Below are 72089 nucleotides of genomic sequence, written 5' to 3'. Positions count from 1 at the left end.
ATAAGTGACAAGGTCGGCTCGCTCTTCGCGAAGCTGGGTAGAATGGCAAGGCGTGAATGGGGGCTCCTCTTCGGGGCGCTCTCCGCGTACCGTGGGGTTTTCATCCCGGTGGCAACGTACGCTGCCGCCGGGTGGGCCGATCGGTGCACGGAGGGGGAGCTCAGGGTGCTGAGAGCTGCACAGCGCCGTGCTCTCATCGCGATGACCGGTGCATACCGCCGGTCATCGTGGGACAGCATGTGCGTGGTGACCGGTGCTACACCCATTGACGTTAAGCTCAGGCAAACCAAAGCCTTGTACGAGACGCGCAAAGGTAAAGACGCCAGACTAGGTAGCATCGTCGTTCCGGCGGGGGCCGACGATGCAAAACATAGGTTAGCGGTCGAGGCGTACAAGGTGTGGCAATCCATGTGGAATTCTTCCCACAAGGGCCGCACCACCTACGCCTTCTTCAAAAACATAGAGGAGAGAGTGGCGGCCAAGTGGACGAAACCGAACCACTACACCACGCAAGTCCTCACCGGCCACGGAAAGTTCCAGTCGCGCCTACGCGCGTACGGAGTTTCCGACGGTGAGGAGTACGCGTGTGGTCACGGATCGGACACGGTCGATCACTTCCTCCTCGACTGTCCTAATTTCGAACCGCAAAGAGAAGCCCTCCGCGAGGTAGTACCAGCCGAAGACTGGAAATGGCCGGAAGCGGCACAACACTTCGTGTCGTCTCCAGAGGCATTCCAGTTCTTCTCCGACTTCTGTAGGGAAGCCCTTTGGCTAAAGGGCTTCATGTAGGCAACCCCGGACACCTGCACTCCCCAGGACCCGGAGGGGGCGACTCACGTCCCCATCATCAACAACCCCAAACCCCTACCCATCCCTCCCAACTCCCATCCTTCCTCCTAGGTCTTCGCTTAGTGGACGCGAGGCGTCGCGTCACGAGTTCGCCTCCCCGTGGTTCCCCGTGGGCGCTAGCGAAAGGAGGGTAAAACCAGAATTTCGCTAGCGGCTAAAGAACTCGTCCATTGCAAACGGCTCAATGGCACGTGCGGATTTTTCCTTGGCCCCTCTCCTTGACAGTGGTTGGACTGGGGGTAGATGGCAGCTTAGCTGTGTATGCCCGTAAGGGCGAGGTAACATATCCGCGTCACCCTCGCGGTGACCGGATTCACACTAGATGTCTTCCTCAAGGAGGTCTCCAAAGTCCAACCCCGCCTCCACGCGGCGGAGACCGGGCAACGCAAGTCTGTATTTGCGGCAAAAAAGGGCTATGGCACCCGCCCTGCCTAGTCCCATCCTTCCTCATCATAGATTCCTACCCATCACGGTTTTGTGGAGCTGAACGGCCGCGGTGCTTGCGTGAGGTGCTTGACACCCGCTACCGTAGCTGGCGAAGCTCTGCTACGCCAACCGCAACTTGCTTATCCGACCTAGACGGGCACCAACCATGGGCAGCCGCCTAATACCCACAACGAGCAAAGAATAGCTGTCACTCGTCAACACAGCACGCTGCATAATCATTGCTGTCGTGTGGAAAAGGGGGTGATTACATGTGGCAGAGTACCGTCGCTGCCGAGGGCAGTGGCGGGCACCCGCCGCCGCGGTCGAGCGGCGAAGCAAAACCCTCCTAATAACCTTCATAACTTGAACACTCCTTACACGGACACGGAGTTAAGACTGGGTCTTCCGTACCCAGCCTAATGAACGATGAGCGAAGGCGGCGATTTACCCACGTTCGGACCCCTCGCAGGTGTTCCGTCGGGGGGTAGGTAATCATCATTGTATATGCCAACATTGGCGAGGAAACATATCTGCGCCACCTTCGCGGTGGCCAGATTCACAATAAATGTCTTCCTCAAGGAGGAACGCCGGTTTGAGATGTTCGGTGGAAACGGTGCGCACCGTCCCATTCACGTCGATTTCGTAAACTCTCTCGGAGTTGCGTTTGACCACTTTATGCGGTCCCGAATAGGGCGGTTCCACCGCCCTTTTGGCCATGTGCCGCAGAAAAACGTGCGAGCACGAACTTAGTTCTTTGAATACAAATGACCGTTTAAGATTTTTGTGAACGACGGGAATGGGGCGCACTCGTCGCATGTATTTCTTAAATTTCTCGAGGAAGACATTCGGATCGGTCGTGGTATCGCCCGAGAGGAAGAATTCCCCGGGAAGCCGTAGAGTGGTCCCGAACAAGAATTCGGCCAGAGAGGTTCCAATATCGGCTCGGACATGCGAACGCAGTCCTAACAGAACTGATGGTAGTACACGTGTCCAATCCTTAGTCGCGTGGCACATTATCGATGCTTTCAGAGCTCGATGCCACCGTTCTATTAGTCCATTGGATGCCGGATGGTAGGGAGAGGTCCGGACTCGGTCACACCCGATCAGTGACAGCAGGGTCGAGAACAGTCGCGACTCGAACTGGGTTCCTTGGTCCGTAGTAATGACCTTGGGAGCCCCGTAGCGCGACACTCACGTTTCGAAGAACGCTCTTGCCACCGACTGCGCCGAAGTGTCCCGCAAAGGAGCAGCCTCTACCCAACGGGAGAATCGGTCAATGACCGTTAAACAGTAACTGTACCCGTCCGACACGGGCAGCGGGTCAACAATGTTCAAATGGACGTGGTCGAATCGACCATCCGGGGCAACAAAGTGCTCGGGCAAGTAGCTAGTATGCCGTGAGACTTTAGCTCGCTGACATTTAATGCACTGCTTGCACCACCGAGCAACATCCCGGTGAATGTTGGGCCAAATGTACCGCTGTATAATTAATCTGTCGGAAACCCTGGCACTCAGATGGGCCAGATTATGTACAGTATCAAAAACTGTCCTTCGCAACGTCGCGGGAATGTATGGGCGGATCGTCTCACCAGATATTTCATAAAATATTGGTATATTGTCCGAACCGAACAGTAGTATCTTTAATTTGATCGAGACATCGGCGGATTGGCATAATTGCTTTAGTTGCTCATCCGTTTTCTGATGCTCGGAGATTACTTTCAAATTGAGTTCAACGGGCAGGCGGAGTGCGTCGACACGTGGCAATCCGTCGGCTACGACGTTGTCCGCCCCCGGAATGTAGTAAATGTTCGTAGTGAACTGCGCGATGAACGAGAGCTCGCGGATTTGGCGCGGACAAGCCTTCTCGAGCTTCTGTCGAAACGCGTAAATAAGCGGCTTGTGGTAGGTCAGGATTGAGAATTCCTGGCCTTCCACATAATGCCGGAAGTACTTAACCCCTTCCCGTACTTTAGCGAGTCAGACTCGCGATGAAGATTTTTGCCCAAACATGAATATCGCGAGTCAGACTCGCGAACAGATACTTGGGCCAAACATAAATATCGCGAGTCTGAGTCGCGAACAGATACTTGGGCCAAACGTAAACATAACAAGCCGAGCTCGCGGACTGCTTTTTTGCCCGTTACGCTCGTGAATGAATGTTAGTTCCTCTCAGTACCTCAGAACAGTTAGTCACGATTCTTATCGTTGCTGTTACGAAGCAGTTCAATTATTAAAAGTTAAGAAACCCCTTCAAAATGCAAGGTACAAAAGTGTTTAGTGAAGGCCGTGATAACGAATCTTCTGATAGTGACGTGTTGATGCCAGTTGCAAAGCGAATAAGGCATATGATTATAGATAATAGTAGTGAAGAGGAAGGTACGACAGAACAACCATGGATTTGGCGAAAAGTAGAAAACACACCAATAGTTTGGAAGTATTCTGAACATCGTGGAATAAAGGCGTCTGTCTTAAATAATTTAAGCGACAATCCAACAATACTAGACCTATTCTTTATTACATTTTATAAGAAGTTTTGGGAAAGCCTGGTTACGGAAACAAATCGCTTCGCAGATCAAACAATACACGACGAGCGAAAAAAACGATGTGTAGACGACACTTGGTATCCTGTCACTTTAGACGAAATCAAAGCCTATTTTGCACTATGTATTTTGATGGGTCAAGTAAAAAAATCAAGTATTCAATTTTACTGGACTAAAAGAGCTGTATTAGGAACGCCAATATTTAGAGAAACGATGCCATTTAAGAGATTTCGTCAAATTTCGAGATTTTTACATTTCTCCGATAATGAAACTGGTGATAGTAAAGACCGACTTCGCAAGATAAGACCGGTCATTGATTTTTGGAATCAAAAATTTAAAGAAATTTACACACCCAATGAATATGTTAGCATAGATGAATCCTTGATGAAATATAAAGGGCGTTTAGGGTACAAACAATTCAATCCGTCAAAAAGAGCTCGGTTTGGAATAAAAATTAACAAATTGTGCGAGGCAACTACCGGTTTCTGCCATGAATTTAAAATATATACCGGCCAGGACAGAACTAATCGACACGAGAGTGCGTCGGAGAATGTTGTTATCGAGTTGTCAAAATCTATAATAAATAAAGGGTACACTTTATTCCTGGATCACTGGTACTCTTCGCCCAACCTGTTTCTAAAATTACACCGTCAAAAGACAAACGTTATCGGGACGGTACGAAAGAACAGAAAAAATATGCCACAAGACATGCAAAAACATATTTTGAAGAAAGGAGAATTCGTGTGGAGATGTTGCAATAATTTGGTAGCTTTGCGATGGAAGGACAAGCGCGACGTTTATATGCTCTCCACAAAACACAAAACAGTAGAGATGGTCGAGCAATCAAACAAACAGTTACAGAAAGTAATGAAGCCGAAATGTATCATAGAATATAATAAGGGTATGGGTGCAGTTGACCATCAAGATCAAATGTTAGCCTGTTTCCCAATAATGAGAAAAGTCATGAAAGGATATAGAAAACTTTTCTTTTACATATCAGATATGGCTCTGTTCAATACCTATATTATGCAGAAAACAATTTACAGTCGAAATCGGCAGACTTATGTTAATTACCGTGTAGATATAGCAGAGGCAATTTTGCAAATTGTTAAATTACCGGACTACAAAATGCGTGGAAAACCATCAGCTGAAACGCCCCTTCGACTCCAAACCCAATATTGGGCTCATTTCCCCAAACGTATAGATCCGACACCTCGAAATAAGCATCCAACAAGAATGTGCAAAGTCTGTTATAAACGTAAAATACGAAGCGCAACGAAGTGGGAATGCTCGAAATGCCAAGTGGCTTTACATCTGCCGGAATGTTTTAAGACATATCATACCGTGGAGGATTTGTAGAGCTGTATGTATTTTTTTTAGATATTTAGTTTTCTGATTAAATTTTTTTTTAATAATATGCTATTTCCTTTTAGGCGCAGTGTGTATTATATTTGAGAGCACCAAACTACATTCGAAAACTGCTATACATTTTCTACAATAACATATAAACAGCTATTATATACTACATTATTATATACAAAATATAATAAATTTATAATAAATTTATATATCACAGGTATTGCGGGCATCTACATTTCGGATCGTATTGCGACTATTTACAAACATCAGTCTGATCTGTTTAGCGCGCGTTGATGCGGATCGCTCGGGCCCGAGTTTCGTCAAGCTAAATGGCACGAGAAGGGGTTAATAGCCTCGAATACCGCCGTCAGCTTGCGATCATACGCGCTGTATTTTACCTGTGCGAGTGAAAACTTGCGCGAGAAGAATGCCAGGGGTTCCCACAGTGATTTTAATCCCCGCTGTTCAAAGACCGCCCCCATTGCGAGATCGGACGCGTCAGTGACAATGCATAAGTCCGCTCCCGAACGAGGGTGAGCCAGGAGAGCCGCTTTGACCAGCGCTTCTCTGGTTCTGACGGAGGCATCAATAGCCTCTTTGGTCCACTTGATCTCGCCTGCATCATGCTTTTTCGAGTCGCGGATGAACTCGGTAAGCGGCGCTTGCAAACGTGCCGCATGAGGTATGTTCCGCCAGTAGAAATTTACCATGCCCAAGAAACGGCGGAAGTCAATGACCCTCTTGGGCCGCTGGAACTGCGATATGGCTTTGACGGCTGATTCCAGGAGACGAATGCCCTGCGGACTGACAAGATAACCTAGCAATTCTATTTCCTTAACCGCGAAAACACATTTCGTGAGGTTCATCCTTAAATGGTGTTCCTGCAGGCGTCTCAAAACAATATTTATGTGACGCATGTGTTCCTGTTCCGACTCCGACGCAATTAAAATATCATCGATATACACGAATACGAAATCCAGATCGCCCAGGATCCTATTAACACGTTGAGCGCCACGCGTTTTTCTAAAGCAAACCCGTTCAGGCCACGCGCGCCGCTTTTACGCGCTGGTATTGTAAGGCCGGTGTTTCCGATCGCAATAAAAGATAGTTTACGTTTGTATCGTGATACCTATAGGTATTGGTTCAACACGTTACGCGCCAAGTCTGTTTTGTTTTCTTTACCGTTTGGCCCGCTCAGATAAGATTTCTTTGAAAAAAAATTAACATTATCGAATTTCGGAAACAATTAGCAGTCCATCTTACAAGTTGTGACAAAGAAAACATTCCACCGAGCAGAATTGCAAGAAGATCTAGAAAAAAACACAAACTCGAAAGAAAATCGGGAAAAGTCTCTGAAGTTCGAAAGTACTGTAAATTGTGTTATGACAAAAATGTAAGAAAAGATGGTAGAGTGATGGCAAGGAGAAAGACCAAGCGTGTTGTAACATTTTGTAATACTTGTAAAGGAAAACCATTTTTATGTTTGCCATGTTACAATGAATCCCATTAATCCTGAAATGATACCAAATTAAGTAAATTTTAAATATAATTTCTGTAATTCCGTAAAATAGTGTAAAATTTTAGAGTTCACATGTTACACGCTGTCAGCCATCGATGGTTGACGCGGCCTGAACGGAAAGTCCAGTGTCAGCCACCGATGGCTGACGTGGCGCTCAACGTGTTAAGGAAGCGTTGGAAAGTCTGGCTAGCGTTCTTCAGACCGAATGTCATGAAGAGGAACTCAAAAAGCCCAAAGGGTGTTATTGCGTCTTCCCGCTTAAATTAGTCGAGAAATCGTGTAGATGGGGAGTCGGATACTTTTCCGGAATCGTCTGCTTGTTCAGTCCCCCGTAATCTCCGCACACGCGCCAAGTGCCGTCCTTCTTCAAGGCCATATGGATGGGACTAGCCCATGGGCTTGAGGAAGGGCGGCAAATTCCGGCCGCGACTAACGCTTCAAACTCCTTCTTCGCCGCGCGGAGTTTGTCCGGATTGAGTCGTCGAGCCCTCTCTGATACAGGAGGACCGGTCGTCAGGATGTGGTGCAACACGTCCACTGACTTGGAGGGCGGCACCATAGCGATGCCAAACACCTCCGGGAAATCCGCGAGTAAATGCTTCACGCGCGGATCCGGAAGAATGGAGCTTACAGTGCTATATACTACTGATTTCGCCGTCGTCACGGCATAGAGGCTGGTCATCGAGTCGACCAGTCGGCCTCTACGAAGATCCACTAACAAACCGTAATGTTTGAGGAGATCCGCTCCAGTAATCGCGTAGGGCACTGCCGCGATGCAAAAGTTCCAGGTTATAGCGCGGCGCAATCCTAAATCGAGGGTCCGAAACGATTCACCAAAGGTGTCTATAGTCGTACCGTTGGCCGCATATAGACGGAAACCAGTTGGCTTGCCATGGATTCGAAAATTGGCAGGGCCCGTAACGTGGTCGCGTACATGTAATCTGGACGTCTTGCGCCTCCCTTCCAAGCCCGTCCCAGCAATGGAAGGTTTATTTAGTTTCCCGTGGTGAACTCGTTGTACTTAGCGCACCACGGCTTGCAGGAGTGGGGCGACTGGGAAAATTTCGCATGCGCATGGCATAATTTACGCGCCGGACTCTTATGTGGGGAACGGCCGCGTGATCCCGACGACCTCGACCGACGCCTTTGTGAAACCCCGCTCTTGGCCACCTTTTTGCCCACAAGGATGATCAGGCGGTCCAGCTCTTTATGTCCTTGACATAACCTTGACATAACCTTGACATAACCTCCATCGCCGTTGGTCTTGGCGCAGGTTCCGCGGCGGTAGAGTGGCCCCCAGGCGCTGGTGCAAGGGCTGCTGCAACGGGAGTTCCTCCAAGCGCCGGCGCACGGGCTACTGAAATGGAAGGGCCCTCAGGGCCGGCGTACTCGTTCAAGCGATCGGCAAGCGCCGCGAGCTTATCGGGGTCGGAGATCACCGTGGAAGCTAGGATCGGACGGTGAGCCGGTTGGATAAGTTCCATAAATAGGCTCATTAGTACGCTGTCGTCACACGCACCGTTATTTAAGTTCTTTAGTCTCGCAAGGGTAAGTGAGGGTCTACCGTCCGTAAGCACTTGACCCTTCAGCAAGCGGCATAGGTTAGCCTCAGAGGACTGGCCATACATCGCTATTATACGTTCCTTAATGAGCGTATATACATTAGGTAGACGCGGCACCTTCAAGCATAAGTCTCTCACCGTGGCCGCGATTTCGTAGTCGAGCTCCCTCGCGATAAAGTCCGCCATGGTAGATTCCGCAGTAATATGCGACGTACGGAATGTGGACTCGACCACCGCGAACCACAAGGTCGGGTCCTCACGATAAAACGCGGGGATTTTGGGAGAGCGGTAGCTCTCGATTTTGTCCAATGCCGCGGCGCCCGCGCCCTCGTCGGCTGCCATGCTGTCCCTCTCGCACGCGCACACCAAGATGGCCGCCGCACCGCGCAAAAGTGCTGAATCACGGCACTATATTCGACACGCGCATTTCCGGGGTCTCGGTGAGTTCCGAGATCTTCGGACGGTAAAATTACTGGCGATACCACGCCGAATATGCACCGCAACTGCGTATCACCCGGTCTTCCGGGCCACAGGAAATTCTGCGGTCCCCGGACGGTATGATTACGGGCGGACCGTGTCGAGAAGGCGCCGGTGACGGTGGCTTCGCGCTTTACCTCAGCAGGGAGCAGGCCGTCACGGAATTGTGCCGGGAACCTCCGGAGCCAGCGTCGCCTTCCACGTGGTTGAAGCCACAGGTGGTTTTCCGGCTGGAAATCGATGATAAGGCGCCGGTGACGATGGCTTCACGCAGTCCCTTCCAGTTGCACAATTGGCCGGTGGCAGTAGGCTTCTACCTTGTTCACGTTGACGCACACGGAAAAACGGGTTCTTAATCGAACGTCGGGGTCACCAATGTAGGGTCCAGTGTGAAATTAAATAGTCCAGGTTCCCTACTATACGTGCGCACATTTCGAGAGAGATGTTCAGAGGTGGAGAGCCACGAGGAGGAAAATGTGCTCCTCGTGATGGCGGCAGAGAGCCGCCGCGCCTGCGCCATTCGCAGGCGGTCGGAGTGGGACAAATGAACAAAAAAACAAATCAACAAATGAACAAAAAAACAAATCAACAAATGAACAAATGGACAAGTGAACAAATGAAGAAATGAAGAATTGACAAATGAACAAATGAAGAAATGAACAAATGAACAAATGAACTGTAGCGGCACACGGTCGGCGACCGTAATAACCATAAAACTGTCCGCTTGCAGATGTCAAGGGGTCGACGGAGAGAAAACGTCCTTGACGTTTGCAAGAACCGGAAATTCCTTTGTCTCTTTATTTTTTATCACTGCCAGATGTACTGCATGCCTGGTCGCGGAGAAAGCCGCCGGCCGCGTACCCCTACCTGGCCGAACGGCCAGCGCGCCCCTACAGCGAGAGTTCATCGATGGCTGTCTCCCCCGCCAAACTAAACGGGGGTAAAAGAAGACAGCGAGTCCCCCAAAACAGGCGTGGCCTTTTTGGGGGACATAACATAAATAAGAGACCCGAGTCAGTCAACAGGACAGTCGATACTTTCCAGTTTAGTTTTTCTGAGCCCTCAGAACTTTAGTATTTTTTCCCATTTCACTTTTGATAATGCTGTTCAATTCTTCTCTATTAGGTTGATTAACTGCAAATACTAATTTATCCAAAAATGCTTCTTTTATTTCTTTCCGGGAATATTACCTATCTTTTATTACTGTCTGCATAGCAGACGAAAATTCTAATCGCTTTAAAAGTTCATCTCTTATTATTTTATCTCGCGCAAATTGATAAAAACCACGCCCTTGTATATTACCATTTGTAAAGAAAAAGTCTCTTAATATGATATCACGTTCTTCCATGCTATCAAATTTAAACGGATAAAAGTTTTTAAATCGTCCCCTTTTTAATCTGTTTCCTTTCGCAAGATTCAAGCTTAGAGATTAGATGTTTAACAAAACTATTAAGGTAATTATTCATAGAGAAACTTCGATTTTCTTTAGTAAATAATCTAGCATAACTAATATTATTATCTGTATAGACTTCTTCTCGTAGCGGACTGCCAGTTCGGCTTCCGGGAGGGGCGGTCGACGATCGACGCAATCGATCGTCTTAAGTCCCTCTCGGACAATGCCGTGGCACGGGGCGAGGTGTGCTTGGCGGTGTCGATTGACATCGTCAATGCGTTTAACACCCTGCCCTGGTCCGCCATTAGGGAGGCCCTGGTCGGGCATCAGGTGCCTCCCTATCTGAGGCGGGTGAGCGGGGCCTACCTGCGGGACAGGTGGGTAGAATACCCGGGCCGGTACGGGGTGATTCGGAGGGAGGTGGACTGCGGGGTCCCGCAGGGGTCCGTGCTATGACCACTCCTGTGGGACCTGGGATATAACGCAGTCCTGAAGGCCTCCCTGCCCGACGGTGCCACTCTCGTCTGCTATGCAGACGACACATTAGTGGTCGCCGTTGGGGACACCTTCGAGAGGACCATCCGACGAGCGGAGGTTGCGGTGGCAGCCGTCGTCGCGAGGATCCACGATCTGGGGCTGAAGATGGCCCCGGAGAAGGCCGAGGCCGTCTGGTTTGGACGGCCTCGGTCGCGGCCACCGGCCGGATCGTGGATCCGGGTTGGAGAAGCCTGCGTCGAGGTCAAGTCTGAGATCAAGTATCTCGGACTGATCCTCGACAGCCACTGGAGGTTCGGAGCGCATTTCGGCCGCCTCGTCCCCCGAGTTGAGAGGGCGGCGGCTGCGTTAGGCCGCCTGTTGCCCAATCTCGGAGGGCCGGACGATATGGTGCGCCGCCTATACCTGGGCGTGGTGCGGTCCATGGCATTATACGGCGCCCCGATTTGGGCGCCATACGCGAGGGCAAGCCGGCGCAACACATTGTTGTTGCGCCGGCTTCAGAGGCAAACGGCCCTTCACCTCGTAAGGGGTTACCGCACCACGTCTACTGTGGCGGCGCTTGTTCTGGCGGGAGAAATTCCCTTCGAGCTGCAGGCGGCGATGCGCGCCTATGCATCGCCGGCCGGGCTCGGCGGGACCCGCCGGAGCGGGAGGCGGTCGAGTGCTTCGAGCTCCAGGCCCGGGGATTAGCGCTCGCCAGATGGCATGCGGAGCTTTGCTCCCATGCCGGCGAGCGCGTCCCTGGGGCTCTCCTGCCACACTTCACCACGTGGCGGGAGAGGCGGTTTGGCAGGCTCTCCTACCGTGCGACGCAGGTGTTCACCGGGCATGGCTGCTACGGTGTTTACCTGTGTCGCATCGGTCGGGAAGCGACGACGGTGTGCCACCACTGTGGCGCTGAGGAGGACTCGGCGCAGCATACACTGGAGGTATGCCCCGCCTTTTCAGTGCTGCGCCGAGTCCTAAGAAGGGAAGTTGGTCGCGACCTCGCTCTCTCCAGCTTAGTTGGGGCCATGCTGGAGAGCCCGACAAAATGGGCGGCAACCATAGCCTTCTGCGAACAGGTAATGTTGCAGAAGGAGGCTGCCGAGCGGGGTTGCCGTGAGCGGGGGGTGCGGCGTGTGCGCCCACGCCTAGAGCCCCCCCCCCGAGCAGCTGAGAATAGGCGGGCGGCGGGTGTACCAGATCTCTGGTTTAATTGCCCGCCGCCCGCCAACCGAGGATGTCCTTTTCGAAGTGGAGGCGACGAAATAAAGTCGTCGCCCCCGACGGCCGCCGGTGCGGCCGTCATGACGAGGCGGTGTGGGGTGCGGTCCCCCGCTCCGCCGAATCAAGATGTTCATGGGGGGAGGATTAATCTCCCCCCGGGACGCGGCCGGCCACCGCTCCATCCTGGTGGCCGGCCAGGCGAGGGGGAGCCGCGGTCGTGTTCTTGAGAGTTCCCGTGGCTCCCCCGCTAATCGCCAGCGCCCTAGGCCGCCGTGGGGGTTTTAGCGGGTCGAACCCCGCACTACCCCCTTCGGGCGGGACGGGGGTGTCTGACCAGCAGATTTCCCCCACGATAATAAAAAAAAAAAGTTGTTTCAAAGTAAAAGAAGCATGAGCTCCCACATAGTATAGAGGATAAGTTACTTGGTCTAAAACCTGCGTTGTAGAAGTCCTCTAAAAGCTCTGTTCTCTGTCCTTTGCTATTAAAACAAACGCTGTGCAACTCTTGAAAAGCACCTTTAGCCTTGCCTCCTGCTCTACTTAATATGCTAGACAAGTTATGCAACGTAAAGTTACTTCCCTCAACTTCGCCTTCAATAAAATGTTTTAAACGCTGTGTTTGATTTCCTCTTGCATCAAACCAAGAGTCATATAAATCTTTAAAAGCTTTTGCAGCATTAGCTCCTGCTACATGCAAAATACTGGAAATATTAGTTAGATTTGTCTGGGTAGAATGCATCCGCAACCCTTTGGTTTGTCGAGCGGTGCCAAACTACTTTTATGACACGAGCTGGCTGTGTTGGGTTCAGCAGTCAGCTCTATAAATTATACAGAAGCAAATACGTAAATAGCCACCCGCTGGCCTAACACGCTGTACTATTACTGTCGTGTGGCACTTTGGGGGTGACAACGCGGCAAGAAAGCCGTTGTAGCGGTTGGCGTGCGGTGCCGAGCACCCGCCAACGCGGTCGCCTAGCAGATCGACCATTCACTACTTTCATATTATTATCGCCGGCGAAATACTTAAAGCAGACATACAACTCCTTGCAGCCGACAGAGAGTTAAGACCGGGTCTTCTGACTCCCCGGTCCAATGAACTTAAACAGCGAGGGCGCGATGGATCTAAGTCCCGGTTCCTTCGCAGCTGTTCACCGCTACTTTTCCATCGACGGTCATAAGTGATATCACACTTCGTACCGTCAGAGCAGGCTACGGCCTCATGAATGCTCTCATTAATAGACACTAGCTGTCCCTATCTACTAGCCTCCCCAGGCCGGAGGCCAGCTCAGGAACCGCCACCCCGCCCCACCCCCGCCCGCCATCGTCCATCAGCATGATGGACACAGAGGCGTCGGACTCCGAGGGATACCAGAAGGTGATCAGCCGGAACCGGAAAAGTAAGCGCCGCATATAGTCGGACAATGACTCCGATACCCCCCCTCGCAGCAGTCCTCCCCCGCAAACCCAACAAGGCCGCGAAAAGATCCGTTGCTCCCTCCCCACCCCCGGTCTTCCCGCCCCAAATCCTGCCCCGTGCAGCGACAACCCGACCAAAGCCGCCCCCGTACCCGACCCCACCGCTAACGACCCACGGCTTAAGTCCGAAAAGATCACTATGGCCCTTATGCGGTTCCTTATGGACCAGGATAACGGCCTATACCCAGACGCGTCCCAGTTCATTGCCTCCAAGGTTGCTAAGTTGCAGAGCATACTCGGCGAGTCCCTGCTCCGCTGCAGCAACCTGGAAGGCCAAATAAAAGCCATCAGGTCCGAGAACAGACAGCAGAGAAAAACCCTCGTGTCTGTCACAGAGAACTGTCAAGCCCCGAAAGAACCCTCTCGGCCCACTACTTACGCCGAGAGAGTCGGGGTCCGATCAAAGACGGCCGCTCTCTCGAACCTGAGGCAGAACCCCCCCCCCAGCGCCATCACCATCCTCCCGCAGGACCCTAAGTCCTTTGAGTCTAGCGACAAGACAAAAGAAACGGTCCTCAAGCTGGTCTCCCCCGCGGATTGTAAGCTCCAGATTAAGAGCATCAGAAAAATCCAGGGGAACGGCATCCTGGTCGAGTCCCCGAGAGACTCTGACCTCAACACCCTCCGCAACAACGCCCAGCTCAAAGCTGCAGTCCTCATAGTCGGCGCCCCCCTCAGACGTAACCCCAGGATCATCCTTTATGACGTCCCTCAGCTGGAAAGTGACGAGGCCACCCTTCGAGCCATAGTCAGCCAGAATTTAGACGTCCCGGAAAAAGCTCTCTCCCAACAGATCAAGCTCGCGTTCAAGTCCGGAGACAGGACTAAAGATAAGAGCAACTGGATACTCGAGGTATCCAAGCAGGCCCGCGACTTCCTTATCAAAAAAGAACGCGTATATGTCGGATGGAGTTGTTGCCGGGTCAACGACTACATCGCGGCCACCCGGTGTTATAAGTGCCACAGTTTCGGTCACACCACCAAATTCTGTCGCGCCGAGAAAGACATCTGTGGCCACTGCGCCGAGCAGGGCCACTCATTTAAGACCTGCCCCAACAAGCCCAAACCAGCCCGCTGTCACAATTGCCACAAAACCGGCAAACCCTCCACCCACTCGGTCACCGACAGGCAATGCCCAGCCTACGTTGCGGCCATAAATCAGGTACTCTCACGTACGGATTATGGTTTGTAAACCTCACCCCCCCCCCCCCCCCGCAATCTAAGCCCGTAATTAGGATAGGCCAGGTCAACGCGCAGAACTCCAGATCGGCTCTCGAGTAGTTAAAAGTCTGCGCCTTCGAGGAAGGAATCGACATTCTCACGATCCAGGAGCCCTACTCCTTCAATAACGCCCTCAGTAGCTTCGGACCGAACTCCCGGATAATCACCGACCGCAAAAGGTTCTCCAGCCTCTCGGTTCCCGACCTTCCCAAGGCGGCGCTTGTAGTCAGAAACCCCTTCCTAACCGTTCTCGAAATAGAAGCGCTGAGCAACACACATTGCATATGCGCAGAAATCACATTTCACGATCTGAAACTCATCGTCGTCAACATGTACTTCCAGTACAGTGACGACATCCAGCCCTTCCTTCACCACCTCGAAACCATCCTACATACCATCCAAAACCGTAACGTCCTGATCCTAGCAGACTGCAACGCCAAATCGCCACTCTGGCATAACCCATCCTCTGACGAGAGAGGCGAAATCATGGAGGACTTCATTGCCCAATCCCGACTAGGGATAGTCAACGAACCCGCCAACACCCCCACTTTCGATAACGCCCACAGTCGATCCAATATCGACCTCACGCTCGCCACACACAGCCTCTTCAGCCACGTCTCTTCGTGGACTGTCCACCTAGACAGGTCAACAAGCGATCACAATCTGATCACTTTCCTGATCTGTGCCCCCATGCCCACTGCCACCGCCCCCCCCCCCCCCAATCCCGATACAACACCAAGAGAGCCAACTGGGAGGATTTCGATAGAATTATCCCAGCTCTCACAGCGGAATACCCCCCCCCCCCCCCAGACGACCACTATGCAGTTGACCCCGATATCCTTAGCGCGGACGTCCATCAAATAATCTCTTCAGCCTCCAATTCCGCGATCCCAAAGAAGACCAGATTCCCGAGATCAGTCCCGTGGTGGACTCCCCAGTTCACAACCCTCAGATCCGAGGTCCGCCACACGAAAAGAATCTACCAAACAGAACCCAACTCCGCTCGTAAAGAAATCCTGAAGGCCCAGTACAGGCAACTCAGAAACAGGTACACCGCCACCATCCGCAAATCCAAACTCCAAAGCTGGAGAGATTTCGTAACGGAACAGGGCAATGCCAACCCTTGGGGCATCCCATATAAAACGGTCACGGGCAAAGTCCGCGCCGAGGACTTCCCGGTCTCCATCTCCACCGAAAACGGCCAAACCACCTCCTGGGAGGAATCGAGTAGGGCTCTCCTCCACGCTCTGATGCCCGATGACACCCCTCAGACGGACTCCGCCTTCCACGCGGAAGTCCGCCAACTCGCGAACACCACCCCCGACACCCCCAACGCCCCCTTCTTCGAGATGGAGGAGGTCTCAAGCGCTATCAAACGCATCAAAAATAATAAAGACCCCGGCCAGGACCCGATGGAGGCAGTCACCCTCAAGCGTGCCTGGCGCCACCTCCATCAGGAAATCACTCTCTTGTTCAACAGCTGTCTCGCCCATGGCAAATTCCCCAGCATCTGGAAGACAGGAGTCGTAAAGGACCTTCTAAAGAGCACCGAGAAGCCCAGAACTGACCCAAAATCGTACGGACCTATCTGCCTCCTACCTATCATTAGCAAAACCCTTGAAAGGCTCATCGCCGACAGACTGTCGAACCTCTTCAACAGTCATCCCCTAGCTTCCACCTCTCAGTTCGGGTTCAAAACTGGGCTCTCCACCGAGCACGCCATCCTCCAACTACGCGAGTCCACCCAGAACAGCAACGAAAAATACGCGGTCGCCCTCCTATTCGACATCAGCGGCGCTTTTGACAACGTCTGGTGGCCCGCCATCCTCCAGCAGCTCAAAGCGAGAAGCTGCCCTAGCAATCTCTACAGGTTAATACAAGACTACCTGTCTAACAGATCAGCCATTATCTCCTCAAACAGCTCCGTAGTCTCCAAGAGGGTCGCCAAGGGCTGCCCGCAAGGCTCAGTTCTCGGTCCCTATCTATGGAATGTCGTTTTCGACGACCTCCTCACCGCCATCCACCGTTGCTGCTACGACGCAACGGCCTACGCCGACGACCTTGCAGTCACCGTTTCCGGCAACAGTAGAAAAGAAATAGAGTCCAGATCCGCCGTTATCACAGACATCATATCCGCATGGTATCGACGGAACAAACTTGAGCTGTCAAAAGCCAAGTCCGTAATCTTCCTCGCGAAAGGCTTCCTTGACACCCGCAGACCCCCTACCATTCGAATAGATAACTGCTCACTCAAGATGCCGGCTTCAATCCGGTATCTGGGTGTACATTTCGGCCCCCGCTTCAACATCACCCCGCACGTTAACTACGTGGCGGGCAGAAGCAAGACCATATTTAACCAGCTCTCTCGCATAGCCAAGACCCACTGGGGTCTTAACCAGAATAGCATGAGGACCCTCTACAAAGGCCTCCACGTCCCCATCGTATCTTACGCAGCTGCCAGTTGGGCCGATAGGCTCAACAAATGGCATGTCAGGAAGCTGAGACAATCACAGAGATTCGTCCTTATCGGTACCACCCGCGCCTATCGCACCACCTCACTCGACGCCCTGTCCATCGTTGCCGGAGCCCCCCCCCCTCCCCCTAGACCTAATTCTTAGGGAGCGCAAAGCCCTCTTCCATCTCAGGAATAACCAACCCTTCACCATTGGCGAGCTACACCATACCCCCCATCAACCGAATACATCCCCCACAATAATCTCAGAAATAGCTAGTTCTATCAAAGAACAAACCCTGGCTACTTGGCAGAAGGAGTCGGATGAGTCGACCAACGGTCGTATCACCCACGACTTCTTCAGCAGCACGCACGAAAGAGTGCACCTTAAAGCCATCAACTTCTATGTGATCCAGCTCCTCACGGGGCATGGACGCATTAAAAAGAAGCTACACTCCCTCAGGATATCGTCAGACGACGCGTGTGCCTGCGGTGCCACCGACACTGTCAGACACATTATCTTCGAATGCTCCTCCGTCCACGACCACAGGGTGGAGCTCGCACTCAAATTGCGAGCAAACAACACCCCCTGGCCATGTCATCTCTATGAGCTAGCCAGCAAAAGTAACTTTCCACACTTTGCCAGTTTCGCGGTCAAAGTGATGAAGCTCAGAGATGACCTCATTATCGACGCCAGACCCCCGTCACCCCCCCCCGACCCCCGCCCCAGGTCCCAGCACCCGCAGTGGTAGGCAGCCATCAAGCTGCCCGCCCCCGGACCCCGCGCAGACAACCACAAGAGCCAGAAGGAGTTATGTGTGGAGGACCAGAGCAAAAACCTCACGGGTAAAAGGGCTAGACCGCCCCAGCCATCCACCTAAGACTAACCCCCCCCCCAAACACCCACCAGGCTACCGCCGGAATCGCAGGCACCAACTGTCCTAGACAACGCCCCCCCCCCCCCCCCCCCCGCCGTGGTTCGTACCTTGTCGTGGTGGGGGGGGCTTGCGAGCCTCGATGATCCACAAGGCTGTGCCGGCGGGGAACTTGATTCCCTGGCAGATCTAACCTAACCGGAGTGGCTTGAGGTGAGAGGCCAGACTAAAATTGAACCTCATACCGTAAGCCCGTGGTCATGTTTCACGGGCCCGGGGGTCTTGCCTTAACCGGCCGGACCGCAAGGATGACAACCTCTCTAAAAAATCCCTAACCCTAAGCTATGGTGCGCGGCGATGGGGTACACCCCGATCGATGGCATCGGGGTGTGACTGGTGGGTGCACCAGCCACTAGCGACCAACCTCTGAACGCCGGGCGAAGTTTAGTTGTACATAGCCTTGCCTGGGCATAGGGGGCTCTGCCCAGGTTGACCGTCTATCCCCCATACTCGTGGGAACATTATGAGAAAAAAAAATTCAAAAATTAACTTAGAGACTATTTTGGGGTAGGGAAGGAGTGAGGAGGTAGGAGAAAGTAGCAATAGGGAGCCGGGAAGTGCTGAAAGAGGAAGAAATTCTGAAACGGGAAGAGGAAGTACCAGTAGGAGTCTGAGCAAGAGGCGAAAAATAGCAGAGAATGAGTCGAGTGATGAGGATGAAAGAAGTATGAGGTCAAATATGAGTGTGTGTGAAACAACGAATGTCCGGGATGCGGAAGCGAATGAGATGATGTGTATGAGAACAGTGGGTGAGAAATTGAGGAAATGCATATTTAATGAATCAAATCGCGTGTCGAAAGGTGTGAGTGAACTCGTATTGAACTGTGTGAGTGAGTATGAAGAATGCATGATGAGGCTGATATGCGAGAATGAGAGACTAAAAGGAAGATTAGAAGAATGTGTGAAAAACGCAAGTGTGCCTGTTACATCAAGTAAGACGTATGCAAATGTTGCTGGAGTGAATGTGATAAGGCAGAAGGAAAAAAGTAGAGTGAATGAAACAAAAGAGAAGAAGTATGCGGTAATTGTGAAACCAAAAGATGACAAGGTAAAAATGACCAGTGAGCAAGTGAGAGAGAAGGTGATGATTGAAGTAAGTAAGGAACTGAATGTGAGGGTGAAAGCGGTACGAAATATTAGAAGCGGTGGATTGGCTATCGAGACAGTCAGTATGGATGAGTTAAAGAAAGTGCGAGACTGTGAGAAGTTTTCCAAAGTGGGGTTGAAGGTCGAGATGCCGAGAAAAATTGGGCCGAAGATCATGATATTCGATGTCCCAAACGAAATGGCAGGAGAAGATTTTATGAATGAGTTGTATGAGAAAAATTTGAAGGACTGTATGAGTATGGATGAGTTTCAGGAAAAAGTACGAGTAGTAAGTAGGAGGAGTAAAAAGGATGTGAGTGTAGGAAGCGTAATAGTGGAAATGAATGTGAAAATGATGAATAAATTATTTGAAGAAGGACGCGTGTATGTGAAATGGAGAGCATGTAAGTTTAAAGAAAATGTGAGTGTAATGAGGTGTTTCAAATGTTGTGGGTTTGGGCATATTGCCAAAGAATGTAAAGAAAAGGAGAATTTATGTCAGAAATGTTGTGAAAAAGGGCATGTGAGAATGAATTGCGAAAGAGATAAGTATGTATGTCGTAATTGTCGTTTGAAAGGGAATGAGTGCGACCACTCGGTTATGTCTGAACAGTGTCCGGAATATCTGCGTGTGGCTGAACGAGAGAGAATGAGAATTAGTTACGAGTAGAGGCAGTTTGAGTATGATACAGTGTAACTGTCAGCGGGCGTATACGGTGATGTGTGATCTGGGTGTGAGCATGAATGAATAAAGGATAAGTGTGGCAATGCTACAAGAGCCATATGTGTTTACAGATGGGTGTGTGAAAGGATTGCCAGGTAGTATGAAAGTGTTTATGAACAAGAGTGAACGGGTTGGATCAGCTATAGTTGTAAATGACGTATGTATAGAAGCTGTTTGTGTGAATGAATGTACAAATGAATATGGAGTGTGTGTATGGCTGAAGGGAGACTGGTGAGCTGTATGTGGTGTCCGTGTATTGTAGATATGGTGAAGATATAGAGGGGTATCTTAGATACATGGACGCAGTGTGTGAGTGTTTACGAGGAAGAAAGATTGTGTTTGGCATGGATGCGAATGCTGTGTCTCCCTTATGGTACAGTAAGGGAGCTGGCCGCTCGAGAGAAAATGAAATGCGTGGACGAGAACTAGAAGAATGGGTGATAGCGAATGGAATGCAAGTGATAAACGAGCCGAGTGAGTGGTACACGTTCTCAGGCCCAAATGGACAGAGTGATATAGACGTGACTGTTGTGAGTGATTCGTGTGCCAGGTGTCAGTTTGAATGGAAAGTGGAGTGTGGATGGGGAATAAGTGACCATAATGTTGTGAGTATTAAAATGACAAGTGATGAAGAGCGAATGGAACGTTTCGATGCTGGGAGGAGGTGGACTTGTAAGAACGTTGATTGGCAAGGGTATATGAATGATCTAAGAGAAAGTGCGATTATGAGTGATCTAAGAGAAAGTGCGATTATGAGTGAACTAAATACGACGAATGGAAAAAGTGCGGATGAGTTGGTGGCCGAAATGTTGCAGTGGATTTATAGTGCGAATGATAAGTGGTTGAAGACACATCAGAAAGAAAGGAAGAGAAAGATTATGTGGTGGACGGAAAAGTTAGAGAGAATGAAGAAGAATGTAAGGAATATGCGAAAGAAAATGCAGATTGCTCGACGACGAGGAGAGAATGTGAATGAAAAAGTGTTGGAGTATAAGAGAGGCGTGAATGAGTACAAGAAGGAGATCTGCAGAGTGAAGGAAGAAAGTTGGAAGCAATTTGTGAGTAAATGGAGTAACGAGGACCCGTGGGGCCCCGTTTACCGAGTATGTCGCGGGAAAGATCGAAATGAATGTTTGAATAATGTGTATGTAAATGGAACAATGACTGCAACATGGAGTGAAAGTGCAAGTGCGATAATGGACCATCTCTTCCCGGCATCGGAAATGAATGGTAGGGATGAAGTAATGAGTGATAACACTAGTGTAGTGAATAATGATGTGAATGAAGAGAATGAGAAAAAATTTGAATGGAATGAAATAGAGAGAGGAATAGGAGAAATGAGACTGGGAAAGGCACCTGGACTCGATGGTATAAATGCGGAAATGATGAGGAAAGTGTGACGAGCGATTCCGGAACGGATCAAAAGTATGTATGATTTGTGCCTGAGAGCGGATACATTTCCGAGTGAATGGAAGAAAGCGCGTCTGATTGTGTTACTAAAGTCTCCCGATAAAGTCAAGAGTGATCCTGGTTCTTATAGGCCGATATGCTTATTATCAGTACTAGGGAAAATACTAGAAAAAATTATGGTTAAAAGGTTAGAACAAAAGATGAGTGGAAGAATGAATGAAGCGCAACAGGGATTTATGAAAGGAAGATCGACTGAAACTGCGTGGCTGAAAGTGAAAGAATGTGTGCATCAGAGTAACTGTAAGTATGTACTGGGAATGTTTATTGATTTTAAAGGAGCGTTTGATAATTTAGAATGGAGTCGCGTGATTGGAAAGTTAAGACAGATTGAATGTGATGAGATTGGGTTATGGAAGGAGTACTTTAAGGATCGAATGGTTTGTATGACTGGAGTGAATGAAATAGTATGGAAGCATGTAGAGCGTGGATGTCCACAGGGCTCCATAGGTGGACCGTTTATATGGAACCTTATGATGGATGATTTTCTGACGAAACTGAATATGGAAGGATGTAAGTGCGTTGCGTATGCGGATGATTTAGTATTGATGGTTGAAGGACGTAATCGAGTGGAACTGGAAAGGAAGGAAACAGAATGGATGAAAATTGTTTGTGAATGGGGAAAACATGTGGGAGTGAATGTGACTGAAAGTAAGAGTGTAATGATGATGATGAAAGGGAATTTGGCATATACAAGAAGTCCGAATGTGCGTATGAATGAGAAAGCTATGAAGCGAGTTGAATGTGTAAAATATTTGGGTATATGGATGAGCGAGAGAATGCAATTTAAAAAACATTTGAACCAATTGAAGGAAAAGATAACGAAAGTGGTTGGGAAAATGAGTAGAGTAATGAAACGTGAGTGGGGAATGAGGAAGAAAGGCATGAGAGTGATATACAAAGGTCTGTTTGAAGCGTGTGTGATGTATGGTGCAAGTGTATGGTGTGATATGATGAGACATCTAGTGTGAATCCGGTCACCGCGAGGGTGACGCGGATATGTTACCTCGCCCTTACGGGCATACACAGCTAAGCGGCCATCTACCCCCAGTCCAACCACTGTCAAGGAGAGGGGCCAAGGAAAAATCCGCACGTGCCATTGAGCCGTTTGCAATGGACGAGTTCTTTAGCCGCTAGCGAGATTCTGGTTTTACCCTCCTCTCGCTAGCGCCCACGGGGAACCACGGGGAGGCGAACTCGTGACGCGACGCCTCGCGTCCACTAAGCGAAGACCTAGGAGGAAGGATGGGAGTTGGGAGGGATGGGTAGGGGTTTGGGGTTGTTGTTGATGGGGACATAAGTCGTCCCCTTCCGGGTCCTGGGGAGTACAGGTGTTCGGGGTTGCCTACATGAAGCCCTTTAGCCAAAGGGCTTCCCTACAGAAGTCGGAGAAGACCTGGAATGCCTCTGGAGACGACACGAAGTGTTGTGCCGCTTCCGGCCATTTCCAGTCTCCGGCTGGTACTACCTCGCGGAGGGCTTCTCTTTGCGGGTCGAAATTAGGACAGTCGAGGAGGAAGTGATCGACCGTGTCCGATCCGTGACCACACGCGCACTCCTCACCGTCGGAAACTCCGTACGCGCGTAGGCACGTCTGGAAGTTTCCGTGGCCGGTGAGGACTTGCGTGGTGTAGTGGTTCGGTTTCGTCCACTTGGCCGCCACTCTCTCCTCTATGTTTTTGAAGAAGGCGTAGGTGGTGCGGCCCTTGTGGGAAGAATTCCACATGGATTGCCACACCTTGTACGCCTCGACCGCTAACCTATGTTTTGCATCGTCGGCCCCCGCCGGAACGACGATGCTACCTAGTCTGGCGTCTTTACCTTTGCGCGTCTCGTACAAGGCTTTGGTTTGCCTGAGCTTAACGTCAATGGGTATAGCACCGGCCACCACGCACATGCTGTCCCACGATGCCCGGCGATATGCGCCGGTCATCGTGATGAGAGCACGGCGCTGTACAGCTCTCAGTACCTTGAGTTCCCCCTCCGTGCACCGACCGGCCCACCCGGCGGCAGCGTACGTTGCCACCGGGATGAAAACCCCACGGTACACGGCGGAGAGCGCCCCGAAGCGGAGCCCTCATTCACGCCTTGCCATTCTACCCAGCTTCGCGAAGAGCGAGCCGACCTTGTCACTTATATAGTTGCAGTGGGTTCGAACACCCATGCCCCTATCAAAGTGGACGCCGAGGTACTTGACGAAGGGTTTGAATTTCAAGGACTTATTTCCGATCCGAATGGTCGGTGGCCTTTTGACTAAGTCTAACTTGGAAGCGCGGACTGCCGTTCGTTTTCGGTCTGGGCGCGATCCTCCCCGTCGGCCTATTCTATCTCTCTCGATATATCCGCTGCGCAGGACAATCGCCTCGGATTTATTTTCGGAGATCTCTAGCTTTGCTGATCTGCACCAACCTAGGATCAGGTCAACAACTCGTTGACCCTCGATCTCTAGGTCTCTACGGCAGATATGATGAGACACAAGTATGCAAGAGAAATTATGAATAAATGTCAAAGAATAGTTTTGTATGCCTGTTTGAATGTGTGCAGGACTGTCTCGACCGAAGCCATGCAGGTCCTCATGGGTACACTCCCCTGGGACCTGGAGTGTGGAAGGAGAGGCATGATATGGAAAGTGAAGCATGATGTGAATGTAGGAGAGAATGAGTTATTGAGTGATAATGAAATGGCTGGAATGGATGAGAGTGAGAAAGAAAAATTTATGAATGAAAGAATGAGAGAGGTGTGGCAGCGAAGATGGCATGCAAGTGAGAAAGGACGGGTAACGTATGAATATATAAAGAATGTGCATTTTGCATGGAAGAATGTTGAGTTTGAACCGAGTTTGTATGTATGTTTCATGATGACTGGGCATGGAAGTATGAATGACTTTTTATGGGAACGTGGATTGTGTGAAACTAGGATGTGTGGATGTAATGAAGGAAATGAGGACTGGAAGCACGTTTTGGTTAGGTGTAAATGGTACGACGACCTCCGAAGGTTGAATGAAAGCGGTGTGAAAGTGTGTGAGGATGGAAGTGTGGATGTGGCGAGTGTGTTGGGTGATAGGGCAACATATGAATGTTTTAGTGAGATGGCTAAGAATATGTTTGCGAGGAAAAGGATGAAGGTTGCCGAAACGGTGGACGGGTGAAGCCTGGCGTATCCGAGGCGCAGGGGGGTTCCCTGCAGGTTGAAAGGTCGGTAGGATACGACTTGTCGGGTCCTGCCGGCTGATTCCTGTAAGGACCTTTGGTGAGTAGCGACACCACGAACCCGAAGCGCTGGCCGACCAATGCCGGGAGTGTAGGCCTCCCAAATTGGTAGTAGCTTTGCTACGAAAGATCCAACCAGTGATCACGACTGGTACCGCGGGGACCGGGCGCCCCCGAGGCTTGCCTCGGCCCGGTCATGGGTAGGACCATCGCGGGGGCAGTGGTAAGGCTGAATGCTGAGAGGCTCCTTTCCGGGGGCTTCGGCGGATGAGCTGCGCATGGTACAGCTCGGGCACCGTCCTCCAGAGACGGTAGAGCGTGGAAAGTCGCTCGGCACCACCGGTTGTCTGCTCACAGGACCTACATCTTGGGAGTATACCGGTAGTCCCTCGAGGACCCGCTGATTGGGCGATATCCCAATCCCGCGCCCGGGGGCCGTGTGGATAAGCCTTTGGGCAGGAGCTGCACGTTAAATCACTAGAGACTTAATGTCCTAGACAACGGTGTTCCGGGGTAACCCGCGGAGAATGTCCTCGCGAGCCGCTCCCCAGCGAGTCGCGACGACGGCCGCCGCAAATCTCTCAAATGGAGAACCTGTAAGAGATCGAGCGTTACGCTGGTAACTCCGCCTCCACATGGCCCCCGCTGGAAACATTCTCCCGGCGACTCGACCCCCCTCGGGGCCGAGCCGCCGGGGGAATGGCTAAGTGAGTTACCCCCTTTGTGGGACGATCTTCCTCTCCGATGAACCGTAAATGGTGAGGAAGGGGTTTTTCCGAGCACGACGTTCGCAGTTTCCGGATGCGGACCTCTCCCTTCACAGTGGTTTCAGCTGCATAACATCGACTGGCATAAGCAAGCGCTGCTTCGCCCGGCCAGAGCCGGCCTCGGCCCTGTTGCTCAATTACTGTAGACATTAGATGTCCCTATCTACTTCGCCAGTATAAGCTGCATTCGGCAGCTTCGGTATGGCCTGAACCGGAGTAAGCCTTATCGCTCGAAATAAAAGTAGACAATTAAATGTCCCTATCTACTGGCGGGAGTTGCTAATGTATCTCTCAGGCGGGTGCGACCAGTCGGCGACCGCCTGAGGTGCTATCTCTTTTCTGGGCCGATTACGAACGCCAAAAAGTGCAGGATTGTGTCGGCCGGATTAGCCCATTACCGCCCTCTGTACCTGCACAGGTACAACTACTTAATCGATAAATTATGTATTTTATCTGTGGTAAGTGTTGAAAGTAGTTAGAAATTACAAATCTAGATGACACTAGTTACCATATAATAAATAAAAATAGGCGGTGTCGCGAAAACAAATTTCACTTATTGTGTAATAAAATACGGAGTCCAGACACGACATACAAGGTAAGATTATTTTGTTGGTTTTTATCAAAAATAGTGAAATATTTCAACTTCTTTTTTTAGTTTTATGGAGTCTATTTATTTGTGTTGGTAATAATAACATAAGAATTAAAGGTTATTACAAAACTTGTAAAGTAGGGTTTGTTTCATTTGCTGTACACAGGCGGGTACAGCGGGCAGATTCGTACTAAAATTTCGTTTTGTTTACAGTATTACTTATAAGTTGAAATGGCCAATCGGAACGTATTTACCAGCTATAAGAGACTGGAGGAAGCCTTGGAATCAATTATGGCTGATGAAAGCAATGATGAAGAGTACGATATGGTATTAGTGCCACCAGATCCGGCTGTGGTGAGTGATGAGGAAGAAGGTAATGAAGATAATTTGGCGGCTTCAAGATTCCCTATGGACGTTCCAGGGACTATTGAGGTAGGTCGGCGTCATCCTGACTACGATGTTTCGGAATTGAGCGACAGTGATGATGAGCCGCTAAGACCTATTCCTGCAAAACGTGCCAAAAAATGTGATGTACATTTACCTGTATGGAGGAAAACTCAGCCAACCTATAGTTCTACTTATGAAATTACCGATATCATACAAAAGAGACAAAAATACGTTGTTGAAAGCTTAGCAGACTGCAATCCCGTAATGTTGTTTGAAAAAATATTTGATCAGGACGTAATGGATTTGATAACAACTAACAGTGTCTTGTACGCTAATCAAAATAATAGGCATGGTTTTGAACTTGATAGTGCATGTTTGAAAAAATTTTTTGGTGTACTGATACTGACCGGTTACCATGAATTGCCATCTGAACGTGCTTACTGGAGTTTGGATGAAGACCTTGGTGTTCCATTGATTGCTAATTGTATGTCACGCAATAGGTTTTTGGAGATAAAAAGAAATCTTCATTTTGTGGATAACGGTCTAATAGATGGTTCGAAAGATAAAATGATCAAACTCAGATCATTATGCGATTTGATTCAGCGAAACTCTAGTCAGTGGGGTGTATTTCATGAAAGCTTCTCTGTGGACGAGTCCATGATCAAATATTTTGGGCGTCATCCATCAAAACAATTTATACAAGGAAAGCCTGTAAGATTTGGTTATCGCAATTGGGCTGCGACAGGTTCAGATGGTTATTGCTACGCGTTTGATGTTTATTGTGGAAAATCCACGGAACCTTCTAATGATACCCTTGGTGCGAGAGTCGTGAAATCTTTATTGGCTAAAATGCCTGTAGTTCCTAAAGAGCATATCGTATATTTCGATAATTTTTTTACCAATCATCAATTGTTGCTCGATTTGGGTAGACTAGGTTTTAGAAGTACTGGAACCGTTCGAGAGAATCGGACGAAGAAATGTCCCCTGATCACAGTAAAAAATATGAAGAAGAAGCCTAGGGCGGAATATGATTATAGTTTTGATACAAAGAATGAGATAACTATGGTACGTTGGAAGGACAATAATGTCGTTACAATGGGAACTAATTTTGATGACATAGAGCCTCTGGGCAAAGTCAAACGATGGTGTAACATCAGAAAGCAAAAGGTTGACGTAAATATACCTAAAATGTTTGTCAACTATAATAAAGGAATGGGTGGAGTTGACCAAATGGATCAGTCTATCAGCCTTTATCGGATTTCAATAAAAGGAAAAAAGTGGTGGTGGGTTATATTTACCTATTTGTTAGATATGGCGATATCAAATGCTTGGCGACTACATGTTTTGCTCAGTAAAACTAAACAAGAGATAACTTACATGGACCAGTTATCTTTCAGACGAATTATTGCACGGACTTATTTACGTCCAACGAAAACTAAGAGCCGTCCGTCATCCTCAGCGGCACTAGGGGGTCGGAACAATAATGGTCATAATCCTGAACGGATGGAAAACCCATTGCGATGTGTTATCTGTCACCAAAGAATTCGCTGGCGTTGCGAAATGTTTGAAAACGCTATGTGTTGAACGACCTTGTTTCAAACAATTTCACTCCTAAAGCGCCCATTGTACACGGCTGAGTACACCCCTAAAACTTGATATGTAAATATATTTTTTTCATTTTATCTTCTTATATAGCATAGTTTATCCCTTATGGACTAATAAATAGAAAAACAATAGAAAAATATACTGCAGTTTCATTTTGGGCGTTAATGGGTTAGAGGCGCATGGCTAACAAGCAGCGACCTCCCCGTGGTTCCTGCTATGAGTACCCCGAAGGACGTAGCAAACAAAAAAAAAGGAATATTCCACCTTCTAGCTACTACTTCGGGGAAACCAATGCTGCCGCTGCGAAAGGACTGGGGCCTGACTGTGTGTCTACGCTTGAGGGTCGGCAACCTCACCTTCCAGAGCCAAAAGTGTTTGTAGGGCCTAGGCCAGGTGATATCGGGCCTGAGGGAGCCCATGGGCAGGGTGGAGCCCATAAAAGAAAAAAAAGGGAAGTAACACCCAAACAAAAGGGGAGTAGTGCCCCGACTGGGTAATAACACCCAGAAGAAAACAAAGGGTTCGAAAGGTCGGAAGAGCCCAAGGGAGCGAAAGACAAAAGATAAAAGGAGCGAAAGACAAAAGACAAAAGAGGAAGAGCAAAGTAACGGGAACCAATGCTATTCAGACGGACATGAGAACGGAAAACGAACGAGAAAGGACGAAGGCGGGAAGTTATTTTTCAAAAAACCATTAATGCCAGACACAAAATACAAAGCTAGGGCCTCGGACACAGGGACTCCCGTCGGAATTAACCGCTAGGATTAGGAGGGACATCGGTAACGACCTAGGCAATGCAACAGGAGTAGATTCGGATAAACAATTGGACGGGATCGGTCTTCGCGCCGTCCGCGTCCACCTCGTAAGGTGCGACGCTGTGAATATAGGGAATATTAGGAAAACCAACCCCCGCGTCCCCCCAGCCCCAACGAGAAACCGCGGCCCCGCGATCGCGAATGTAACCACGGGAGTTAGGATCCTACAGCTGAACATACGACGTTCAGCTGTAGTAACGGGCGAAGTTAGGGAACTTATAGCGCAAAAGCGGCTGGACGTCCTGCTCCTGCAGGAACTACACGTCAGCAGACAAGGCGCAGAATAAAGGGTAAACGGATTAGGGACCGGAGTGAGGGTGGCGACGGTGAAAACCAACTCCCCATGGGCCGCTGTCGCCATCCCCAACCCTCACTTTGAGGTCACTTTTATCTCGCAGCTCAGTAATCCGCACTGCGCATGTGCGGAAGTGCTGGCCCCCGGCTTCTCCTTCTACGCGGTGTCTTATTATTTCCAACAACAAGATGAGATAGAGAAGCACCTCAAGCATTTGGAGACGGTACTCCTGGCATTGAGGGGGAAGAGAATAATAATTTCAGTCGACGCGAACGCGCAATCCTCGCTCTGGAGCCCGCACAGCACAGACGAGAGGGGAGCGCAGTTAGAAAGATTAGTCTCCGCGTTTAGATTAACTGTAGCTAGCGACGCTAGTCAACCACCCACCTTCTGGACGCCAAAAGGATCGTCATACATCGACGTTACCTTGGCATCCCCCTCCATGGCCCCATATATCAGAGAATGGAGAATAAGAAGCGAATGGGCGACTAGCGATCATAACGCCATCGACATCCGGCTGCGGGCACCTAGGGCCGGGACGGGAAATCAGGGAGCAGCGAACTCTCGGTTCGACACTCGTCGAGCGGATTGGGAGCGGTTCTCGGTGGCCCTGTCCGATCACTCACGGTCGAGGCTCGAAGTCCTGAGTTTGGGGTCGGTGGAAGATGTAGGTAGAATGGCAGAGACGCTCACAGCCGTCATCACTGACGCCTGCACCGCGTCAATGCCTAGAAAAAGGAAATTTAGGAAGTCCAACCCGTGGTGGACAAAAGAGCTAACTAAGCTAAAAAAGGCCGTGTACAGGCAGAGGCGTGCCTTCCAGAAGACGATAGACGAACCCTCCTGCCTCCAAAAACTGCAGGAGTACCGTACTTCGTTGCGGAACTACAGCAGGGAGGTGAAGAGGGCGAAACAGGAAAGCTGGCAAAATTTCGTGACGTAGAACGGGAACACGGAACCCTGGGGCATCGTATACAAGCTTCAGGCGAATAAACTCCGTGTAGAGAAAGTAATAAGCACACTCCGGCGCAACAATAAAAGTACCACCGGTGCTTTAGAAACCGCCAGCGAGCTTCTGGAAGCCCACGTCCCTGACAACCGACCTGAACTCGACTCGCCGACACAAAGGGTTCTCCGGAAAGAGGCGCGAATCGCCCCGAATACCGCCGACGCCCCGCCCTTCTCCTTATGGGAGGTGGCCGGAGCGATTCGTTCCTTCGGTAACAAAAAGGCGCCAGGACCGGACCTCATTGAGGTACAAGTCTTGAAGGTCACCGCGAAAACAATCCTCGGGGAACTCGCGCGATTATTCAATGGGTGCCTTCGATGGGGCGCCTTCCCCTCCGCCTGGAAGGTGGGCTTTCTGAGAATCCTCCTGAAAGGCGAAGGAAAGGACGAGAAGGACCCAAAGTCCTACCGACCGATATGCCTCCTCTCCGTGATCGGGAAAACATGTGAAAAGCTCCTTAAGAGCAGACTAGAGCAGACGGCGATGGCGACGGGACGCATCTCCAGCAGACAGTACGGGTTTACGCGCGGAAAGTCGACTGAAGATGCAATTGTCGAGTTGCGCCGCATGGTCGATGACACCGAACATCGGCATGTGATCGCACTACTCTTCGACATTTCCGGAGCCTTCGACAATGTCTGGTGGCCCCTAGTGTTAGGTAGTCTTAGGGATCGAGACTGTCCGCGCAACGTCTTCGAGGTAATCTCCAATTACTTCGAGGACCCTAAGGTCAGTCTCACGGTAGGAACAGAAAGGATCTCCAAGCGCGCGACAAGAGGATGCCCGCAAGTTTCCGTCCTCGGCCCCGCGTGCTGGAACCTTATGTTCGACGGTCTCCTGAGGTTACTCGAAACCTCAGTTGAGAATAGATTCGTAGCGTTCGCGGTGTCGCGAACTCTCGGTTCGACACTCGTCGGGCCGACTGGGAACGATTCTCCGAGATCCTGTCCGATCTTTCACGATCGAGGCTCGAAGCCCTGAGCCTGGAGTCAGCGGAGGAAACAATAGGAATGGCAGAAACGCTCACAGACATCATTACAGATGCCTGCACCGCGTCAATGCCGAGAAAGCGTAGATTCAGGAAGTCCAATCCGTGGTGGACGAAAGGGCTTACGGTCATGAAGAAGGCTGTCTACCGACAGAGACGTGCCTTCCAGAAGGAAAGAGATGAGTCCTCACGCCTCCAAAAACTGCTGGAGTACCGCACTTCGTTGCGGAACTACAGCAGAGAGGTGAAGAGGGCGAAACTCGAGAGTTGGCGAAACTTTGTATCGTCGTACGGGAACACGGATCCTTGGGGCTTCGTGTACAAGCTGCAAGCGAACAAGCTCCGTGTCGAGAGGGTGCTCAGCACCGTCCGGCGAGTCAACGACAATACCACGAGCGCGATAGAGACAGCCAACAAACTTCTGGAAGCACACGTCCCGGACGACCGGCCGGAAGACGACACGCCCGCGCAGCGAGAGATTAGGGAGAACGTGCGAATCGCGCCAAACACCGCGGACGCCTCTCCGTTTTCACCGGACGAGGTCGTGGATGCGATCCATACATTCGGAAATGACAAGGCACCAGGACCGGACCTCATCGAGGTCCGAGCGCTGAAGGCCGCCGCGAAAGTAATGTTAGGACAGCTAGTTCGTCTATTCAACGGGTGCCTTCGTTGGGGCGTCTTTCCCCCCACAAGGAAGGTGGGCTCCCTCAGAATGCTCCTGAAGGGAGAGGGCAAGGACGTGAAGGCCCCGAAGTCCTACCGACCGATCTGTCTCCTCTCCGTTGTGACAACTGAGGGGAATAAAGACCCCTGGGGAGTAGTCTATAGACTACAAACCAGGAAAGTCCACGCCGCTAAAGCTTGCAACAACCTCACAGACAACAGCACACACACACACAATGACATGGCAAGACACTGCTGCGCTGCTTCTGAGCAGCCTCGTACCTGATGATGAAACGAGCACTGAGTCGCAACAGCACAGGCGACTTCGGTCCACCGTTTTCGAATCGCCCAACACTACTGACACCACTCCATTCACCATTTCAGAGATCGACACGGCCATCCGGAAACTGAAAAGGGGGAAGGCCCCAGGCATTGACGCAATGGAACCGGAAGTAGTACAAAGGGCCTTGCCCATACTACACGCGAAAATCACACATATGTACAACACGTGTCTCTCATCGGCGACATTTCCGGTAAGGTGGAAGCGGAGGGACGTCAAAGTTCTTCTGAAGAACGAAGAAAAGGACCCCGCCAACCCCAAATCCTACAGGTCTGTATGCCTCCTCCCGGTCCTTAGCAAGGTTCTGGAGAGGCTAATAGCAGGAAGACTAAAAGGCATCTTTGAGAATCACCCACATACCTCTGACCAGCAATTCGGCTTCCGTCCAGCCAGATCCACGGAGGAAGCAATTGTGAGAGTCAGGCGGATCACTTCATAAAGCCGAGAGAGATACGTGATTGGAATACTATTCGACATAGCTGGCGCATTCGACAATGTCTGGTGGCCCTCAACCCTGGACAACCTGAAGAAGCGCAACTGTCCGGCGAATCTGTACAGGCTTATCCAGAGTTATCTCTCGGGGAGGTCTGTGCAGATCAAGAACAATAATAACATTGCAGAAAAAGGGGTGACAAAGGGTTGCCCGCATGGCTCAGTCCTGGGACCGAGGTTTTGGAACCTGGTGCTTGACGGTTTTCTAAACACTCTGGCTCGCTGCAACATAATTACCATAGCATATGCCGACGACCTCCTGGTCCTGATCCCTGGCGACTCCAGGAGGGAACTCGAGGTCAGAGGCAATGCTACCACGAAGACCATAGCCGACTGGTGCAAGCAACACAAGCTGCATCTGTCGGACTCTAAAACGGAAATGATCCTTCTCAAGGGACTCCTTGACATCAGGCGCCCTCCCACGATCAAGATCGGGAATGGATCAATAGCAATGGAGAAGACCGTCAGATACCTAGGCGTCAACTTCGGCCCCAGATTTAACCCTTTCGCGGCGAACAGCGCCTTTAGGCGCTCATCTATAGATGCTCACTCTCAGCGAACAGCGCCTGATGGCGCTCAGGCAAATTTACCCGCTGCGAACGAACAGCGCCAGATGGTGCCCATCCGGAGCCGCTCTCTTCGAAAGAAAGCACCGTTCGTTTGTTATCAACAACTGCCCAATAATGTCCATTAAGTCGTTTGTTTTTGACGTGCTAGCAGCATACGCTTCTTGTGCAAAGATTTTTTTTACATAATCAAATATAATTATCCACAAATTTTGCCCTAATCATGGATAAATGGACGACGAATATGAGCTACGATGATATGGAATTTTCATCGGATTCTGACCTTTCTGAAATGTTTAGAGAAATTGGATACAAAGGTAGAATTCCAAATGCATATAATAAAAAGCGCTTAATGCCAAGTAGTTCGGAATCTGATTCTGAGAACATTGAGGAATTACCAGACATCGATCCGCGGCAATTTCTTTGGAGCGCACAAAATTTGGCTTTCCGAAAATATGGTTGAACATATTGTAAGAGAAAGCAATGCTTATTATACTACGAAAACTGTACGCAGTAGGCACTCACGATTGTTGGCATGGAAAAATACAACAGTTACCGAAATGTATCGATTTTTTGCTCTGTCGATGTTAATGTCAAGAGTAAGAAAAGTATCAATAGAAGAATATTGTTCAACCGACGAGTTATTACGAACGGAAAATTTTCCAAGAATAATGACAAAAGACAGGTATAAATCTCTATTACAAATGCTGCACTTTCATGATAACAATAAAACAACAAATCAAGACGTGCTAATAAAAATTCGGAGCATCATCGACAGACTGCGAAATTCCTTTTCACGAGCATTTTAGCCGTACAAGTATTTATGCATCGACGAAAGCTTGCTGCTTTTCAAAGGACGATGTTTCTTCAAGCAGTATATACCTTCGAAACGAAACAGATTTGGCATCAAGTCGTATGTTATTTGTGACTGTTATACTGGATATATCCAAGATTTTATTGTCTATTATGGAGCGCGCACGGATATAACAAACAATAATTTAGCAGAAATTTGAAAATCAGGAAATATTGTCATGACGTTGATGGAACCGTATCTAAATAAGGGTCATGTTTTGGTCACCGATAACTGGTATTCAAGCCCGGCATTATTTTCTCTCTTACATCACAATAGGACACATGCATTTGGAACCGTGAAGAAAACCAGACGTGGAATGCCTAATATATCCAATAAATTATGCAAAGGCGAAGTTGCATTTCAATCTACGGATAAATTATTAGCACTAAAATGGATGGACAAAAGAAAAGTGCTAATGTTATCAAGTTATCATTCTGCTGAGTATACAGAAACAAAAAGAAATGATATTAAAACGGGAAGACCAATTCTAAAACCAACTGTCGTAGTAGACTATAATCGCGTTATGGGAGCAGTTGATAAAACGGATATGATTTTAAATTCCATTAATACTATTCGTAAAACTCTAAAATGGTATAAGAAATTATTTTCCCATATGGTGGACCTTTCGATTTACAATACTTACATACTTTACAAAATTACGTCAAAACAGAATATAACATTTGCGAAATTTCATTTACGTCTCATTAGAGAAATTCTACTCAAATATTCAAATAAAAATATATGTAACAATAAGTCTGGAGGCCAAACTGCATCCAAAGATAATCTGTTACGTTTGGTTCAAACACATTTTCCATCCAAATATATCAATCCCACAGGAAAGCGGCAGAACGGTCGGCGGAAATGTGTGGTTTGCAGCAAACACAAAAAGCGAACCGAAACACGATTTGAATGTAAAGACTGTAAAGTTGGTTTATGTATTGAACCCTGCTTTAGATTGTACCACACAAAGAAATATTATTAAAAATTATCTAAGATTATTAAAGATTGTTAAACATTACTAAAATTGTTATTATTATTAATATTATTGTTTGATCGGCGTGCCGGCCAGCCGCGTTAGAGAAATGACCAGCAAAATCAGCTCCGCACACCGCGTTCGGAACGACTCGCGTATTTTGTCCGCGCGGTCGATCTGGCATCGGCTGCTTAGAGCGCAACTCATTTCAGAGCGCTCCGCCGCGAAAGGGTTAAACAGTCTGGCCGTCCTTCAACAAGTCGTTCAACACAAAACATTGAAGCAGTTCGAGAGAGTGTTGCTGAGAGTCCAGGAACATCAATTCGGCGCCGTGGTCAAGAATTGCATCTTCATGCTTACAAAGTTCAATTGACTCAAGAACTGAAGCCTACTGACCACGCACAGCGAAGAGAGTTCGTTGAATGGATTATGGAACAACAAAAAGTGGATGCTGATTTTTCGAACAAAATCATCTTCAGCGATGAGGCTCATTTTCATCTGGATGGCTTTGTTAATCGACAATATTGTCGCATTTGGGGTTCAGAAAATCCACAAGTGATTGTTGAGAAACAAATGCATCCACAACGTGTCACTGTTTGGTGCGGATTTTGGGTTGGAGGCATCATCGGACCATTCTTCTTCGAAAATGCAGCTGGTCAGACAATAACGGTTAATGGTGCTCGCTATCGCGACATGATAATGCAGTTTTTTGTGCCAAAATTGCAAGACATGGATGTGGACGGCATGTGGTTTCAACAAGACGGTGCAACATGCCATACAGCCCGAGAAACAATTCAATTACTGCATGAGTCATTTCCTGGTCGTGTAATTTCCCGTTTTGGTGATCAGAATTGGCCGCCCAGATCATGCGATTTAACGCCGTTGGATCTTTTTCTTTGGGGTTTTTTGAAGTCTAAGGTTTATGTCAACAAGCCCACGACCACCCACGCCTTGAAGGAGGAAATTGAGCGCTGTATCAACGAAATTCAGCCACATTTATGCAAAACAATCATGGAAAATTTCAACAAAAGAGTGCGTATGTGCCAGCAAAGTCGTGGAGGCCATTTACCCGATATGCTATTCCATACATAACCCTGTATACTATATAAATCAATAAAAAATTTACAATTTTTAATTATAAACCTGTGTTTTCTATCAAAATTATTTCTTGCGTGAATTTTGGGACACCCTTTACAATCTCCTCGCGGCAGAGTGCGCTGAGAACAAAGAAACGCAGGGGACTCCCGAAAATGTCACCACACCAAAAGGGAAGGGCAGAATGCCACCAATATATATAACAAAATCAAAGATAAAAGCTATAATAGCATTGATTTCAGAAAATAAACTTAACACAGAGTCATTTATGGTAAAACAACTAGACGAAGATACTGTGAGGCTCAACGCCAGTGATGAGTCTGCTCACTTTAACCACTTGTGGTGGAAAGACGTGCCACGCACGTCAACATGCTTTTGTTACCGGAACGCCAGCGACGTGTTACGCACGTCGTTGGGCTATTGTTACAGAAAGATAAATGACGTGCGTGGCATGTCCACTGTGCAATAAAATTCTTTACCGAGGCACAGTTTCTGCTTGCTCTTCATCGTGTAAAGTTATTAGTATTGACCCCAGACTGTAAAATGGAAAGTGATAGCGAAGCCAGTGATGTTATTTCTATAAATAAACGGAAAAGACAAGACAATGTAGAATCTGACAGTGATTTAGAACAAATTGTTTTTCCACGTCGGAATCGGCGTAGAATTATATCTGACGACGAGGAAGATGTTCAGAATGAGAATAGAGAAAGGAATGTTTCATCCCAGGAATGGATTTGGAAAGACGCGGAAAATATAACGCAAGTATGGGAATATTCAAGAATATCTAGAATACATATTCTTGTTGGGCAAAATGTCACAGCTTTACAAATGACAAGAGAAGTATTAGCAGAAGACTTTTGGAAAATTATTGTGACAGAAATTAATCGTTACGCCAGTCAAACACTACAAAATGAAAACCGCAAATTACGAAAATTTGAAGACATTTGGTGGGACACCAATATAGATGAAGTACATGCGTATTTTGCTTTGTGCATTTTGATGTCCCAAGTCAAAAAATCTACTGTGCAGTCATATTGGTCTAAAAGAAGCGTAATCGAGACACCAATATTTCGAAAAACAATGCCCTATTGGAGATTTGCACAAATTTCACGCTTTTTGCACTTTACTGATAACGAAGTTGTAAACGATAATGACGATCGTTTATGTAAAGTGCGGAGTGTAATCGATTATTTTAATGAGAAATTTCAAAATATTTGCACTCCCGCGGAATACATTTCGTTAGATGAGTCGCTAATGAAGTACACGGGTCGGATCTCGTACAAACAGTATAATCCGTCCAAAAGAGCACGTTTTGGAGTGAAATTTTATAAGTTATGTGAATCCAAATCGGGTTATTGCATTAAATTCAAAATCTACACTGGTCAAGATTTAGACAGAAATGCGAATGTAGGTGTCTCCGAAAGCGTCACAATGCTTATGTCCACAGTACTAACTGGTTACGGGCATACTCTATTTTTGGACAATTGGTATTCTTCGCCAAGCCTATTTCAAAAGTTACAGTCTAGAAAAATTAATGCCACAGGAACAGTGAGATGCAATAGGAAGAATATGCCTAAAGAACTCGCAGCTGCAAAACTAAAACGTTCTGACGTGATATCGCGCTCCTGTAATGGAATTTTGGTTGCAAAATGGAAAGACAAAAAAGACATATATGTAATGTCCACGAAACATACAAAAATTGAGATGATCGAAGTGGAAAAAAAGAGGTGGAAAAATAATAATAGCCTTACAACAAAGCCTAACATCGTTTTGGAGTACAATGAGGGTATGGGTGGAGTGGATCTGCAAGATAGTTATTTATCATCTTTTAAATTAATGAGAAAATACGTTAAAACTTATAAAAAAATATTTTTTTACGTAGCAGATATGGCACTGCTCAATTCATATATTTTATATTGCAAAAAAATGGAAATACCAAAATGTAAAAAGTATTCTTTTTCGAAGTTTCGAATCGATGTAGCCGAACAGATTTTAGAAACAGTATGTCTTCCTGATTACCAAAGACGTGGAAGGATGTCTGCTGGAAATGCTCCGAGTCGCTTACAAGCGAAGCAATGGGGACATTTCCCAAGAAATATACCACCTACAAACGCCAAAAAAAATCCACAACGGAGGTGCGTAGTATGCGCTAAACATAAAAAACGGAGTGAAACTATATGGGAGTGTAAAACATGTCTTGTAGCGTTACACATTCCAAGTTGTTTTGAAAAGTATCACACCCTACAAGATTATTAATAAATAAATTTAGTATTGATACAGATGTAATTTTATCCTTCTGCCTCTTTATATTCTCTTCTGGAACTCACCCGCTGAACGCGCCGCGAAGTGATTCCCGCTCGATTGTTCTGGCACGCGCAACCGAGAATTTCTTTGCACCGCAAGTGGTTAAAAGCATGGAAATCCTGAAGGAAAATAACCTCCAATTCCACTCCTTCACCCCAAGCCATCTTAAAAACAAATCATTCGTACTTAAGGGCATTCGAGGGGGCTTCAATGAAGCTGAGGTAATGGCTGCATTAGAACTCAAAATCAATAACATAAGCATAACCAAAATTAACAAACTACAATTTGACCGCACAAATAGCAATAAATACCATTTTATAGTGCAAATAGACAAAAATAGCAATCATCCGGAGCTACTCAAAATCAAAAAACTGCTAAGCCAATCAATAAGATGGGAAAGGCTTAGAAAGCCTAAAATTTTCCAATGCAAAAACTGCCAAAGAGTAGGTCACGCCAGGTCTAACTGCAACATGGAGTACAGGTGCGTCAAATGCGCACAAAGCCATAAACCGGGAAAATGCAAAATCGAGAAATCAGGTAATAAAAACGTGCTAAAATGTGCTAACTGCGGGGAAAATGGGCACCCGGCCTCTTACCTGGGCTGCCCATATATGTTTATGATAATGAACATGAAGAAGCAAGAACACGAAAACAAAAACAGAAAAGCTTTCGAAAAAACACAAAAAATTCACAGACAAATTGACCCGAGTATTTCATACGCAAACATCACAAAAAACAATAGAATTCCATACACACAACATATGGCACAACCCGAAACACACACCAGAAACGAAAGGCTCACCCCCCCCCCCCCCCAAGAATGCTGACCAACAGCAACGAAAGAACACAATTTCAAGTAACGGACAATAATAACCACAACAACATAAATATAAGCCAAATACTCGATATATTCAGAAGTAGCTTAGACGAAATCAAAGAGCAACTAGTCGATTTCAATAATAAAATCACCCAAAATACACTGAGAATCGATTACTTAGCACAATGGTCAATCGAGTAATGGCTCACACAACCACCAGCAACCCAATCAAAATATCAGCGATAAATGTAAATTCACTGTGCACAATTAAGAAAAGACTAGACTTACAAAAATATATTGAAGCTTACAAACACGACATTATACTGATCTCAGAAGCCAAACTTAACAACAAACACAAACTGAAATTAAACAACTACGACATAATTAGGACAGACAGAGCTCCAAACTCGAGAGGCGGAGGTACTGCAATAGTTATAAAAAACAACATCAATTACACCATGGTCCCATACCCAAACTCAAAGAAAAATAGAATCATAGAATACACAGTGATAAAAATAATAGTAAACTCAAAAAAAACATTACTCATCTTCAGCATATACGCCCCACAATCCACAAAAAACACATTCATAATCGAGTTCGAACAACTTTACAAAGACTTTCATCTGGACAACGAAAACAGTTTCTTCATCATAGCCGGCGACATAAACGCCAGAAATACACAATGGGGTGATTCAAACACGAATGACAGGGGCAGACGATTACTACAATGGGAGGTCGACAACAGTATATCACATTAAACAACAATCTACGCAGCTGCCAACCCTACGTACACCAAAGCAAACTCTTTCCTGGATTACTGCATAACAGACAGCAGATTAGAAATACTGAACCTCAACAACAACAAAATAAGGACAAACCCATACGATAGCGATCATAATGCACTAACATTCGCAATAGAACCAACCACACTGTTCCAAGGAATAACACCAACTCCTCCTAAACCCCACTCATTCAACTATAAAAAAACTAATTGGCGAAAATACGCCAAACGGGCCGATAAGTACCTAAAAAATAAACTACCGGATAATAGGAATCTCGCGATAAATGAAATAGACGAAGGTATCAGCTACCTCGAACTGCTTATCACAAAAACAATTAAAGAAATAGTCTCAACAAATAAACCTAGCAATACAAATTATTGTCAAAAATACATTAGCAATAACACTAAAAAAAACTACACGCGGCAAAGTCATTCCTAGTATCAAAGTTGTATTTCATCAGGTACCAAAGCTCGAGCAAGCACAGCAGACAAGAGACAAACAGAATTAAACGGACAATAAAAATACTCAATAAAAAACTCCACATTGAAATCTCTAAAGCTGCAACCGCATACTGGGCCTCCATCATTAAAAATATAAACTTCAAGAACGCCAATGAATTTTTCCCGACCATTAACAGGATACTGAGACCACAAAAACACATTAGCATCGAAAACCTCAGACTTAATATTAACAAAAACGAATTTAACAAAGAAGTAGCGAAAACTTTACCAGACAGGACCGACAACAACGAACTTTACATTACAGATCCGATTACTAAACTCGAGATAATAGGAAAGTATCTGGAAAGAATAAATTCACCAAGATACGACGAAACAACAGACAAATACAGCAAAATAGCAAAAAGAATGACAGATACAAAGGCAACTTTTACAACATTCACAGACGCTAACCCAGCATACAGGCCAGTACACCTGGATAAAGAAACCAATCATTTCATTTCTTGCAGTGAAGTAAGCGAAATTATCAAAAAGCTAAATAATAAGACTTCGTCAGGGCTGGACAACATCCCATCAATTGCCATCAAAAATCTACCGACAACCATCATAATAGAATACACGATACTCTTTAATAATGCAATTGACCACGCCTATTACCCAAACAGATGGAAACAAGCTAAAATCCTACCGATACTAAAAAAAGGTAAAAACCCAGAAGAGCCACAAAGCTACAGACCCATTAGTCTCACTACGAACATTTGAACACAATATTATACCAGATAACCAATTCGGATTTAAGAATAAACTTTCTACCACACACGCAATTCACAAATTAACTTCTGACCTCAACAATTACCTACACAACGGACTGACAGTGGGGGCAATATTGCTAGACCTTGAAAAAGCATTCTATTCAGTTTGGCATAATGGGCTAATTCATAAACTAGACAAATACCAATTTCCAGCAGGACTAATCCTACTAATAGCAAATATGACCAAAGGAAAAACGTTCCGCATATGGGACGGAACGAAAATGTCTACCACCACATTCAAAATCTCAGAAGGCCTACAACAAGGAACAGTAACATCACCAATACTCTTCAACATTTATAATAGCGAAGTTATAAACGAATTCGGACTCAACACCGTAGACAGACTACACTCGATTGCCTACGCGGACGACTTAATAATCTACAAAGCTGACACGGACGTAGGACAAATCAAAAACTCACTACAAATGACATTAAACCACATCACTGACTACTATAAAAACTGGAACTTGAAAATTAATCCCACCAAAAGTGAGCTAATATTCTTCCGCAGACCGGTAAAACAAATCAAATACTCAAACGTAGTAAAGATAGAAAAAGCAACAATCACAGCTAAAAACATTCACACTAACGAAACTGTTGAAATCCCCCCCAAAAAGCTAGTAAAATATCTAGGAGTACAACTGGATCATCTACTAAGACTGAACAAACACCACATTACGCAACTGGACAAAGCCAGAAGAACCTTCAAAGCTAACTCTAGACTTTTCTACAACAAAAATCTTTCCACCAAAGCCAAACTTATTTGCTACCAGCTATTAGTTAGACCCATATTAACGTATGCCGCACCCATATTCTGGAACACCGGGCCAACAATTATAGAAAAAATAAGAAGATTTGAAAGATCATGCCTCGGCCGATATAGAACAGCTGAATCAAATTACACCAAAAGAATCAGTAACATTAAAATATACACAAAAGCTGATATACCAAGAATAGACTGCTTCAACTTAAAACTCACCCGAAATTACTTCAGCAGGATTGGCCACACCAAAAATCAAATAATAATAGACACAATGAAAACGGAAGAAGAGACGACCCCCAACAAGTTAAGCTCAGGTTACATACCCCCAGAGCTGTTCCTCTTCTGTGACCATAATGGAATAATCCAAGATCACTCCGCTAATAAGAAAATCAATCCAGACGACAACAAATACATACGATAACAATCCAACTACTCAACAGCACTCTCTATCAAGGACAAAATGGACAGGGATAGACTAAACAAAGATTACTCCTAGCTAGCTAACGACGCCAGGCACATTGACGAACTCCGCAGAAGAACCCGTAAAAAGTGAAAAAATAGACTAAGTTCCGGAAAAACAAAGGTCATTAGTTATTATCAGTGATTGTCTTAAGACCTGTATACAATCCTTAAATAGCGCAAAATGCTTAACAGCAACATTAGTTTTAAGTTCCCTTGTAAATAGATCCTCCGAACCCTAACCCACCCATCCCAACTCCTCACCCCACACCTACTGCCTTATTTATTTATGTTTTAATTAGCCTAAGTCATATTTAAGATAGATGGTAAAAGTTTTTTTAAGACTCTTCCTTTTCTTTTACTAACAACTAACGATACAAGACTGATAGCATATAAATCTCTCGCCCTAATAACGTGCCTAAAACATATCATATTACCATAGCTAGCTATAGAGTTTATCCAAATTGATAACTAATGGCTATCAAAATTTTTATTATTAATGTTAAAAGTATTTTTAAGTAGGATTATTCTCTGTATATTATGACTGAAATGAGAAAAATAAACTTACTTTAAAAAAAAAAAAAAAAGACAAAATCTGATATAATACTGTCGATCAATCCGTCGGAATTAAAACAAATAAAGGATTGTAGAACATCGAACGAGGTATGGCGGAAACTCGAGCAGATCTATCAATCACGGGGGCCTGCGCGTAAAGCTACGCGCATGAACGAGGGCGAAGATGTTCGCGAACACCTCAGGAAATTCTTTGATGCTGTCGACAAACTACACGAAATGGACGTGGATATCAACGCAGATTTGCTGGCAATTTTGTTGCTGTATAGTTTGCCACAGAGTTTCGAAATTTTACGCTGTGCAATTGAGTCGCGTGATGAGTTGCCACCTCCCGATACTCTTCGAATTAAGATCATCGAAGAAAGCGACGCACGCAAAAATGAATCGTGTGACACAGTGCCTAACGCTATGGTTGCCGGAAGACGTGTAAGACCAAATTATGGGAAAAATAATTATAACAGAGCTGCGGAAAATATACCGATGACGACCGCTCAAAACCGAAATGTTTTCGATGTCGGAAATTCGGCCATATAGCATCCGAGTGCCGCAAGGGTAGAAACACGAGACACTCGGCTAAAGGTGCTAGCAGCGATATCTCCTTCTACACAACGTCGGAATTCGGGCAAAAATGCGAAATAACACGAGTGAATAACGGGGTGAGCGACGGATAGTGGCAGCACGCCTCACCTGTGCAAGGATCTAAATAGCTTCGAATATATCGACAAAAGGCTGCATGGAAAATTAAATCTTGCAAACAATGCGTCGACAAACATTAACGCGAGTGGAACTTTGCGCGTAGTTATCGATGAAAGGGGTTCAGAAAAGAACTTGACGCTAGAAGACGCTCTGCAAGTACCGGACCTAAGAACGAACCTGTTATCGGTCGGGAAAATAACGGATCGTGGATACAGAGTGCTTTTCACAAAAGATCAAGCCAAAGTCATCGATGGTAAAGGCAATAACAATTTGACCGCCATTCGTAAAAATGGCCTATATTACGTGACGAAAAAAGGGTCCACACACAGGGCCATGGCAGCAGACGAGGACGCAGCGAAGTCGCAACGGAACAACGAGCTCGAGATATGGCACAGGCGGCTTGGACATTTAAATCAACAGGATCTACTGGAAGCGAGGCGGAAGTGCATCATACCGAGTGGCAACGTTGAAGATTTTAAACGGACATTGTGTTGCGAAATTTGTATCGAAAATAAGATGACGCAAACGCCGTTTGCGGAACAATCGAAGCGTGCGACGGAAGTCTTAGAAATAATTCACAGCGATGTCTGCGGCCCCATGCGAACGCACTCACACGCAGGTAACAGATATTTCGTCACGTTCATTGACGATTATTCTAGGTGGTGCGAAGTTCGGTTTATAAGGTCAAAGGACCAAGTATTTGATGCGTTCCGAGAATTCAAGAACTATATATAAAATCAGACCGGTCGCAAGATGAAATTCCTACAATCGGATAATGGGAAGGAGTATATAAATTCGCGGTTTGATAAGTTCTTAAGCGATAACGTGATTAAACGTAGGTTATCGGTCGCATACAATCCACAGCAAAACGGGGTAGCCGAGTGGATGAATCGGACGATAGTAGAAACGGCGAGATGTCTAATCGCGCAATCCGGTCTACCGCGATCTTATTGGGCAGAAGCCGTATCGACGGCGAATCATATTCGTAATCGATGTCCGTCAAGAGCTACAGCCAGAAAATCTCCTTTTGAGAGGCTTTACTACTTTCTAAATAACGATCCGAATAAAGGGAAGTTTGAACCACCTTCGCGAAAGGGGACTTTCGTCGGGTATTCCGAATGTTCGAAGGGATATCGAATATGAAATAAGGATGCAAAACGGGTAGAAATCGCGCGCGATGTAAAGTTCCTCGAAAATTTCAGCGCGAACGACATTCAAAAGTCTGCCGTAAAGAACGTTCCCTCCGAAAATATCCCGCAAAATGATTTAGGCCGCGACGAACACAATAGCGAACCATTAACTTTCGATGTCAATCTGTCTTCTCAAGATTATCAAAACGATAATATTGATTATCTTCAAAGAGAAGATAATCTACGCATCCCAACTCCCGAAGCTCAAGAAGCACCGTCACAACCTGAAATCCCTGTCGAACAATTATCGACGAACGATATAATAAATTCTAGTCCTAAAAATCATGATGAAATGTTAAATAGAAAACGACGACAAAATTCAAATTTGCAAATTAAAGAAGTTTATGAACCATTAGATTTAATTTAACTTATGAAAGAGTCTAAAATAGGAAAATTTTGTAACCAATATAGTAGTCCACACAAAGTTGTAGAAATCTTGCCGAATAGAAATACTAATTGGAGGTAATCTACGTATAGTACACACTAACAAATTGAAAATTGCACATGTAAGATCTAAATTTAATTAACAAATAACGGTACAATTAACAATAATGCCACATATGTATTACGTATCAACGAATGTTCATTAGACTTTAAAATTCCAGTACCAAGACAAGGTAAATTCTCAGAAATTTCTTGGAATTCAACGAACCAATGGATGATGTCATTCTACCAAATCACGACGAACCTCGCTGAAGCCTACCACAATCAAAGCCGTTATCTGTATCCGATGAGACGACTCGACAACTTCCGTGATGGTAGCAGATAGTTGTTGAGTGTCATGAAAACATCAGAACCACATTTCGAAACGTACCAGTAGAAAAGAGCATCCTATATAGCAACGATAAAAATAGCATCTATAGAATACGATATAATAGAGAAGTAAAATTCGCCCCAGGAGTTCATTCGCATTAACTTGATTAATTATATCAAAGATAATTTATTATTTTTGATTATAGAGAAATAAGATTTTTGAATATTCTAACAATTTAAATTACTGTCCTAAATAAAATATAATGTTTTAAATAATCTATGAGGTTCACAAAATTCGAAAATGTCAAAATTACTTAAAAAATATTGTCATTCCGAAACTAGTCTCGAACGCATTTCCGAAACTCGATCAAGCCCAAATTATGCAAATAACTTCATTTCACATAGAAACAATGTTAGCGAGAAGGATTTTTTGAAATTGGAATGTTACGACCCAAAATATTGCGAGAAATCTATTGCACTGTTATGTAAACAATAAACATTTACCATTTCTGTCTTTTTTAAAAACGTTTACAAAACCTCCAATAAGAATGAAAAATTACTTTCCTGGCCGAGTCTTTTCCGTACTTCAACCTAAACCAATGCAGTGTCTCACAATCAGTGATAGTACCAAATTGCAGGTTCGAAATACACAGCGTTCGTACTCAAACACATAATATACAACGCGATTCCATTTCACAAGAATAACTGCGATAAATACTGTTCGATATAAATCATAGACCTATTTAAACCAATAACACTACTATGAAAAACCTCAGGAATAAGTTTATTAATTGCATTAACTCTGTAATACTATAAATGCTTGAGTTTGCTCGAAAAGATTCGACATACCTACTCTAGCTTACTTAATAGACAACAAGGTTATATCCTCGCAAAATTTGCTACAACTAGAAAATCTGCATTATCAATTTCATCGAATGAATGTTCCAAATTGATCATATAAACATGGATTTTTATAAATCTAGAGTATTTGATTTAATCGTGTCAGAATCGGAAGCAGACGGTAAATTGATCAACGTACTCAAGAAAGCAATATCTCTAGTGACAGTAGGATTTGAATGTAGAAATAAGTAGCAAGGCAATCAATCCTCTGAAGCTGTATTGCTTGTTATCCAAACATGGTTGCAAGTTTTTAACTAATGGAAAGCAACAGCAAATAATGACGTGTAAATAAAAATTACCGATTCAGATTTCAAGTTTGCTTCTACATGACGTTTAGTGCCATTACTGCACAATTTGATTCATAGATAATATACACGACTTCGCACAATCACTTCCGATCCTGTTCACCCCGAGAAGTAAATGTTTCAGACTGTTAACCAAATTCAGGAAAGTTCGGTATGAAAGATCCAACATCAAATCTCAAATCCTTGCTCCAAAAGTACATCGAAATTCAGATCAATGTAGTCTTCCTTTTCTTGTTGATTACTTCCGCAATCGCGCCATACAAAGTCTCAAGCAGAAGAACCAGTCTTCTAGATATCTGCTGAACACTGACGTGAATCTTGACATGAAAACTGCATCACTCAATCTCCATATTGATCCAATCGGTTTTTGGTGACGATTAAAGCCGTAAATCTTCAAGCAAACAAATTCCTGCTTTCTAAATTTCCACTTGAATGTTTAGTAGGAATCGTGCAATCTTGGTATTTTTCATTATGTGATTAATATTTGTTGCCCGTTTATTGAGAATGTATCCACTGCAGGTTACATTTCTGGTTATGTATATCACACTATTTGAAATTATGGAACCAAATTTCCAAATACTTTGGAAATTGAGATTGATAGTTGTGAACATGCTTTGAAAATGGCTATATTTACCTATAATTAATACTTAGGGAAGCATCGCTCCAATATCGAAAGATATGAGATAATTAATAGCCCAGCCATAGTTTTCTTCGACTACTGAAACCAAGCTGCAGTAGTATCATTAATGCATTTCGAATAATTTGGTTTCGATGAATAACATAAGAGTGGGTGTTGCACTGCTTTTCTTCCTCTATATCATAACCACTACAGAAACTCATTTAGTTATTTCGGGCGCGTAGAGTACAAGAAATGACCTGCAAACTACCAAGAATGCACAGCTCTGCAGTAATAAAAAATGGAGTATTCTCAATCTGAATGTTCCATTTAATGCAACTCTTCATTTGTGGTGAAATTAGATGTTGGCGATTCCGTTGCTGATTCCGAATATTGGAAATTTGTCAAGCAACAACCCGACCCAACTATAAATTTTCCAATACAGATCCAGTACGCTGAAGAAAATAGTCTCGTGTGTCTAAAATCAAATCGATCAATTTTAAATCGCCAGTCGATTACCTCCTCTTTACTGGTATCACTTGGATCGATGCATAAGAATTCTAGCGCGACCATTATTTATTTTCCGTCGTTTCCCATGCAACGTTGTTCGTTAGGGCATTGCCATCGTACACTGTAACGAACATTCAGTTCTGCTTAGTTTTCAATATTCACAACGAAATAAATAGGCCCTCACACCGCGACCGTGGTTAGTTTTCATTTGTCATGAGTTAGCAGCTACTGTTACGTAGATACATATAGTTACGCTTGTAATTCTTCTCTGCTATTGTGCACGCGATTCACGTTACGCTTGTAATACTTTTGCGCTTGCAGCCTAGCTTCGCTACAACCGATTGCGCTTGCAAATTTCGATACAGCTTTGTAGCCATAAATTGATCGCTTAATCGTATCATTCATGACCTTCACGACACATCGTCACATTTCATCATTCTATTGTATATCATCTATAACCTCCTCTGTACGAATCTTATTGGTTAAAACATATTTAGCGTTATTACACCAGCGTTTTTTACCATACAGTCCACTATCCAATTCATCCTTCCAATCCTTCCTCCAATTCATCCTTCCCAACGAAAAGATACATTTGCAACATATTTGGAAATTTGAGAAGAATAATAAACTAGTAATTTTGGAAATTGTCGAACATTTAACTTATTTCTGCACTTTATGAGCCTTCCCGGGTACTACATATTTCCAAAACTTCATCCTCCGGTTACGTAAATACATACAACTGTGAGATGTAGATGGTTCATTCTATTATATAATATTTCACATAAAACATTATGATTCAGATTCTGATAATACTCTACATTGATGTTTAAACCCACGATTTAAAAAAGTGATGAAAAAAGTGATGTCAATTTTGCAGGTTGTCTTCGCTATAGTAAGCATGAAAGTAGTATAATAATACTTTACTATCCACACTTTAATTATGCATGATTCGTACTCAAGCCGCTATATGCACTATTCAGATTTGACGAGGAGATGACTATAAACAGTGCGGGCATGTTCGTCGCAAAAGTCTTCTCGTTAGCTTTAAACTATACGATAGTAGGAGTTATGAATTGTACATTAAAATTAATATAACAATTTGCGTTCAAATTTTTTCGAGCAAACTTATTATCATACATACAAATACACTGTATGTTACCGTGTTCGTTTGAACAGTTCAAACAGATATATGTATAATTCTTATAGTTCAATACTGTGCATAGTACAAACAGAATTAAGTCTTATTACGAATAATTTCTTTCACGAACCATAACTGAACGCGACATCGGGACAAAAATGTGTAAATTGTACATCCGATCGAAAAAATATAAAAACTCGTCTCGATGACTACATTGTGCAACATATGTCCAAAATGATCTATTGGAAACAAAAAATACTCCATAAATACTGCAGAATTCGTTTGAATTGATAGAATTAAGAATTAACTTTCCTACCTCGAGTATAATGATATAAGAAAATGATCACGTTTTCAGCTGGCATTTATGCATTACTATCCTATAAATGTAAGTTTCATAAATAACGCTAAATATTTATTAATAAAAATAAGATCAGATTAAATAAAACTAATTAAAACAAACACTATGTGGTATTACAACATAGTATAATATAAAGAGTATTTTCCCGAAACTACAGAGATTTAAATTATTATATTATCATTAAAAAGAATTTTTTCAGCTACTTTTAAAGTACACCTATGAGATGATTTATTATGTGTACAACATTATTTAAAATACCAAAATTATGAAATCCTTTTTCGAAAATCATCGGTTAGTGTAAACCAGTGTATTACAAAAGATGAAAGGTAACATTCTCTATTATTCCGAAAATGTCTAGTCATATAAGTCAACATAATAAAAAACATGGAGAATACTTAGGCAATTATACAAACTAATATTTTTGTAATTTCTATTGCGTGTTTCGTCCAAATTTTAATAGGAGTTTGTAGACAAATGTTTTATTTTATTTTCTTCTCATGGTTACTCTGGGGTTTTAATAATGTCAAGTAGAAAGTTGATTGAAGTCATAGAAAATGCTCACTGGAAGTGTGACATACGAAGAACATTCCTGACATATTTTTCATAGCTTATCTTTCACGTACTTTAAATTCGCTCAAGAATAATCATTCAGCCACAGGAAAAGAACGTCGAACATAACGTCGAAAACGTGGGAATTTAAGACAGCGTTAAATTCATTTAAGACATCCACAACCCACACTCTCGATGAGAGCCAAACGTCCAAATATCCAAATAACCAAATCGACGACCCAAGCATCTTTTGCAAACGCAATTCAATAGATGAAACTGTGATAACAGCGAAGCCAAGATTAGAAGAAACAATGATGCAAACACCACTCATCTACAATCTCCCAGGAGCCTCATCTACGCCATTACATCTACCAATAATCTCACCTGCCAAGATCAGTGAACCAAGTATAACTTAGTCTATACCTGATTGCGAATCTAAATCCCAGGAGAACAGCAGTTCAACTGATGGAGACGAACCAGATATTAGCCCAGTTTTGCCACAACCTACGAACACGAATAACATTGTCACACCAGCAGATGAAATTCGATGAAAATTAATAGGAGAAGCTTGCAGTAGATTAATCGCAGGTCACAAGGGTGTAACGGAAACCTTAAATCAATTAACCCTTTCGGTACTACCGCCGCCTATTGGCGGCATCCACGGAAAGTTATGTGGGCACTTTATGTGGACACCGTGAACAGCACCAACGGAAAGTTATGTGGGTATGATTACTCTCTATAGTACACATTACTTTACTATTCTGTGTTTAAAATTCCCGGCTGTTCTAATCGTTCCATTATAATATATAATTAGTAACAGTCAACAGCGTGCCTTAATTATATATGTTTTATAATATATAGATAAGCTACGAAAAACAAATTGGAATGTTTGCTTATATCGTTAATTTTTTTAATGTATAACTTACAATTTGAATTTAGTTCCCTTCAGGATGAGTGTAAAACGCTTGAAAGGAGAACAATGAATAAAAGAAATCATTGATTCCAAAAGAGATTCTGATGAAGAAAATCAATATAATTTAGCATTTCGCAAAAGGAGGAACAATCGAGCACGTGTACTTAGCACCTCAGAATCTGAAGAAGCAGAAGAGCCTGAAGTACGAATTGATACTCCTTCTAGCATCAAATGGACATCAAAGAAGCTCAGTCCAAAAATTCATGATGTTACGCCACATCATTCGGGAGTAGTTGGGAACAATTTAAATCGTTCGTCGAGAATTTTGGATTACTTCAGACTACTTTTTTCTGAAGATTTAGTTAAATTTATTGTGGAAAAAACAAACAATTACTGGTGTCGACAGAAGGGTTCAGAAGGGATGGAAGTGGATGAATTATATTGTTTTATTGCTGCGTCGTTATTAATGACGCGAACCAAAAAGCTATCCTTAAATGAATATTGGTCTAAAGATAAGCTTCTCCGAAGCGATATATTCAGTCAAATTATGAGTAGAGATCGCTACTTTTCATTATTGAAAGTGTTGCATTTTACGGACATAGTCGGTCGCACTGCTGATCGTTTATACAAAATAAATGAAGTAGTGGAAATGCTACGAACATCTTTTTATCAATGCATTTCAGCCATACCAGCGGTTATGTATAGACGAAAGTCTACTCCTCTACAAAGGCCGTCTCTCATTTAAACAATATATTCCCTCGAAAAGGAGTAGGTTTGGTATAAAATCATTCCCACTTTGTGACTGCAAGACGGATTATATCCAAGATATAATCATTTATTGTGGGGCTAGTGCTACTGTAGCTACCGAATATCAATATATTGGAAAGCCAGGGAACTTTGTAATGTCGCTTTTGCAACCTTTTCTAAACAAAGGCCATTGGGTTGGCAACTAAGACTATTGTATTTATCTGGATAACTGGTTTTCCAGTCCCATATTGTTCAACCTACCCCACGAAAAAAGTACGAACGCTTGTGGCACTGTGCAAAGAAGACGGAAAGAGATGCTTAAAATAACTGATAAATTGAAAAAAGGAAAGGCAGTGTTCCGCTCATCTGAAAATCTGTTTGCAATGAAATGGTTTGATAGAAAGAAATTTTATATGCTTTTCACTATCCAAACCGCAGAATTTGCAGAAGTACCTAAGAAGTCAAGAAAAAATGAAATTGTTCTAAAGCCCAAAACGCATACTGCCTATATAAGCACACCACAAAAAAACAAATCCCAATGGCGAAATTTCACCTTCAGTTGATTAAGGAAATATTAGAAAAATAACACAAGAATCATGAATATCATCGGCTCACAGGGGGACATTTTCCTTCGATATATCAGTCGGGGAAAAAAGATCGAAAACGAAGATGTGTTGTATGTGCGGCTGGTGGTGTGAGACGTGAATCCAAGTATCAGTGCGAACAATGTAATGTGGGCTTGCGCGTTTCCCCTTGTTTCGAAAACTATCACACCAAGTTACACTATTAGTTTTGTCGTTGATTATATTTCACTATTAGTTTTATTATTTATTATGTTACACTATTAATTTTGTTATTTATTTTAATTTTGTAATATTGGACCATATTATTTATATCAATGCCATTTACTTTAATTAATGTACTGTAAAGAAAAAGATATGATTTTAAAACGTTAAGCGCCATGCCTGTTTTGTTGTCTGTCCTTCCGTCTGATCGGCGAGATAAGATACCGTCGAAATCGGTTTTCTGCCGAGGATTGGTTTAGGTTACGACTAAGCAGTATAAACATTTTAGAAATGTTTTTCAAACACGTTAAATTCCGCGTCAGTCACCGATGTCGCGGTCCGAATGAAAAGTTTAGTGTCAATCACGCTCGAGATTTCTATGAATGCCGCAAAACATGTTTTCGCGGTTTACGCTGTCGGACAGAGCAACCACTCTTGCGAAAAACTTCCTCGTTCCACGAATGTATAACCGCGGCCAGGTCCTCCGTACCGAAAGGGTTAAAAGAAAAATATCACTGCCCCGAAATGAGAAAAGATTCACAAGAATTCATTCGTTCACTTATCAGAACAAAACCCGTCAACCCGTGATTATTACGGACACATCTCTGGAACCTTTTGACGAACTTGCCATCGACACATTTGGACTACTTCCAAAAACAATCAATGGAAATCGCTACATTTTAACTATGCGAGACAATTTAAAAAAGTATTGGTTAGCAGTTGCTTTATCAGATATTAAAGCCATGATAATAGCTGACGCGTCCGCGAGTCATTTCATTGCAATACGTGAGACACCAAAATCCATTTCGATAGATGAAAACACTAGTTTCTTGGGAAACTAATGCTACATGTTGCCGAGATGGATCGTTAAAAAGGAGCCATATATTGTATTAACAGAACATCTAAAACAATACATCGAGTCATATGAAGAATGGGACCTCTACTTACCATTTGCCATGATTTCATATAAATACCTCCGTCCACGAAGCTACGAATTTCACACCCCACGAATTAATCTTCGGGAATTACGATAAGTGAGCTAATCCGACATAACTTATGGTGGAGTAATACGTCCATGTGTAAAAAGAACCTGAAACAAGTAAATTCGATCCATGTTACATCGGGCCATACGAGATAGTAGATGTCGGATATAAATAATGCAATTTTAAAAACAGATGCGACCGGACACCTAATCGCGAAACATCAGGATAAATTAAAACACTCCTTCGTCTTCGATAGTTCGTCCGACACAAATTAAAAATTGGAATCACTTTCAGGATGAAGTAAATCCCGCTGATTATCCAGAGGTGCACGAGGATCTCTTAATATGCCAATGTATAAGGAAAATGCAACTCGTGTTTGAAGCTGAAGAATACAAATTGTGTGAAAAATGTTGGTCTCGAGTGGCAGCAGAAGAAAGAGAATTATTTCCTGAAGGCTGCTGGCATATCATCGCAGGAAACCACAGAAGTGAGGCAGATTGTCATTGTGAAGGATATGGTTCTGTAATCCTGGAAACATCAAACGCTAGTCGATGCCGAGAATGCATCGAAGAATACATATTTCGAAATGTAACTGGAGACATTACAGTAATTAAAAAATGGCAAGGCCATTGATGTGGTTACTCAGTGGTAGCATCATGACCATTGACAGCAACACACGCACATATATACTGCAAATAATTAATTTATACAAGCAGGAGAGTCATCGGATGAGAGCATTAATACTTTTGAAGAAATACTTCAATGTAGCAAGGAAAAAAATGTAGACCTTATATTTCATTGTGGAGATTTATTTCACGATGCGAAACCAACAACTTCTGATGAATTAAAATGTATGGAATTGTTAAATAAATACTGTATGGGTCCCAGGTTAGCAAGATATGATAATATCAATATAAGATGGTATTTGAAGTACGACAAATATTAATGATTGTTTTTTCATCAGAGCAATTAACATCCAATTTTTGAGCGAGCCAGAATTAACATTCCCACACTGTACCTTTAAAACTGTAAATTTTTAGGATCCAAATTTTAATATTGACATGCTAATATTTTCCATTCACGGGAAAAACGACCATCCAAGTAAGAAATATAATATCAATAGTTTAAGTACAGTGATTTTTCAACATTGATTCAGCCATTAGTAATTATAATCAAAATTATAGGTTGTGGAATAAATGGGCCAAATGGACTTGTTGTCTGTGTCTGGTTTCATAAATTATTTTGGAAAATGGACAGCCACCCCTAAAATGATCATTCCTCCACTGATGATAAAAATGGGTAATACCCATGTTGCAATTTTTGGTTTAAGCTGCATGAACGATGATAAATTAATACGGATGTTGAACGATTTTAAGGTGAACTTATGAGATCCATATATGTATTGAGAGGTCTTTCCATTTTTTTTTATTGCAAATGATTTTCATTCATAGGTGAAATGCTTTAATTTGTTTGTTTTACATAAAAAACGTGCACCATGTCTTAAACGTGGATATACTTCGGAAGCCCACCTTCCCTCTTTTGTTGACTTTGTCGTGTGGGGAGGGGAATAGGAATGTTGTATCACACACGTGTTTAACTCTAAAAGACAATACTACATTTCTCAAACAGGTATATTTTTAGATTTATTTATTAATTATGATGCATGAAAAATAAGAAACTACTGCTTAAGAAACGCACTTACAGATTGCGATTTCTTTATGCGAAGGCGAATCAAAGGCCAAACACATTGTCATACTTAGCGTAAACGGTAATAAGTTTAAGTTGAAGAAATTGAAATTAAAAACCGTTAGACCATTTGTGTTTGACACTCTGGTCCTTAATGATACAAATATAAAAAGTAACAATGATAGATTGCTATCAGAATCAGTTTTTAATATCGTCGACCGACGCATAGAAAATGAATTGATTCCTAGTACCGCGGAACAATTGTCAAATCATCCGAAGCAACCGGTCTTGCCGTATATTCGATTGAAAGTAATTTACTTGAAAGATAAAGAACGGTTCGATTCGACCAGGTAAGATTCTATTAGTATATTAACGAATACAAGTAATATGTGTATTTTAGATTGGCACAGAAATATTGTGATAAAGTTGCTAATTCTCACGAATTAATTGTATTCTGTAAAACAAGAAGTTCCGGTAAGTACTCCAGGATACGACTGACATTATGAGCTATACTGAGGTAAACAAAAATTGCGATATTCTACAAGGTGCTCGAAGGTAAAATTTGTGTTTGGTTTTTTAACTAGGAGAATTAAGGTTTTGTGGAAACCACATACAAGCAAAACTAAAAGGACACCAGTTTGGTTGAAAATAAAAACCTATGAACAATACTAACAGTGAATGATCTAAATAAAGCATTAGGTAAATTTGTTAACAAAAATAACACTAACGCTTTTAATAACCTACAGAGGTCAAGCATATACAATGTAATATTTCAAAATATTGATTTGCCATTATAAGCTCGATTGTATTGTTACAATTAATTCTTTACATATAGTCGTGAAATAAAAGAACTTGTGCTATGTTTGGAAACTACTGAAACAACTGCAGATATTGGAAATATCAGGAAAGAAATTAAAAATTATTGTGATAAGAGAAAGGAGGAAGCACAAAAAGAAAAGACAGAAGTATATGTATACTTGCAAACAAACTCATTTAAAAATGATAATATACTATCAGATTTGACAGATTGGATAATCGCATGCTATTTTATAGATGCAAACATTATTTGCTAATAGACCGGTAAAACCCTTCAATAATGACGAGATAATAGTTATTGTCAGTAGTAGTAACGATGAAGAAGAAGCGGAAAAAACAGATAAAGCTAATGGCAGTGGAGCATGTAACAAAAGCAAAGAAACCGATAAAAATAATGAAAATCATAAAAGTTCTGTTGGTATAACATCTGAGAGGTAATTTACTTCAACTCAAAAACAGACAACAGCGCAGGTACATCATCGAACTCTATTAAACGATTCACAGTTTATATGCATAGGTCTTTGATTTACTATTAACCATGACATTTTATCATTTGCTACAGGATGAAGCATTGGGCGGTGATGTAATAAAGAAAATAAATTGAGGGAAGCCTAATAAAATACGGTTCCTACGCAATTTCGATTCCAATTTAGATTAGTTTGTCCAGGTCCGAATCCTTGTTTATACACTACTTGTAAAACATTATATTAAACAAATACTTTTCATTAAATCTTGAAATATTTGATAATATATAATATATATTATATATAATTCGGACATTCAAGTTGCAACAAAAAAAAATACATACTATAAACAAATCTTAAAATCGTATAAAATAGAGATTTAAAAACGACATCAATCTTAAATAAATACTAATGACAGAACAACTAGTACAAGAACTAGTAAAACACCGTTTATCTGGACTGTGTTTATCCAACATAGTAACCCGTTACCAACAATTGGATGTCAGGAACGATGCTCCTCTTATCCAACTCCAGTCTACGCGACATACCCATTATACAACACACTGTTTTTGTTTCTTAGTTAGAAATTCTAGCATAGTCTTCCTGCATAGAATGTAAGATAAGTAACGATTTAATTCAGTTACTTGTATCTATGTGATTCGTCCAGAAACTATATTCTCATTACGTCTTCACACAAATCAAACGAAAAGAGAAAAAGAGTGGTGCTTTGTATTGAAGAAAAATTTGAAATTAATAGACGCTTCAGAAACAATTAATCTCTTGTCTCGTAAATATAACATTGGTAGATTTACTGTATATATCATAAAAAAATTATAAAGATAACATATTAAAATGCAAAGAAGATGATGCAGCAAACACGAATACAGGAATAAAAATGAATAACAACCTCTAAAAGTGGGTGAAAGTAATTCATCTTTGCATGAAAGATCAGATAGCGAACAAACCGTAATCACAAAGTTATATGTATAATGTCTCAAGGTGCATTTCGCACTGCGTAGAGTGCGATGTAGAAAATGTGATTAAAAATGATGGAAATGATAAAGGATTTCATATTCTTAACGACAATAAAATAATATCTCAAGTTATAGAGGATCAATCTGAAGTGAATGTATAATCAGGTACGCTATACAGTATGTTATACAATACTTACATTAAACAACTTAAGAAACAGTTTCAGATATCTAGAAATAAAGAAATAAATACAAGACATGCCCATAAAGCGACATTTTATTAGAAAATAAGCTTACATATTGCAAAGAAAATATATTAGGAATTGTAGATCTCGATAAGTTACATGCATGCCGAAAATTTCATCGAAATCAGTTAACGCAAGGTCATAGTTACGAGCATTAAACAAATTTTAAAACAGCAACTTTCTCACAATTATTGGACAGAAATATTAAAAATCAGGACAAAACTGCGATTTTTGCGATCTTTAATTGTTTACCGCTTATACCAAAGTCAACCGATTCCGCTGAAATTTTCAACATGCATATAAATTACCGAGATCTACGAAATGCATTTCTTAAATCATCGTTATATATATTTCGTCATATATTATTTTCTTTAATCATTCTAAGCAATAACAAAATTCAAGTTGTTCAGTCCAGTTCTAAGCAAGTTATGGCGTTTTAAAAGTTGTCCGAATATTAATATAAATAAATATGGCCGCGACGCCATATATCCGCAAGAACCGATTGCCCACGTGGAAGACACGTGCTTCCAGTTTCGCAAGCTTTCTCGAGACGCCATATGCGTAACGCACGTGGCGTGTAATAATTTGCACTGGCGAATAATTAGCCCATCCGAGAGAAGGTGTCCGAGCCATTGAAATGTAAATGAAGAAATTCGTACTGATAATGAGACTTACCGAAAAACTGATCAGACATTCCCAGTTACGAATGCGGCTTCTGGCCGGTCACTAGTCTTGCCATATCTTTGGAACGGTCGCTGCCAGTTGTTGCCAGCACTGTCCTTTATTATTTCGCCTGCTGCCCTATGGTCTTTAGCGGCTATCTTCCTTCATTTCGTATGAATTAATCTCGGCTCGAATTGTCACAGTTACACTTATTTCTTCCAAATACCCAACGCTACGGTCTACGCGACAGTGATCCTCGTTCTCGGCAGATCGCTTCCTCAGCCAGAAACGAGGCATTCCCCACTCCCCAGACTCACGGCTCGGCACGACGCACAAACCCTACGCGCACTCGCCGTTGCTCAGGGCCGGCACCATTCGACTCAGCCCACGCTCCGAGCGTCCTAGATCTCGCGGCATAATTCAGTGACTGTAGAGAATACCGCAACATGTTACAATTTCAAGAAATTTCAGTTTATGCAAATACGATAAGCTCAATAAATGGAAAACCAAGAAAGGAATTGGTTTCTGTAAGAACTTTAAAGGACAAACATCTCGAAAGTGAAAACATGTGACATTCAGTGTTTTTTCTTCCAGCCGCAGAATTTCCTTCTTTCCTGATTTTGTTAAAAGACTTACTAATCACTTTGCAAATAAAGATAAAAAAAATACAAAAATCATGTTTTCCACAAAACAAAAAAATAAATTATTATATTCAAAAAACTCTACCAAATTGCAGAAAAACAGTCTAGACTGAGCCCTCTTATAGCAAACTACGTGTTACATTTAAGATTACTTTTTTTGTCCGTGAAATGTGTATACGCTATACGTGATTGTACTGAACATGTGTAATAAATTATGATACCCAAAGCTCATACAATTTTCGAACTTTAGTATTTACCTAGCACTCTTTATAGTGATTAGATCAGTGCACAGAGATTGACATATAGTAATTAGATGAGTGTGCAGATGATAACTAGAAAAGGCTCAGTAAATGAACCGTTCAGTGCACATATCGCTTAACTCCATAAAAGAAAAAGTTGAGAAACGCGATGAAACGATGTACATTGTTTTCTAAAATTCCTGTTATAATATAGATTCACACATATAATGTAGAGTGCATAAATACAGATATAGCTTTCATCTGACGCTGTATAAAATTAATAAGAAAGAATAGCCAAAAAATAATCGTCAGTAATGTTACAGCTTTTATGTGACTGGTGGAGTTAATCAATTTGGCAACTGAAAAAAAGTAGTAAAGTTAAATTCAGTCTTTAAATTTTTAAGTTTTTTATTACAGAAAAAGTTAGTTATTATATATTTTTATTACAGCTTTTGCATAAACATGAATGTTCACAGTTCTGTTATATTATATTATTTGTAATTAATTCATCAGAAATATTATAAATAATGTCTTCTTCATCAGCTGGATGTGAGGATTCGTCATTTCGATTTGTTGTCAAGTTTTTATAGTAATCATGTTCAACAGGAGGAATGTATTTTAGCAGGTCCATCATGTCTCTCCATTTTTCCCTTGTCACAGTTCTGCCTTTAGGATATAATAAAGGCTGATATATATTTTTCAAACTTTGCGGTCTACCTGATACAGATTTTCTTAAATTAATGGCTTTAAATTCTGTATCTTCATTATAATCACATTTGAATTGTATGAGATGGGGTTTGGACCTTTCTAATTTTATCCAGCGTATTTTAAGCCAATTTACTGGAAAGCCTGTGACGGTCACTTTTCTGTTAATGATTGATTGTTCTAAAGGTTTTGTTGAAAAAATATCTTGGTGGGTCATTTGGATTAGATGAAATGGAGCTTTCTTTTTACATGTTTTGATTATATTGTACCAATCATCTGGTGAAAAAATGTTTTGATTTTTTTTCGCACGTGACTCAATAATGGCAAAATCTGAGTCATTAGGCAAATAGCTGTGCCCACTTACCAAAAATTTCATTTCAATTGACTCAGCTCTTATTTCCGTACTCTGAACAAGTTTCAATAAACTTAAGACAGTTTTAATATTTCTGTTTTGCCCGGTACACGAATCCGAATATGTTATTATTTTTTCAAAGTTTGTAGCGTAAGTCTTTATGTACTTTATTAGACAAGATGAAATTTCTTGAGACCCACGAGATCCTTCAGTTTCTGGCCAAACAAACATGTGGCTTATATTTTTAATGAATTCATGACATCCGAAATTATAAACATATAAATTACGCTTATAATAAGCTACGGATGTGGTCAGCTTGGGAAAGGACAAAGCTTCTTCCAAGTCGAAAGAAAATAAGAAAACTTTTTCTGATGTTGCCATTCGGTCGGCAGCCATTTGGCTGCGAGCCCGTTTAGCCTCTTCTAAGTGAGTTTCCTTTTCAATTTCTGCCATCTTCTTTGCCTCACCGTCTGAGGATTGAATTTTTATTTGCAAAGCATCACAATTTTGACACGTATCCTTTGATGGTTGTTTAAAATGTAAATTAAATTTTGTAGAGAACACATTATAGTAATACTTTTCTTTCACTGGTACTACATTTTCCTTTTCACATTCTGTGACGTATAGTTCACACATCTTCTTAATATTTAAGTCAGGATCTAAATATTGTCGTCTTGGATTATGAGCTCTAGTGTAGTGACTACGGTATCAACCAAAGATGTAACTTGTTCTTTAGGACAACATTTGTATATCCGCCCATCGCTCACCTGATAAGTGTCTCTAAAATATTTTTTGCAAATGAGAATATCACGTGTGTCTTTTCGAAAGTAATATGTAAAAGAATGTGATCTTCGTTCTTTAGTTTCATTCGTGGGGCGCCTTCTTTTTATTTTGTTGACTTTAATACAACCTCTTAAGAAAATATTTTGGTCAAGCTGACTATGTAATCTATAAAATGCCTTCATGGCAGTCTCTCTCTCATTTGAAAAAATTTTTTGGTTGCACTTTTGGCGGCATCTGCATTTTATATCGACAAATGTTTTTGCAGGTATTAAATTTCCTCCCCTATTCCTATATGCCAAACCTTTTGTTCTGTTATGCTTTTGTAAATTTCGTGTCCATTTATCAGGATTACAACTTCTTTTCCTCCCAATCAACGTGTTTGTTGCGAAATTTGTACTGTTGCAATCAGATGAATCCGAGGAAAACGATAAACGTCTTCTTGAACCACACTTTCTGTTAATAAATCGTATTGAAGAACCATCACTGTTTTCGTCATCCACGTTGTTATTAGTCTCACTCATCTTGGTTATAACGGTATAATATTTATTTCTTTAAAAACAATCTGGGAGTAATGATGAAAAGACCAAGAAAATATGTAGGCCGTGCAGTAATGGTGAAGTAGACAGTAACATTCAGCGTGCGAGATCACTGTTATACTAACTACCGTTTGCATTGCGCTTTTTTTTAATCTGTTTGTCGATGCGATTTTATTACCAATATTATTGAGAGGGGGGAAAGCATCTTCGGCTGTTTAAAACAAAGCGTTGATGCATGACAATAAAGCAACGATTACATTAGGGTATGGAGTTAATCAAAATGACTTCTGAAATAAATTACTTATTTTTCAATGGCCAAAAAAATGTTGCCGTTTAATGGTGTTAATTTTTATTACACAGGGAAGTTATTATAAATATAAAAAGTTATGACTATAGCAAGTGCTTTGACACATAAATTTAAGATTTTTCAGAAAGTGGAGTTAATCGATGTATGCACTGAACGGCTCAAATAGCACGCAGTAGTAAACTTTTCATTCTTACAAGGCACAGTAACTCGATCGAAAACTACTATTTATATTTTGTTAAATATTTTATGTTCCTTATATATTTCAATTATAATAAAATTAGTAGTTATGTAAAAGACATCAACATATATGACATCAACAACATAAAAGACATCAACATAGAAAATCATATAATTTATCGAAAACTTCAGACGCCACTTTAATGGGCACAGTAAGTGACATACTAATCCTATCTGGCTATCATACAGAACTGAAAATTAACAGTTATGGACCTATATACATAATATCGATTTTAAATGTCGGCATTCAACTATCACATTTCTCCTTGGTGCTCGAAGACATCGTCGCTACTCGGCAGTTATTTTGTGTGCGTTGAGTTTTTTGTTTCAATTGATGGGTCAAACAGCGCGTTCTAGTCAGCCTGTCGCAGTTACATAAACGGATATAAAGGACATAAAATAGCACGTGTGCATACTTCGAATAAAATATCATTATTTAATTGGATACGCGGTATTGTGCTTTTTGTTTATTTCCATCATTAAACAATGGAAACTGTTTGATGAGAATTTTTGGATTCTCCATAATTCTTTCACGAACTGAAACCGATGTCATAATTGTTTTCAATCTCTGCTTTATGAAGGTATATTCAAGAATGTAAAAGTTTGAATCTTCAAAATTCTGGCAAAAGTTATCCGCAAATCTATTCGTAGCCTTCATATAAAGATAAAGATAAAAGATGAAAATTATATTCAACGCCACGAATAAATACGCTTTGAATAAAAAATGTATGTATTGGAAATGGATGTAAAAAGAAATGTGCACTGATACTTTCTGATAGAAAAATATCTTTACTTCGCGACATGTGAAGAAGCTCAAAGAAGAAGAAACTCAACGAGCTACAGTGCCGGACGAATAGATAGCACACTTTAAAATTAACGTAATTTAGATTTATTTAAGGTAATAGCCGAGATTCTAATACTATATAGATTTGTAAATTACTGTTATGAACATACACAAATAAAATAAAATTACGTTACGCCAGTTTAAACAATTTTACTTAGAAAAAAAGAATTTTTATGGAAATACGGTGGAAAATAATGATGGCATATTTCACTAAGAATTATGTTGCGACTCCATGTAATTCCAAATAAAAAAAAACATGAAAAAAGTGTAAAATAAAATATTTTTTTGTTTAGGATTTAGTTTTCGAGAAAATCGAGATTGAAAATTTGCTAAGCGCTGTACATCGCTTATAGCCGGAAAAGCGTATGTACAAAGCAAGGTTTAAAACCTGGTTTTCTCAAAAACGAAATCCTAAAAAAAAAGAAGTCACTCTATATCTTTTTCATTTCTTTTTTATGAAGAATAACCCGGTGACCGCTTGTATATAGTTTCAGGAATACCCTGTACATATTTTTCAACAGGGTGATGCCGCGAATTTTTTTCTCGAGGATTAATCAGCAAGATCATATCGTTGAAAATTGTTGCGAAAATCATAACCATGCATTATGCAAATGGCAGATAATTTCAAAAGATTGCCGAATGATAAAAATGTATTTAAGATGATAAGAAACAATTAGAACAAAAAACTAATAAAGAAACTTCGTAGATAATGACGACTGTTAATAAGTGGAAAGATGAAGCCACAAAACATTAGGCATTCAATATTATTGCTTGATTTATTGACATACATAATTTTTAGTTAAGTGTGCTAACATTTTGTCCGACTGTATTTGCATAAAAATTCTCTTTTTTTAAATAAAATTGTTTACACTTGCGAAATGCAATTTTATTTCATTTGTGTATGTTTATAGTGGTATTTTGCCAATTTATATAGAAACAGTATTTTAGTTGTAATGTTACATAAATAAAAATTACATTAGTTTTAAAGTATGTTATCTTTTTGTTAGATACTGTATTACCCCGAAATGAAAACTAGAGAGCATAATCGGAAACTTGAGACCAAGCATCCACATATTCGACACTTTCCTATCTTTATTTGAAAAACGATTCTATGAATATTGATTTGTTTTTGTTCTGGAACAATGTAGTTACGTGTTGATAATTAAGTGGTATTTTTATTTGTCGGACAAATTCTCGACTAATAAAATTATTTATTTCAAACACATCGAATAAAGATACTTATTTTATTAGGACCCTCCACAATATTGCATAAAGATGAAGAAATATCTTTTCTTCGTAACGTTTCTATAATTTATTATCTAAATAATGTACAACTCTGCTAGGTTGTCATTTGTTTCGCAATTACAAGATGCAAATGAATTTCAGCATAAATTATACTGCAAAAATATCGTACAGTATTTATGATGAAATAGTTGAAAATGTTAAATGCTAGATGTTTTTAATCGAGTAGTACATATATTTAATCGATCCAAAAGTTTCAGTCATATTACTACGAGATCGATTAATATTGTATTAAAAAATAATGCACCGTCAGACATAATAAAATTCGTTTATTAGAAGTAAGTTAAAAAGATTAAATATTTAAATTATGGAAAAAATTACAACTTAAATTACATTGCACACACACACACACAGCTACTGCAGTAACTCGAAATTTTATATTATTTTCACGATTCCCTTAGTTTCGTTAATATCATTTAGTCCAAGTAGACTAATAAATATACGATCAAACCCTACCAGAAAATCTGAAAAATTTAAAACACTGATTGCAATAGATTATGTATTGAGGAACAGTCTTTTCTCTATTCCTGCGAAAAAGAAACATATCAATTATTTTTCTTCCTCATTATTTTGAACCACAATTTTCAACAAAGAAGAAGCTGACAAAATTCTTTAATATATTAGGAAAGGTCTATGGTTTATTTAGAAATGGTTTCATAAAAAAGAAACGAAATACGTCGAGATACACCATATGCTGTGCAATGCTTCGAAATTCTCGTTTACGATAAGCATAGTTTCAGGACAGTCCTTCCGTCCTTGACAGCAATTGCAGGGAATACTATTTTATGGCACCTTCAAGTGGCTTTCTCGTTTAGGGTCTCCGACGAGAAGAATCAAGCCGTCAGAGGAATGACTTACAGACGACTCGAGACAATAGATACGAACATGTGTACGCTAGAGGCGAGCAGGACAAGGATGGCTCGCAACATCGAGATCCCATTGAATTAGGAAAGGACGAAAGAAATAGTATAAGCTTCTGATAGAATTGTTCGGTACCTACGAATGCATAGAAACATACGCCGCTTAAGTTATATAATCACTTTTAATGAAAAACAGCGATGTATCATTGACTGTAGTTTTCATAACAGTCTAATAAGATGTTGGATAACCCTTGGATTTGAGGACTGCATTGCATCTGTGTGGCATAAATTCAGTCGGAATTTCTGGTCATATTTTCGTGATTGTTTCCATTAATTCTGCTTTATTGTTAAAAGATCCCATTCCCTTGTGATAAATAACCAATTGTCGGATTTCAAAAGACGTATTTCTTCCTTTTCATCCCATTTTCACAAGTAAAGCGTCTGATATCACCAATAATTTCTGTGGTACCGAGTTCTTACAACGAATTTTTATTTATTTATAAACAATATGTGTTAGCGGCGTCGTCAATGTAATACAATATTTTACTCTGGCATCTAAGATGTTGTGTCCGAATATTTTTGCGACGTTAAATTCTGTCACAATCTTGTTTATCGCTTGTTATACAAAAGAACATGTGCAATAAATAAACAAAATTTATTTTTCTACTTACTTTAAGAAGTGCTTTATTATATGAGGAAACGATTCAATAATACTACCATAAACAATAAAAGGGAGCAATAATTTTTCTAATAATATCGTGTCCGAATATTAATGGGAGTCACATGTATCTATTTAATATAAAGAATGTGAAATAAAACTGTAATAAGAAGTATATACATTCGGGTAAACGATGGAATAAAAAATGCTCAAAAATTACTTTTGCCTATATCTTTATCCGAAATATATTTAAAACATTAAGAACTTAATTTTGAAAAAAATCGAGAAAGAGCAATACTTATGAAAAAAATTAGCCTCATCGGCGCTCGCACAACGTTCAAAAGACTCGTATCTCGCTCGCTCCATCAACCAACGACGTTGTAATCATAACGAAGATTTTGTATATCACGCATATCATAGTTTCATATCTTGAATTTCGTGTTCCTAGTTAAGTAATCGTTTCTTTAAATGTAAAACCGTTTAATACTGCATAATATACTTATTAAGTGGACAATATTATACTTAACCAAGTTAAGTATGGAGAAAATGTCGAAAGTTTGGTTTTTATTTTTTATAATATTGTTTCACCCCCACAAAAAATCTGGCAGAGATTGCTGACAACATCAGAGATTGCTGCTTTTGGCAATATCCTCCGATAGAATTAAAATGGCGAAGACAAGATGTGTCATTTCCGAAAAATTTGCAACTTTCCGTTTTGTTTTTACGTTCTCTATTTTTTGTGATCACATTTTACGATCGAAAAATCTGAAAAAATTCTCTAACATGTGGCCTGTTATACAAAATGGATCAAATCTTTTTAAAAATTTTAAAATGCCATTGTTCATCAGTTGGTAAATATGAACAAAACTTTGAAACTGTTTTAAGTAATTATATTTAATTACATATTTTGAGGTTAGCAATCTGTTGTTAAGAAGTTAAAAATTTTTAGGTTAAATCACTGCATACTACGTCGACGTATTTTTCGTTTGCTCTCTAATGCGGCTCGGTTTGCGCCGAATGACGTGTTTATGATTAATCTATTAATTTAATCATTTTCCAGTTATTTTACCTTATTATTAATAAAAATATTAATACAACTTCGACAAACACAAAAGTAGACAGCAAATAAAGGATGGATATCATTATAATGCAATGCGACACTTTTTTATTTCTTATTTTTTCTTAACGGTAATTGTAAGATTTTTCTCACTGTAATTGTGAGGTTTTTGTGATTAAATTAAGATCAAATACAATATAATTTTTGTAAGATTATATCTTATAAAATTACAAATTTTATAAAAAATATAAATATACTTTTCATATTAATACTTACTTGATTATAATTTATGGTAAAAAATTTGTTTGTTCTTATTTTAATCAGAAAAATCTTACAAACACATTTACGCAAATTTTATTTAAAAATAAACAAAAAGAAGGATGTTTCATCTTTGCATTATGTATTTTGTACCTGTTGTCCCATATTCAAGCCCGGATTAGATTACGATCCATGTGACTCGTTCGACTTTGAATTTTTTCGGCATGTCAAGGGGAGCCCCCAACCCCCCTCAGTAGTAAGTGAAAAACTACCTAGAACTACCATGCACTTATGCAAACAAAAATTACGTGTTCTAAGCAAAATGACCTATGCAAACGTAATAAGTGGTACCACTCAAGAAGGAATTGAACGAATTTTCAAGAAACCAATCACATTTCAAGATAGGCGTATACAATCCTGTATGAGTGGAGAGTGTTCACAGTCGCGATAACGTGGGAATGATTGGCCTCTCGAATGTATTTAGAATATTGATTCAATTACGAATTATTTTAATCACGAGTGTAATTGAAATACAATATAATATATATGTATGTATAATTATTTGTTGTTTGAAAGTTTAAATGAAAGAGAAAACAATTACTTATTAATTATCTGAAATAATAAAATTTGTTTATTAATTACGAATACGATTTCAATTGTTACTTATTAATTATCATTTAATGGTTAAGTATTTATTATTCATGCGGTATACCGTGTCCAATAAATAATAATTACGTCGTAGTTATTAATAATATTTTAATTTATTTATTAAGTACATTGTAATTCGTAATTAATGTAATTGAAATACTTAGTATTTTGTAATTATACTCCTATTTAATTACAAATCACCTTGTATTTTAATTAAATGGCGATCTCAATATCGAATTACATTGTAATTGAATTACTTTGTAATTATAATTCCTTGAGAAATTCAAATGTTCGCCAGATCCTTATCCTTAATCGATAAGGATTTGATGAATTGTCCGCAAAAGACCGCAATTTCTAAAGAGCATTCCATAAATCGCTCAAGTACTTTTCCAACTAAGGAAAATCCACTGTAGGTTGGTTCCTCAACTTTCTCAACTCAACTTCCAAAGCTATACAATTACGCTGTAAAGGTCGTGACGAAGAAAGAGAGTCCCGCACAGCGGTGTGGCGCGTCCACCGCGTGAACGTTATAATTTTGAACATTATAACTTTTTCACCCGCTAGACGCGCCACGTCGCTGTGCGGGACTCTCGCACATGCGTCGCTTGTCCTCACTCCTTGCGTAGCCTTTTTCGTGAACAGGTTGGTCGTAACATATAAATCCTTACCAACAACAAATACATATATAGGAGTGTGGTGACATGAAACAAACGTCTGACTTGCAGAATGTCTTGTCGAGCACTGTCGTTCGAGTATGTTCAAGTAGACGCAAGTGTAGCGCGAGGCTACGCCTACTAACAATGCTGCATGTTCGATAATTTCAATCCCCGATTTACATGGATGGATCTCTCGATAGGAGTCATATAGTATTACATAAAAGTCATTGACGTACCATATCAGCCGCAAGTTTCGAATCGTTATCCCATTAAAAATAGTATGTCATTCCCATTCCTAATTAACCCGCACTTTTTTGCTAATTTTCCTTTCATATGTCAAAATTCAAGTGTTTACCCATTATTTCGTCTATAAACACTAATTCTCCGACTCAGAGAGAGATTTGCTTCGCAAATTCCACTCTCTTTGTTTTATTCACTTCAGTGATGTACGGTTGCTTCCTCACAATTTTGCTTTTAAATCCTGCCCAATGTAATCTGAATCGTTCTTGTATGCATTTGATTTTTATTTCGTTCCTGGACTTTTGATACAATCTCAGACGCACTTATATCTGGCTTCTTTTTAATAATCCTAAGAATTTCATGTTTTTGTACTGTTAATTTTTTTGGTCTGCCACTCGGTGCAATATTCTTTCTTTTCTATATTTATTTACTAGGGTAAGTGGGTTATTTACTGTGTTTGTTCCGGCCGAATCGCGGACCGCGGGTCAACGCACGTTCGACATTCGATGTACGCCGTCTCGCCGTTTTTGTCGAATAAACGGCGAGGCGGCAAGACAATAACACGATCGACGTGCGTTGGCCCGACCGTCAAACGCTCGCCTCGGCCGTTGTAAACACGCGGCGTTTTGCCTTAGGAGGCAATGACCCGGCCTTCGACGCCTGACGATGCTTCTCCTTGAACATCGGCCAGGTGTCTATATATACTGCCGCAAATTCGATAACGGATGGAATTGTCAACAATTTCAGTGCAGATACCATTACAAGTTTTATTCAGCGCCCTTGCGCCCGTACGAAGCCGTGCTTCATTTTTATAGTCTGCGAAGTCGTGCTTCATTTCATACTAAGTTCGAAGCCGTGCTTCAAATTTAACCTCTGAACGGAGCCGTGCTCCAAACATTGTAAACGAGGACTGCGGAGTCCAACAAATAAATCGTTGTCGTCTCCTCACAACTTCCGGCGGTTTTTTTGTGCCGTGCGCAACAGTGTTCATTAAAGTGTCGTCCTAAGTTTTCGACAAATTAAATGGTTTTCTTAACCCTTATCGCAATTCTTAAAATATTTAAAATATATGTTGATTAGTTGTGTGCGTGAACTCGGGATTTCCCGAAACCCGATGCTTGGAACGGGATGAGGAGATGTGTATCGGGTCGGGACGAGATCGGGACGACAATATTCAAGATTCCTGAAAACATTCGATTTCCTATGCTACCAATTATTACAAAACGACACATCGCCGTACCTAGTACAGAATTGACTAGCGAAAAGATGTTTTCAACAATTGGAAATATCGTTGCAATCGAGAGAACCAAGCTATTACATACTGTCATACGTAGAGAATTTTAAATCAAACTATACATATCTTACTTTTCTGGTTTGTTAAAAAATATAAAATTTTGCAAAATAAACTGCAACAATGGAAATCAAAATTTTTTAACCAGTATTTTAAGAAGTCCTAAACATTTTCGGAAAACCCGAAAGTTTCAAGATCCCGTCCTGATCCGTACTCGCACACCTCTAACATTGATGTCTATTATATAATATAAATACACAAATTTTATGATAACCGAAATATATAAAGAACACAAAATAATTAACAAAATCTAATATAAAAATCAGTTTTCGATCGAATTACTGCGCTCTTAAAAAATGAAAGGTTAATTACTATGTGTCAGTAACTGAGCCTTTTCTAATTACCATGTGCCAATTTCTGATCACTGATCTAGTTACCGTGTGTCGATTTCTGTGCACTGATCTAATTAGATCTAATTTGATGTAATCAGTTCTAGGTAAATACTAAACTTCGAAAATTGTATGAGCTTTAGGTATCATAACTTATTATACATGTTTCAGTACTTGCAATATTATTTTAAAAAAGGAAAGAAAATTACGTGCAGTGTCCATACATTTCACAGACCAAGAAATTAACGTTAAATGCAATACGCAGTTTGTCATAAGAGGGCTCTGTAATCACAACGCACACATAAAAAAAGACATGAAAACTTAAAACAAGACGCAAATATATCTAGGCAGTGGATTAATTATTATTTTTCTGTAATTTTGTCGAGTTTTATAGATATAATAGTTTATTCTTTTGTTTTGGAAAGCATGATTTTTGTATCTTTTTCGTCTTTATTTGCAACCTGATTCATAGGGCAAAATGACGTCAAACCATTATTAGAAATTTAAGAAGTTAGTTTCTGCATTTCATAAATCTTAGGATGTTAAACTTTTGATTCGGTTGTGAAAATTACAGGTGAAGGGAACTAGTCAAATAAAATGGTTTTCGTTCTGTGACACTATGTTTCCTGAAGCATTCTGTTATATCTTGAATATATTAGATCAATTGAGAATAAACACAAGAAATTATCGTAAGATCGGCAGTACCCCAAAGTAGCCATGTTGCAGTAACGAGGACAATCGTTTCCGACTTCAAAATGTCGTGGCCACTTAACATATAAGCGACTTTTTAGCCGACATTTCGAGCTCTACATTTAATTATTATACAATGCACTGAAACACTTGACTGAGCATTCATCGCAGGTAACTGTTAGGATAGCTGTTAAAGTGATAAGGTACCCTGCGAGTTATTGACCTAAAAATATAAAAATAACTGTCTGTTAAATATGAGTTACCTAGAATCATATGATACAGCAACCATTAACTGCTATTGTAAAAAAATACTTAGTACCTAGAATTGTCGTAATGGGAACGTCAACTTCTGCCAATTAAATTCTTATTCAATGAAGAACGGCTCCATTCCATTCGTAAAGTAATACATTCAAAAATAGCATATCAGTCATCCCTTTCACAATACATACCTGGTTTGTGAGAAATAATATTCACAGCCTGTCTGTAATTTAAATGTTTACAAGCGAAAAATAGTTTATCAAGAAACTTATAAGAAACAGGAATGCCTTGCAGCGACACACGGTCGGCGATCAAATATCCATTCGAACTGTCTGCTTTCAGATGTCATGGATTAGGTGAGAAATATCTTCCCTGATGTTTATAAGCCTGGAAATGACTTTATTCTTTTACTATTTTCACGTGTACAGCAAACTTCGCTGATGAAAACGTCGCCAGCCGTGTACCGATACGGAATTATAGTCGTCGATTGTCAACAACAATAAAAACAAGTCGTGAGGATTAGCCTAGCTTCCGATGTAGCTGAGTAGAATCCATTCTTCTTTTAGTTTAATAGCGAGGTTAGGACCTCGTCATCCGGTCTGGTAACGGTCAGATGTAGTTCAGAACAACACTTTTCCGTCAGCCCGGCCGTCTTACGGCGAGGCCATGTCTGTGGACCGTACTGATCTGTTGGTGTGAGTTTTACGATGTACCCGCGGTGACGTTTGTATAAATGGACCTCAAAGGTCGTTACGTTACCTTTCATTTGGCATCCTTACGGGCATTCTTACACTATTGTTTCAGATGCATCGTAATCGGCTGATATTGGCTAACGAGACCGGCGATACCGATGCTGCAACGAAGCATCCCGGAGGATCGAGAGCTTCCGAAATATTGAACTGAAAGAAACAGAACGTCGCGATCATTCTCCAGCATTCCAGGAACGTGTCCAGGAAGAAATAAAAGAAGATCGCGGAGACACCGCAGATATGTATCAATTTCGATCGTGAATGTACACATGACCATTGTACCATTTTTAT

General features: G+C 42.3%; 1 long non-coding RNA gene across 1 annotated transcript; it reads right to left on the bottom strand.

Annotated features, from left to right (window-relative positions):
• Positions 1–23635: 23635 nt before the first annotated feature.
• LOC143260250 (uncharacterized) lies at positions 23636–58394 on the bottom strand. Its single transcript, XR_013034384.1, has 3 exons — positions 58111–58394; positions 53219–53360; positions 23636–26263 (listed from the first exon to the last, which is right to left on the bottom strand). It is a non-coding gene; the product is annotated as an uncharacterized LOC143260250 (long non-coding RNA).
• Positions 58395–72089: the final 13695 nt, after the last annotated feature.

This window comes from Megalopta genalis, chromosome 11, assembly GCF_051020955.1.
Source record: "Megalopta genalis isolate 19385.01 chromosome 11, iyMegGena1_principal, whole genome shotgun sequence".
Taxonomy (NCBI): Eukaryota; Metazoa; Arthropoda; class Insecta; order Hymenoptera; family Halictidae; genus Megalopta; species Megalopta genalis.
This window is presented reverse-complemented; position numbering and strand designations above follow the sequence as displayed.